Genomic DNA, 72,089 nt, shown 5'->3' on the forward strand with positions numbered 1-72,089 from the left:
ATACAAGAAACATTGTACATAGGACAATGGCACTTTAGTCCACTTCCAAGTAGGTACCTTGGGACCTCACACTGTTTTCCCAGTCACCACCGTATTTTCCTGAATCCCATCAACAGTCTGAAATCTCTTCCTTTTCAAAGGTGATTTTAGTTTTGGGAAAAGCCGCAAGTTGCCAGGGCACCAAATCTGGACTGTAGAGCAGCTGAGTCACCTGAGTGATTTGAGGTTTGCAAAACAAATCTCTGCATGAGATGTGATGCGTGAGTGGGTACACTGTCCTGATGAAGCTTCCAATCACCAGTGGCCCATAGCTGCAGTCTTCTGAATCATCTGGAAAGTTTTTGTGGAGAAATGTTCAAGCTTAATGAAAAATTTAATGCAGATTTGTTGCTCTAGTCGCTCAATCATTTTGAATGTGACAGCCACACAACATGCATGCTCACTCAAAAGTTTCTTGCCCCCATTGACTAGTACAGTGAAGGCATCATTGTTCACACATGTTCATTCCTGTCCACTCTCCCTGTCTGTCAGGTTACATTGATGTCATTCTCATTATATTAACAGCGGATGGATATTTTCAGGACAGACTTTATATGTGATTCAGTATGACCATCAAATTTATTAGTAAAACAGTTATCCATTCTGTGAATTAAAAAACAAAATAAACACCCACAAGAAGTGGTAAACTATATTCTCCCCTTCAAATTTTCAAAATTTTAAGTAGATCTTTCTAAATTAAACTCTTGGGTATTTACCGGAAAGCTGCCTACTTATTAGAGGGTTATAAACTGCATTCATTGACATTGACATTTAACCAATCATAGGAATTGTGAGTAGAGAACCAGTTCCTAGAAAAATGCTCTGAGATAATATTCAGGCCAGCTTGTGTTTTCTGATATCACCAGATTAACATCTGCCTGCATATAGCTTATTCTCTTCTCCAAGAAAAAACAAAGTTAGTTTGGGGTCTCCCTTTTGGGTACATCTTTGTATCTATCTGCCACTCGTCTCTTAGTAGAAACACAATTAGGCCTTGGGTGCTTGTTTCTTTCTGTGACTCTCACATTTACTTGTCATGGTCTCTTATTGCTTAAGAGTACAATTAGAGGAGCTGAAGAGTCCAGCTAGCCTCTAACATTTAAAGCAGTAACAACATTATGATTCTGTTAAGTTGTATGACACATCCCGTTTACTTAATTTTTAGGATCTAAATATTAATATCAGTCTGCTTAATAGGACTTTAGGTCTCATAATATATTTATTTCTCTTTCTTTGGCTTCCTTAGAGCTTATGATAACATATTATACTTGTTCTTTGTCTCTCTTCTTCCTATTGATACTGAAATGGCAATGCTTATGTTAAACTGATAACGTCAATTTGTGAATATTTTCTGAAGCTTACTTATAGATATTGTGCTGTAATATCATTGTTAATAGAAATTACTCCTGTGCCCTAACTAGAAGTGAACTTTCAGTATAGGTCACGCCTTCCCTTTCCTCTCACAGTAGTCACTTGTTGTATATGACTAAAACAAGAGCATCTTTGTAAAACAAAAATGACAATTTATACATATTAGATGCAGAACTTCATTGCTTGCAGGTTGGTAACCATGGGAAGACTGTATCTTTATCTGTTTAATTAATGATGTAGGCTTTTATATTTGGTTTTCATGAGAAATCAGTTGTTGCTTGGTAACCGACTTGCCTGTGGGCTCCCAGAAGAAGCTGAGCTATCTAAGCAAAGCACCCTGTTGTCTTATAAATAGGGCAGTAAATCTTGCTCAGACCTGCCTTAGGCATTCAGCAGCTCTTTTACTGTACAAGTATCTGATTCTGACAGGAAAGTTCTCTTTGCCAGAGACACATTCAAATGGACAAAGGGAAAGCAAAAGTAAGACCCCCCCCAATTTCCACTTTAGCTTAACAGTAGGAAGAAAGAAGTGACTAGAGAGATATTTGCTCTCATTTCCCAAACTGAGAAAATAAACTACATTAGAGGAGAATTAATTAGCTGAAAATAAAAATCAATTATGATTCCTAGACTATTTAGCTTCAGGACAAACTACAGCACAGCAGGACAATGACAAAGAGAGGCACCGAAATGGAGACAATGAAAAAAATCTAACCTATAAAAAGAGTTCTATAAGTTATGTATCTCTGATCATAAGGAAAGATTTTGTTCAGTCAGGATAACTATGTTCTCTGTGCTACTTCTCACATACCCCATCATTGCTTGTATAAAATTATCTTCTATTTATTACATGTAACTTTTTTTCTTATGACAATACAAGCTCTATGAGGACAGTATTTTCCCTCCTTCCTCATCTATGTTCACAACACCTAGAACAGAACAGAACACAAGATTTGCACCCAATTAATACTTCCTAAATAAAAGTCAAAAAATACTTTAAATAATTTTTGAGCTCTTTCAGGGCAGGAACAATGTTAACACTTTTTTTTTTATTGTGCATGGCTGTTTTTCAATAGTTTTAGTAAATGAAGGTAGCATGAGTGAATGGATAAATGGATGTGATTGAATGAATGACAATAAATGAATGAGTGAATTAAATAAAAAGGAGACAGGAAAAATAATAATCTGACAGGAAAAAAAATAGTCTGTTAACTGCTAGAAGATTGAATTAAAAGCTACTATCATATAGTTGTGAATAAATACTGGAAGAGGAAATAGCTCAAAGTAAAGAGTGCTGAGGGTGTACTTGGAAAAACAATTTTGACAAAATAACTAAATGATTGTGCTTATACAGAATTTAAAAAATGCCATATGCATTCTAAGAAGACCTATTTAATCATTCACAAAAATCTGTCTCACAGAATTTTTAATATTTAACCCTTGGCTACCGTGTACTGATTGCCTACTATATTCTAGGGACTTTTTCACATTCTTTCAAATCATTAAAGCATATAAAGTTAGGCATTACCTGCCCCTTTCAAGATGGAAAAGCAGACAAAAAGAAACTAAGAGATTTCTAAAGGCTTCATATCAATTAAATGAGATATACTTACACTATGTGAAATAAATTGAAGAAAAGCATTCTATAGATATTTAGAAAAGTCTAAAAATAAATGTTCAAGATCCAGGGTCAATTTAATATTTAGAGTTTATTTACTTAAAAAAAAAAACATTGGCTGTGAAATGCCAAGTGTTCCCTTATGCAGTACCCTGGAATATTTATTCAATAAAGGAGAAAAAAAAATCTTAAAAGAATTTTACTCTAGGTAAGCAGTTTTGTTTTTTTGTTTTCTGTATTCTTATTTTTACTGAAATTAGCAATAATACCAGAAAAAGTCATTACATTGATGTTCCAATTGATAGAAACAAAAAAAAAAGGTTGGTAAAATCTATGAAAAAGGCAGCATATATAATAGGGAAGGTTAATGTATCAATTTTAAAATAGAGAAAATTTTTTGTATATCTAGCAATATATAAATGTTGCCTTCGATTCCATTGATTATATCTTAGACTTCTTTCTGCAAGTAGTTATTAAAAACAAAAAAGGAGGAGAGAGAAAGCTTTAAGCAAATAAATGTAAATAAGACATTATTGTTTCCATTCTGGCAATAGAGTAATAATGATTTATATTATTATTACTTGAGTTCCCTTAAACCAAGAATTGTTCCTTGAAGTATATTTGTTTTCTTAGGTATACAATTGGTTCTTTGCTAAAATGGTGAAATTGAAAGAAGTAAAAAGTGGAACTCATTAAATAGACAATATTTTCTCTATCCTTGAAAATAAACAATTATGTCATATACACTAGTGTTATAACCTGTATTAAGTAACAAATAAAATACAAAATGTATTGCTCATCTTTCTATATACTTAGATTTGTTCTCCCCTAAAATAGTTAGCTATTTTGTTGCACCTGTCATTATGGAAACATATCAACTTACTAGGAACATTGGAGAGAAGAGTAAAAAATGATGGCAAAGTAATGGTTTTGAAAAATACAATTTTGCAGTTGGAACCAAATGTTACAGAATAACCCAACATATATAATGTGGTATAACTAAAACTACTTTGTATGTCTACCTCTGGAAATTTATACTCTTAACTTTTAAGCAAAGTTATTGCTTAAAACTCAGTACCCTACAAAAATTCACTGTCTTCTTATATGGGATTCTGCATTTGCTGGACTTCTATGTTTATTTCCTTCATGAAGTTAGGGAGGTTTTCTATTATTATTTTTTCAAATAGCTTTCCAATTTCTCCCTCTCTCTCTTCTCTTCCAGCAGGCCCATCATGAAAATATTGGTACATATGAAGTTGACCCAGAACTTCCTTACATTATCTTCTTTTTTGGATTCATTTTTCTTCTTGCTGTTCTGATTGGTTGTTTTCTGTCTCCTTATATTCCGAAGCACTGATTTGATTCTTAGTGTCATCCATTTTACTGTTGATTCCTTGTAAATTGTTCCATATTTAAATGAGAGTATCTTTTGTTTCTGACTGGATTTTTTTAATGCTGTTGAGGTTCTCACTAAGTCCCTTGAGCATCCTTATAACAAGTGTTTTGAACTCTGCATGTGATAGATTGTTTTTGTCCATTTTGTTTAGTTCTTTTTTTATTATTTTTTAAAATGATACTTCTGTTTGTGAAATAATTCCCACTTTAACTATTGCAAATGTATTGCATACAATGGATTACATAAATAGAATCAGGGAGAAAAGAATTTAGAAGCAGCGTTATTTAATATTTCTGCTATTTTGCTTTTGTAGTGGTGATGTCTCAGCACATAGAATCTTTCAGGCAATGTTCCCCAAGGGCTATGTAACACTAATTTAGGGTATGAGTTAAAGTGCAGATTCTGGGGCCTCATACAGGAGATTTTAAGTTGAAATTCTTAGACTAAGGTTAAGGAATTTGGTTCATTAACAATGCCCCTATTCTTTTTTAGAGCATTTTAATTGTATTTTTTCCATTACTATTTATGCCCCTTATACTCCCCTCTCCTACAATCTCTGCAGTTGTCCATGTACATGAGTCCTTTCTTCATTTTTGCTAATTCTTCCACCCACTAACCCCCACCCAGAGCTCTCAGCCTCTTCCTATCTACAAGTTGTCTCTATTTTGCTTATTAGTTCAGATACATGCATGAAAAGGAAATTAGACCACCTTCTTATACCACACACAAGTAAATTCAAAATGGATTAAAGAATTAAATGTTAAACCCAAAACCATAAAAATCCTAGGAAAAAACATAGGTAGTAAAATATCAGACATTGACACTAGCAATATTTTCCCTGATACATATCTTCAGGCAGGGGAAACAAAAGGAAAAAACAAACAAATGGGACTACATCAAAATAAAAAGTTTTGGTACAACAAAGGAAACCATGAACAAAAATAAAGAAACAACCCACTAAAAGAAAGAACATATTTGCTGATACATCTTATAAGGGGTTAAAAATCCAAAATTTATAAAGAACTTATAAAACTCAACACCAAGAAACAAAAAATCCAATTAAAAATGGGCAAAAGATCTGAGTAGACACTTCTCTAAAGAGGATATACAGATAGCCAATAAACATATGAAAAGATGCTCAATGTCATTAATCATCAGGGCTATGCAAAATAAAATCACAATGAGATATCACATCTGTCAGAATGGCTATCATCAATAAATCAACAAACAACAAGTACTAGTGAGAATGTGGAGAAAGGGGAACACTTTTGCACTGTTGGAGGGAAGGCAAATTGATGTAGCCTCTGTGGAAAGCAGTATGGAGATACTTCAAAAAATTAAAAATGGTACTGCCTTATGACCCAACGATTCCACTTCTGAGACTTTACCAAAAGAAACCTAAAACACTAATTTGAAAGAGGAAAAAAACACCCCTATGTTCATTGCAGTGTTATTTACAGTAGATGAATGGATAAAACAACTATGGAACATTTACACAAAGGAATAGTGTTCATCTGTAAAAAAGAAGAAAATTTTACCCTTTGCAACAGCATCGATGAACCAGGAGAATATTACGCTAAATGAAATAAGCCAGTCAGAGGAAGATAAATACCATATGATTTTACTTATATATGGAATCCAATGTTTAGTTCTTTTTAAAGTGGCCCACACCAAGACACATCATAATTAAATTGCTAAAATTTAAACACAAAGAGATAATCTTAAAAGCAGCATGAGAAAAGCAGTTAGTTACCGACACAGGAGCTCCCACAAGTCCGTGATCTGATTTCTCAAAAGAAACTTTGTAGGCTAGAACAGACTGGCAAGAAACATTCAAAGTAACGAAAAGCAAAGACTTAAAACCAAGATGTTCTACTTGATAAAGCTAGCAAATAGAATCAAATGACAGATAAAGAGCTTCTGAGATAAGGAAAGCCTAAAGGAGTTCATCAACACCAAACTAGTATTATATGAAATGTTAAAGTGTCTTCCTTAAGAAGAAGACCAAAAATATAAACAATAAAATGGCAGTAAAAGTAATTCATATCTATCAATGATTGATTCTGAAAAAACAAACAAACAAACAGAACAGAAATAGAATCCTAGATACGGAGAATGTTTTGATGGTTGCCAGATGGAAGGGGAGCCAGAGGGATGTGTGACAGAGGGGAAGGAATTAAGAAGTACAAGTTGGTAGTTACAGAATAGTCATGAGGATGTAAAGTACAGGAAATAGAGTAGCCAATATGTGAATTACCCATGGACATTGACAAGAAGGAAATTGCCTGAGGAAGTGTTGGGGAGGAGGTTTGGTATAGGGAAGGAAAGGAGAAAAACTGGGACAACAGTAATATCATGAACAATAAAATATAGTTTTTAAAATTCTGTCTTGCTGGTATGGCTCAGTGGATTGAGTGCCAGCCTGCAAACAAAAGTTTTGCTGGTTTGACTCCCAGTCAGGGCACATGCCTGGGTTGGGGGCCAGGTCCTGAGTGGGGCACATGCAAGAGACAATCACACTTTGATGTTTCTCTCCCTCTCTTTCTCCCTCCCTTCCTCTCTCTCTAAAAGTAAATAAATGAAATCTTTAAATAATATTTGCTGTCTTACTTATATTGGAAGACTCTTTAGAAATAGGAATCCTTCTTATTACTTGAGTAAAATATCTGATCACCCAAATATATATAATTATCAATAAATAATTAATATGCAACTATCAAACTAAAAGTCTTCAGGTTGCTTTCATTAAGCCCTTAGTGATTTATCTTTGTGCAGATAAAAGCCACTACAGTAATAACAATGTATCATGGTAGTCAAGCATACAGGCTGTAGAATCATACTAAGTCTTTCCAGAACTTGGTAACTCTATGACCTTGGTATAACCACTCTGCACTTCTGCAGATTCATAAAACTGAGATAATAATAGTACCTATCTTATAGAATATGAGCAAGAATTAAGTAATAGCAAATACATGTCACTATTAGTTAATTTTGGTAGAATCAATTTAAGTCCCACAAAAGTAAAAGCCATGTGCATTTCTGTTTACTACTGACTCCTAATGCCTATTAAAATTTCCAAAAAAAGAAAACCCCACAAAAAAACCATTAGATAGTGGACAAATATATGAATAAGAAGATGAAAGACTGGACAGATCAATAAAAGACAAAATGTGACCATCATTTCACTAGCTAATACATTTTGTAAATGTAAAACTGAATATTCGACCAATATTTTTCTTCCCAGTAAACTGTTCTGTTGTTGAGCTCAACAGACAAAAATATTCTATATGGTCTCTGAGCATAATTGTTCTATACTGTTGCAAAAGGGAGGCAATTTTCCTCAAAAGTAACTTTCAATATTCCCTCATATTATGAGGCATTTGGAGTAATATATGAAAGTGATGTAAATAGTTTTTGGCAACTTACAAAAGGCCGTTCCTTATAGTTGAAGTTGTGAGACTTCAAAGATACATGTTCAAATCTTCCAGGTGGTACTGTTCTTACTAGGTAAACGCAGTTATCTTTTTTAGCGTTTTAGGAAGTAGAGAAGTGTCTGTAATCTAGTGACTAACACCAAGACCTAGGGTCTTTAAAGCTTAGTTGTTTTGATTTTAAAAGAGTGAAGCTGACGTAAAAATAATTAAATTAACAGTTTATTGAGGAATACTACACTTTGTGATCTGCACAGATATTTCCTATTTGTTCTTTAACTTAATAATAAAAAAATTATTTTATGATTGAGGAATGAGAGATTTACAGTGATTAGGAAATTCACTTTAAATTAGACAGATATAACACAGCAAAAGGAAAAATGCGAACTCAGTTGTGTCACATTCTGAAACCAATTTTTATCCTATTATATCACTTTTCCTTCAATTGTGTGTGTTGCTTTACATATAAAAATAATATTTTCTAAAGTTTATTATGAGTGATACTAGGGTTCTTCAGAGTGCTGGCAAGTTAAAACATGTTTTTCAAAAAAATGGACCAGTGTTAATTAATTTTAGGAAACACTGCACCTTATGAGTTTTACAAAAAGTTTTATTAATCTTTGTAATTTTCATACTCAGTACTAAAATTAGCGAATGAAATAATGTACAGTAAACATTTATCAAGTGAAGAGATAAAATGTTTATTCTACATTCATGTGGCAGTGGTAGGCAGGAGTAATAGAAAGAAAAATCAATATTAGCATATAAAAAGGTTTTTGGTATGTCTTACACTGAGGGACCTACAGGAAATAATCTTACATAATTTTATCCAACCTAGATTTTGCAAAGGTCTTGGGCCTTGTAATTTCTTGGCATGCAGACATTAATCGATAAACAATTTGGCAAGAAAATAATATGAGCTGGTTCTCTTAGACTCTAGACACTGTGTAGGCACATGTTTGGATTCAATAACAAAACACTTAAACTTGTATTTTATTATAGCTGTGCCAGAATTGTGAGTCCATTTGTCACAGAAGAACAGAATTCAGATATGAGGAGCAACTGCCTTGAAATCAACTTTTCACAGAGACTTCGATCACCCAGATCAAGGGCAAAGCAAAATTCCAATACTTTGTACCAATTTATGGAAGTAAAATAAAACCTATATTTTTATAATCAGCCATGAATTAAAACATACATCCTTTAAAGCAACATTAAATGCAGGGAACCAGACATAGTTCTGCATCTTCTACATCTACTAAACTATAAATGTAAAGACTTATCTAAATTAAAGAGAACGTTTTGAGAAGAAATACTTTATTCAATTCATAGTTAATTAAGCCTCTTTCTTAGCCTTCTACAGATGCATTTTGGTGAGTTTAAATTCTTTTCAATCATCAAATCCTAGCTTCAGGATAGTAACTGTTATTTACAGTTATTTAAACCAGTTCACTTGTGTGACACAAAGGGCTAATAGGCCACCAATAATCATGGCTGCTCTAATGTAAAGTTGTACCTGGGAATATCTTCCAGTCCTCCTGTATCTGGATGGTTCCTAGTTACTAATTCTAGCCAATGAAATACGAAGAGAATTGATATATGTCGATTCCTGACTGAGATTAAATATAAAAGATCTTTTGTTTTCAACAAAATTAGAAATCTTATTTTACAAATGGCAAATTCAGAAGGTATATGGAGCCCAAATTTGTGAGAGACACCCATGTAGTCAGGCCACTGAAGTAATATTTTATAGGCACATTGGCACTAGAATTTATATAAAAAAATAAAATTTATTGTGTGAAGCCACTTTAATCTGAGGCTTGCTTCTGAAAGGAGTTAGCCTATTAGACTAATAAAGATGTCCAGACGATTCAGAGCCCTTAGAAACAATTTTCATTACACTTAAAAATTAACCAATTATTAACAGGAAATTACACCTGGGGAACATTATAAGAATAAAAGATCTTTTGTTTGATGTGAATTTCACTAGCATCTTCCCTCTTTTCTGTGTCTATCTTAAGTCATAAAAAATTTTTGACCTTTCATTATGCGCCAGTTAGTAAACGTATGTGTACAGTCTTTACCTTCTAGGAGTCTAGAGACATGTCAAAAAAATTGCACTTTAAATTATTACAAAATATGATGGCAGACACTAGAAGTACACACAAAGACATGGAAAAACAGAAGAGTTGTTATTTCAACCTTCTTCACAGTATCAGGGAAGTTTTAATCAGTACTTAATTTTTAAGCTAAAAATTATGAGCAGGAGTTTGACAGATGGCCAACAGAGGTGGTAGATATTTCTGACAGATGGAACCATATGAAAAACAGCACAGAATTACGAACAGCATGGCATGTTTAAAGCATTGAAGGAAGTTCAGTAAGTCTGCAGTTCTGGTAGGTGGTAATGGGGAAAATTGAGAGAAGGAGAATGAAGATACAGCCACCAGATTAGCAAACTAGATTGGAGTAAGGTTGTGAAATAGCATATGTCTTACTAAAATTTTTCTATTCGACAGTTCTTTAAATCAATTCCTTTCATATTCCATGAAAGCTTGTACTGTAACTATTTAGTTCACTTGTCTGTCTCACAATATGAGCTCTTTCAAGCTAGAGGCTCTGAAATAATGAAATTTGTGTTCCTAATGCTCTACACAATGTTCAGTAATATTGGTTTTAAAAACTGGATTTGATGAGTTGCACAAGTGAATTTTAAGATGGGCAAAGATGATTATAGGAACTAAGGTAAAGAGCTTTTGAAATATGTGTGAAAATTCTCATCAAAGGAAAGTGAATACCTTAGACACCTGAGTACATGAGCTAAGGTAATGTAAGTGGGAGGGGGTGTAGTCTTATGAAATACATTTACAGTGGACTAGTTATTCTATGAAAAATTAAGTACTGACCTTGAACTATCAGTAGAGTGCCAAATAACAATTTAATTTTTTGTTGGACCTGGAAATATTTTGGGGAGAAAAGTGCAGAGTAAAAGGAGGAGGAGGATCATTGATTTCTCCTTGAGAAGTTACAGGTGAAAAGGGTCATGTGGATTTGCTTAAAATCACAGATTAGATGAGGTGTTCAAGGAAAAAATACATATGTATATAAGTATATATACACATACATACATGTGTAGTATAATTATGAAACTCATGTAAATAGAACAGGAATTTCAGAAGATAGAGTGAAAAAGATAACGTTTGATTCCACTGGCAATGAGTCTATCCCAGCAACATTCCTTGACTTTTAAGGAATCTATCATTTTGCAAACAACTGGGTAACGGGCTACTTCAAATGCCACCCTTGATCAATGTGAGAACTTAACCAGAGACTAATTTGTCCAAGACCCAATATTACGCGTTTTGTTTTGTTTGATTATGGGAAATAAATGTTTCATTTCCATGCTGTGGTTTGCTTACACACTATCACATTGTGCCATAACATTGTCTTTATCATTAGACTGGAAGTTTTATTGAAGGCAAGATATATGCGTTGCTAACTGCTGTCTATTTTTCGGATGAATTATGAAAGCACTTTAGAGTTGCTGATTTTAATAAATTTTTAAATAAAACTTTTAAATACAATTTTACAAAAGGGAAACCATTTACACTTCTCTCAAGTGACCATTTCACTATATAATGGAAAAGAAATATTTTGATCAATTGTATTGAAACATAGACATCTTGTTCTCCATTTATAAATGTATTGTTGTCATTTTCTTCATAGTGAATGAAAATTTAGTCATGTCAATAAAATAATTGCCATGAAATGAAACACCTGCTGCATCTTTCTAAAGTACAGGGGCATGATAAGCTAACCAGATAATTCAATTTACCAATTTTTTTAAACACCTTAAATAATGAATTCATTTTTTCCAGATGTTAGAAAAATGTTCAGGTAGTATATTTCTTTAAAAACAAGTAGACACAGAATTCATATTATTAGCTAATGGGACTGCATTTTCTTATATTGTATAAACTCTGAAATTCAAAAGTCTAAATAATATGATTGATAAGAGAATTAAATATGAATCTAACCATGTCTTTGCAGAAGTGACAAGTTTGCCTTATTCAGTCAGTTGGTTTTACTGTCCTGTCTATCAAGCAAAAGCAAAAGATAAGTAAAAAAGACAGCATCCAGTTTTTACATTATTAATTTAGAAGCTATAGCTAAAGGTTTTACGTAAGAATTTGATACAAAAAGAGAACCTCTAAGTACAATAGTTTAGAAATAATTGTTGATGGCAAATTATAATGAAGTTCTATGGTAGCAACTGACAATATTATGAAATTGGTCTTGTTTTAAGTGGAAACACTCAGCCATTTATTCTCTTTTCTCTCTAAGGGCTATAATGAGATCATTTTAAATTAAGGTATTATGTGGCAAACTCAATTCACAAGATTGCAATTTTGACTACCTATGTTCTAATAGATATTACTATGTAATTATTAAACTAATAAACTAATTTCCCTTTCATATTAAAAGTTCTGTTAATACCTATAATGTAGTACCAAGAAGTGCACATGTGTTCTGACTAAAATAATAATTAAGAGTAATAAACTATTTATAATTTCACTAATTTTGCAATAACTTTGAAAGTTAAGTAATTATGTAAAATAAATGCTGTTTAGTCCTTAGAAGGTCATAATTACAATTCAACTTTTTAATTAAGTATTGAGTTAACAGGTTTAAATTTGGGAAATTATTATTACTATTAGTAAGAAATTAAATAGTAATTTTTGAGAGTCAGTTTTACCTATTAGCTCTTATTAAATAGATATTTATTAAATATGATATGTGTTATGGATACATAAGAGAATAGCAATTTTTATTTGCCGACATATAAAATATGGTAAGGGCTCACTACATCTACTTGTCTTTTAGGAATAAAGTTTTTAAAGGTAACTTTAATATAAAAAATTGAAGATGAAAAGTTGACAACTATTGAGATTTAATATACAATTAAACAATCATTATCTAACATGATAATTAATGATTACCATTTATCATTATCTTTATCAAATCTGAGGACATTTCCAGTATGTCTAAACACTTCCTAGTGTCCCTGTGTCTTCCTCATTACTTAACCTGTCTGCCAAGGAAGCTACTATATTCATGCCTTTTACAATAGACTAGTTTTTCTTATTTTTGAAATTCCTACAAATAAAGTTACATGATAATTCATTCTTTTATACCTGGCTTCTTTAGTTCAATATCGTTTCTTTGAGATTCACTTTGTTTTTACAAGTGATTCTTCTTTATAGTTTTTAGTCTTCTCTTGAGAATTCTTTTTTTGTTGTTGTTTATTTCAAGCATGGTTTACTTTATATCATTGAATAATATAGTAATGGCTGCTTTAAAGGGTTCTGCTCTTAAATTTACTATCTAGAGGTAGGCCTTTATTGAATAGCTTTTATTTGTAGGATGGTTTGCATTTTATTATTTCTTAATAAATCTAATAATGTCTAACTATTCTGGACATGGTGAATGTTACGTTGATAAGGTTCTAGATTTTTTTTCTCTTCCTTTAAATAATTGATTTTAGCTTTAGTTGATTTTAGTTTTGTTTTGCTTTGCAAGCGAGTAACTTAGAATGACTCATGTTAAAAATTTTGTCTTTTCTTGGTTATCTTAGCCATTTCTGGACTTCTTGGAGTCTTTCTTATCTGTGCACAGATCAGAGCTCAGTGAACAAAAACTGCAAAAATGTGGAAAGTGCTTTACTCAAAGTCTTTCTTGTCCTGTAGATGTGGACATCCCTCCAGTTTCTTTCTTATTTTTCTATGGCAGGAATGGTATAAATAGAACTACTTGGTCATGTCTGGACATTTCTAGGCCAATAATATTTTTAGTAATTTGCCTGTTAAATTGTATCTCATTGAGAGGCATACATCATGAAACATTTAAAGAAAGCATTTCACATGAAATACATAAGACAAATGAATCAAGAAATGGATAAATGAGACTGTAAACAAACAGTAAACAGCTCAGGAAAAAAGTGGAAAAAGCAGGGATAAGAAAAATGTCTAAAATTTACAAATATCCACAAAGATATAAGGAAGATATTATATCCAATCATTTTAACAAATATTAACTGAAAATTAATGACAAGTACTATGTCAGTGAGCAAAACAGATCAATACTCTACTCTTATGAGGCTTGTATTCTAGTGGGGAAGGCAGACCATAAACAAGATAATTAATAAATGATATTATGTACTAAAATATACTAATTACTATGGATAAAATAAAGCAAGAATCTGAGATAACTTTGAAATTTTAAACAGGTAATTAAAGAAGACTGAAAATGACATTTAAACAAAGACTTGAAGGAAACAAAAGAACAAGGCATGGAGATATCTGGGGATGAGTGTTCCAGGCAAAATTAACAAAATATGCAAACACCAGTGGACAAAAGCTTGCGTGGTGTTTAAAAAATCTTAAGGAGTCATGTTTGCATAGAGTAAAATGAGCAAGAGGGACATGAAATAGGAGAGGCAGATAGAGAAGTAATGGATGCCCAAATTATATATGCATTTGTAGGCCATTGTAAGGACTTTGGTTTCTACTCTGAGGAAGATGGAGAGTCATTAGAAGGCCACTAGTAGAGGAGAGATGTGATATAAAAATTTTGTAAAAGTCATTCAGTTTGATGCATTAAAAATATACTATAGAAAAATAAGATTACACACGAAAAGCCACGTAGGGGACTATTGCAATAATCTCTGAAAGGAGAGATGGTGGCTGGGACCAGCATAATAGCATTTGATTTGTAAAAAGTAGTGAGCGCTATATACTTTGAGGATAAGTTGAAATGCATTTTGTGATATGGTGAGTGTTAAGAGAAAGACAACATAAAGACTGACTTCAAGATTTTTGCTGTGATTCTCTGAAAAAAATAGCATTGCCAACAAATAGAATGGAAAAATTATGGGTAGAACATGTTTGGAGATTAGAAAAAAGCAGAATTTTTAAGTTTGGTATGAAGTTGGGATATCTAATACACATTCTGGTAGACATGTAAAGATGGCAATCATTTGTAGAATGTTTTGAGTTCAAGGGAGAGCTCCTGGCTAGAGATATATGATCAGAAAGCAACAAAGAGTAGAGGCTATTTAAAGTCACAAAACTGAATGAGATCACATGGAGTGAGTACAAACAGAGGAAGGAACAAAGGATTGAGACTTCAGACACCACAACATTACACTCCTTAGGGAAATGAAGTAAAATCATTAAAGAATGTTAATAAGAATCTATCAGGAGGAAATAATACAAAATGTGACATCCTAGAAGCCAACTGGAGCAAGTTAATCAAGGAGGAGGAAATAAGTATTCTGTCAAATGCTGATGATAGGTCAATTAAGATGAGGGTTACTGACCACTGGGATTAACAAAACTTAAGATATTCACAACTTGGCAAGAGCAGTTGTAACAAGTGTGCAATGTGACTATTAGCAATAATGGCCCATCCTGCGTGGGTTAAGAAAAATGAAGCAATAACGATAGACCTATTTTCCAAGATGTTTTTCTTTAAAGACTGAGAAGATGCATGGTTAATTGGAGGAGAAAGTAAGATCAAGCCAGAGTATTTAAGATGGGATCAGTTACATGCGTTGATAAGTATGACCCAATAGAGAATGAAATATTTATATAGGCAAAAGTTTTAAGAATTGCTGGAGTGGTGTCTTTCAATATGTGAAAGAAAGGACAGGGAGTCTTTGATTGAAGTGTTAGTAATTCATCTATATTACAGACGGCAGGAAAAAAAAGATGGAGGTATCTGAGTAAATGTAGTGCTAATAGCTTTTTAAAATCTCCCTCTTATTTTTTTCTATTTTTCTTAGTAAAACACAAACAATATCTTCCATTGAGCAAAATTGTGGGAAAGTCTTGGAAATTTAAATTTGTGTACAGGTATTGAGGAATTAATTCATCACCTATGGGGAAAAAAGTGAATGGATTAGGAAATCTAGTGTGAGTGCAGGCCAGCATTAAGGACCTGATAATCAATTAGATATATTAGAAAAAGAATACTCAGAGATCAAAGGAAATTTTTAGAAATTAACATGATTTAATAGTATAAAGAAAAAGTCTAACTGAAGGGCTAGAAAATTGAGGATATTTCCCAAAATATAAAACATACAAATAGTATAAAATAGGAAGAAAATATGTATTACAAATGTAGAGAAGTTCTAATATCTAAATAACAGAAGTTCCAAACAGAAAGAAGCGGGAAAACATAGAGAAGGAAATTATTAGATTAAATAATACAAGAAAAGTTCCCAAAGATGAAGAGCAAAATAGGGAAGAAGGCAGGAGGTGGAGGTGGAGTCATACCAAGGTCTCATTGCTATGATATGAAAATTCAGCATTGGAAGCCAGAAGACAAAGGAACAATTTCTTCAAAATTCTGAAGGAAGTCAATGCTCAATTTAGAATTATTTACTTAGGCAACGTAGCCATCAAATGTAAGGCAGCAGCAAAACTATTTTCAAACTCTCCCAAACTCTAAAAAGTTATTATCCACATCCCCTTTATCAGGAACCTACTAAAATAGTTGCTTCACCAAAATGGAGTCAAGAAAGAGGAAGACTTTGAATAGTACATAAGACATCAATTGCAGGTGAAAAGCATCCTGCAGATGGTGATAAAAGAAATTACAGTATGAATGTGTATATGTATTAAGCAATTTATTCAGACTTCTAAATAAAGGCACAGAGCCCTGGCAATAAAGATTAAGGAAAAATACAAAACTCCTGGAGTTTCTGGTGTGTGTGAGAGCAGAGCCACCAAATATCTCAGCTGACTTCTTTTAACTGCCCATTAACTCTTCTTCCTGTTGTACCCTGCCTTCTTTCCCCTAGTCCCACCTGAACACACACCTCAAGTAGTTTTCTATTTGCAACACTAGAGCCAAGAAGATCCTTTTAAATCAGTAGTCACACATATTAGTTCTCTGTAAAAACCCTGACAGTCAAAGCCTTAAGTGGGCCCCATTCTCTCGGTAACTTCATCTCCTACCCCTCACTCCTCACTCTGTCAGTTCTTGCTACACCTGTTTCTCCAACATAACAGGCACGTTGCTATGCTGGGTACTTTCCACTGACCACTTCCAAACCTTTCCTCCTGTAAGTCTCTTCAAATGTTACTTTTCCAAGGAGGCCTGCCCCAATTCCCTATTTAATAATGAAATATGCACCCCACCCATCATGCTTTACTTTACTTTTTTCCCCAATAGCTTCTAAACTTTTGAACATTATAGATAGTACATTTATTTATTATAATATTGTTTATTATTTGTTTTACCAGCCAGAATGTGAGCTTCAAATGGTCAGGGAGCTTTCAATGGGATACTGTTATAGTGTAGTACCTAGAAATCTAGCAGGGACTTGGCAAATATTTCTTAGAGATTTATGTTTCTGTGAGCATTTGAGAATTATTTGGGAAAAAATTATAAAACTAAATAAATTTAAAAATGCCCTATTAAGAAACCAAAAGTTAGCATGAGAAATGAAATAAAATTCTAATCTAATTCTTGACTCAACTGAGAAAATATTTACTTATTATTAATAATGTAAGCTATGCCTATTGCCATAAACCAAAATGATACTATAAACTTAATAAGAAAAAGGGTGAGGAGGTATAGTGCTTGTGTAGGTATCTCTGTAATAAGTGAAATAAAGGAATCTAATTTTATTATGAGAAGTAAAAGATAATAAACAACTGAAAAATTAGGATTGCAAAATTTCAAAACAATTTTGATAACAATGACAGAGTTTACTTTTGGGGTGTGAAATTTGGGGAAATTGGGCTAGGAAAACATTATTTTTTTCATAATTATACTTAAAAATAATTTTAAACTGAGTATATAAATTATGTCACATTCAATAGTGAGGCAGTTTAGTAAAAAACTAGGAAAATGCCCAGACAAGGGAAAACGGGGTAAACTGAAACAAATGATTTAACATAACAAAGGGCCTGAACAGCCGAGCAATTAACATCTAGCTGATAGCAATTAACATCTAGCTGATAATTCTTAAGACTCTATCCTCCTTGACCAGAGGCATCTAAGAGAAGATGATTTAAGTCAGCATAGTCAGGGAGGTAGACAACAAAACCTAGTTAGATCCAGACTAATTAAAGATAGAGGAAAAACTGACCAGAGAACAACCCAAGAGCTCATTATATCGTCATTATGAATATTGACACCAGAAGAATTACTAGAAGGGGGTAAATGCCATGACATTTCCAGAAGGAGCAAGACTCCTCCCAACAAGAAGGGAGAGTCAGAATTTGGCACCATAAAGCTTGGAGACAACTACCCCCTTGAAAACACATAAAATACCAAGAACTAGCTGACCACGTGCACAACTTTCTCATTATGTTGGCTAGTGTCCACTCAGACCTGTACTTTCTGCTTCTTTCACAGCGGCACCTGTTCCCTGGCCTCTTTCTTTTTCTCTGCCTGGATAAAACTTGCTTTATTCTCACTCCAGCTTATCCCTGAAATTTTTCCTGAGTCAGTCAAGTACCTGGAGGCCACATGACATGTGAAGGTCCCTGACTGTGCTGCGTAGGGCCAACTCCCAGTGTGGAAGCGGTGCTGCTATTAAAAAACAAAACAAAACAAAACAAAACAAAACAAAACAAAACAAAAAAACCCTGGAAGTAACAAGTGTTTTAGAAGATATGGAGAAAGTAGAACCCCTGTGCACTTTTCGTGAGAATGTAAAATGTTAGAAGCACTGTGGAAACCCTCATGGTGGTTTCTCAAAAAATTTGAAAAGATTTACCATATGATCAAGCAATTCCATTTCTGGGTATGTACTCAAAAGATTCAAAGCAGAATCTGAAAGAGATATTTCTACACCCATGTTGACAGTGGTGTTATTCACAATACATAAAATACAAAAGCAACATAAATGTCCATCCACAGATTACTGCATAAGTAAAATGTTGTATATACATGCAATGGAATATTATGCAGCCTTAAAAATGAAAGAAATTCTAACACGCTACACAATGGATGAACCTTGAGTGACATAATCCTAAGTGAAATAAGCCAGCCAAAAACTGACAAATATTTTGATTCCACTTATATAAGATAGCTAGAACAGTCAAAATCATAGAGACAGAAGGTAGAATGGTGGTTGCCAGTGGCTAGATTATGCCAGATACTCTAAAAATGATGTTTAGGTTAAAGAATGACTGCTATCTTTTTTTTCTAGTGTTTTCTATATGTACAGTACTCCATTGGCCACTTGGACTAATCTGACCAAGAGCGAATGGAACCAAACTTGTTCAATTTGTTTTATAGACCATTTAATGACTACTAACAACAGCACCAAGCCTCAGGATGGGGCCAACCTGTAGCATGACCTTAAACACACTTACTAATTTTTCAGACCCCACCAGCTTTACAAATTCCATATCATCAGGGTATTAGAAATTGGAGTGGGTTTTCACTTAGGTTTGTGTCTTGACATTTCTAAGGTTTGTGTATCATTCTTTCCACTTGGTCCATGTACAACAAAATGTATTAGCAACTGCACAGGCTCTACACTGGCCAGCAAGGAAGATTTTCTAAGACAAGGTCATCATCCATAATAGGCCTGGGCCAGTGATTTGATGTTGGCTTGAATATAGGGTTGGTGATTAAATTGATCACCTCGGCTAAAGTCAGGGCCAAATTTCATAGCACTTTTTCTATTTGGATAAGTCCCATTGTGTGGATAGCTGACTCTATGATGTACAAAAATAATGAGTTACTTACTCCTCCAGGAAGCTCCTCAAAATAATCAAAGACATACGTCTCAGTAAGTTTAAGGGGAGAAGAAAAAAAAAATGTGGTTGAGTAAGAGTCATCTGGTGAAGAACAGTCAACCCAGAAGTGAGTTAAATTTAAGGTTCTTGCAAAAGTTTGGGAGAGCCACACAGGGAATTTGTCTTCATTAGAAAGGTTGAGGGGAAAAGAGCTTGTAAAAGTCAAATAATCATTAATTCCTTCCCTCGGCCATATTTGCCATGGATTAAGATATTGCCTCCCTATGCTGAGGTGGCCCTCTCTCTGCTACTTCAAAGTCAGTGTGTTCCCTTCTAGTGGCTAAAATTTCACCATTTTCCAATAGTTCCCCAGTTATACCAAGAAACTGTCCAGAAGAGTCAGACACAAGAGAGACAAGAGCATTTTTACAAAACTCAATGACAATTCAGTTTGAATTCCCTATTCCCTTTGGGCAAGCTTCCAGCTGGATGGTGTACCAGCAGCCTGGCCTAAGGTTCCCGTCAGGCTGGAAAAGAAATCAGATCATCCCCTGACATGGTCAGGATAAAATCCGGACTTTTCACACCTTAATTAATGCTATTTTACTCATTAAATTATTTTCTTCAAACCCATTCTTACTTGGCTAACCCCTACTATTTCAAATTATAAGTATCGCCACCAAAAGTTATTTTTCCCCCCTTTGGACCAGCTTAGGTGGCTTTCTGTTTTCTTCCATAAGGTATTTGCCATAGTGTGTAAAACTGCTTACATATATACCAAAGTTCCCTATTGTCTTAGAATGTATCTTATTCAATAGTGTAACTGCATTTAATATAGGACCCGACACATAACTGAATCTCAGTAAATAAGTGTAAAATAAAATAAAATAATAAAATAACCATATAACATTAAATGTTTGCAAGATAATTTTATTAAAATTTTCGAAGGGGAGAAATTATGCTTCAGCAGTCTCCTCCATTCCATAAATGTCCATAAAGTTTTATATGTATTTGTCTACTTATTACATTATTGTTTGTAATTTTAAAAAACACACTGGTAATTAGATATTTAACAGTGGGAGAAATGTTGACTAAGTCGTTAAGGCAGCTATGTGGCCACTACAAAGAATAAGTTGTATCTCTACATATTGAAATAATGCTTCATCAGTATTAAAGGAAAAGATGAAGTTACAAATTATTATGTATAGCATGATCCCATTACTATTTTAAAAACAAAATGCACATTTGTGTATAAAGAGATGATGAAAGAAAATTAGAGCTAGAAGGAGATAGATGTGTAAATCCAGGGAAAAGGCAGGAATGCTATAACCATCTCTAAATAGAGTAAATACTGAAAATGAACTGGAGTTTCTGGGAAAGGTTTTCATTACCTCCTTTATATGATGCAAAACAAGTGTTGGAAACAAAGGAAGTTTTTTTATATTATTTCTATTATTCCAATTAGTTTAAATGCTAAATTATTTGAAGAAAATCTAAAAATATATTACTAGTATTATTTTTGTAAAATTGGATTGAAGTTCATTTTTCTAATGATATATTCATCTGTATTGTTCACTTGTCCTACAATAAGCTTATACACTAAATAGATGTTATATAGGAAGTTTTCATGGCAATGCCTGCAAAAGCAAGAAAGATTATTGCTAGATCTGAATACGGTATATTTATATCTTCCACACTGTTCATTTTTAAATTAAATAAATGGATTGCCATGTAGGTCATAATTTTTTGTTTAATTGCAACTTTGCATGTTTGTGGCACTGGAATCAAAATGAAAAATATAAAGTTTTTATATCTTCTGTATAAATAATTAGAAAGAATTTCTCTGAGTTTCTCTGCTATCAGGAAAGATGTAATATTTATATTTTAAGTATTTAAGTATAATAATGGGAAAACTCATCTGGTTTATCCCCACAGTGCCTGGGCTTGTGTTAGGCACACTTATGTTAATGAAAGTTTATTGAACATCAAAATGATTGAATAACTATAAGACTCAAATCAATTAAAAATAAAAGGGAAATTTAATTCCCCCAGGGAGTTTTCTCTGAAACAAAATTTTACAGCCCAAGGGAAATATCCATTCTGGAGTTGAACTCTTAATGGCTACAGCTGCATGGGGTGTGGTGATAAATATGCTTCCTTAAGGTTTCCTTTGTCTAACTGTTAACAACTCACCAGGTGGTCGCAACTGTCGAAAAATATTTAGTTCTTTAAACATTTCAGTCAATGCAGTAGTTATTTAAACAGTGACAAATATCAAACATTTCTCCATAGTTTACAGCCTTTTTCTTAATAGGTTTTCCAGTGGGAGTGAGAATTGCTATTTAGACATTTAGTCAATGTCATATTTCTAATTATCCAATATGACTAATTTAAAATGTCTTAACTTTTAATCAAATTATCTTTCCACCACAGCATGACTACTTGTTTAAATGCATAGTTTCATATTTCATAATGTACTCAAGTGTTCAAAAACAGCTTTCTTATAGATCGTGAATTTCACTTACATTATCGATTACCTACCATGTTTCTGGTCTAAACCTGTATTGAAATAACTGTCTTCTAAAGCTATCCAGTTACATACTATTAATACTTTCAAAACATTGACATTTTTGTGTTTGCCAGCTCATTTGGACCTTATCTTTCATCCTCTCCATCCTAAAAAAATCTTAATCTACTTGTTGAAATCAACCAAATCTATAAAGTTCAGTCAAATACCACTTCTCCATGGAGCTTAACTGTTTCTTCATTTTTTTTAGAGAGAGAGATATTTTATTTATTTATTTTTAGAGAGAGGGGAAGAGAGGGAGAAAGAGAGGGTAAGAAACATCAATGTACTGGGGACCTGGCCCACAACCCAAGCATGTGCCCTGAATGGGAATCAAACCTGTGACCTTTTGGTTTGCAGGCCAGCACTCAATCCACTGAGCCACACCAGTCAGGGCTTAATTGTTTCTTCTTATTCAAAAGTGATTTCCCCTTCCTTTGAAAACTCAAAATACTGTCATGTATTTACATTTTAATAAGATTTTATATTTTCAACCTGTTTTCATTTACTGGTTTTTATTCTTCTATCATTTATTTGGTATTACTAAATTATTCAAAAAGCATTAATTGAATGCATGCTACATGGCAAGTATCATTTCTGAGCAATGAAGAAGTCAAAGGGAACATGAAGGATTCTCAGCTTGTAAGGATCTTACTATCCGAGTTTTACATTTAGTGTATTACAACTATGTTAAAATAATTCTGGTCTTCCAGTACCAGAATAATGTCATCCTGAGAAAAGAGACTTTGTCATATTTATTCTTGGATCCCTCTTTGCTTATCAGAGTATGCTCTTCATAATTACAATATCTATTTGATGCATGAATAATTTATACTTAAATAATATTTTATCTTTTATCGAATACATTGTAATAAATTATTTCTTTACCAAATACATTATGAGTTATCTCTTTTAATCTTCATTACAATTGTAATAAATTATCCCTTTTAATTTCATTACAACTGTAGAAAATATATGATGTTAACCCTATGATAATGTCCTTTCTCATTTCAGTGCTCATTCATTTGTATGTCAAAGTACAAACAAAATTTCCTGTGATTTCTTACATAGTGAAAAATCTTAAAAATGTGTAATTCAATGGGTAAGATATCAGAAGTTCTTTATGCCAAATATTATATTTATTTTTCTCTCTAAATAGAAAAATGTGAGAATGCTAGGTAATTGAAATTATTTAGAAACAGGTATGAATGTCAAAAATGTAGGCATGTTCAGAGCATTTCTCTCTCTCTCTTTTTCTCTCTCTCACACACAAACGCACCCACACGAGGTCGTAAAGATGGAAATGGAAACTGCCGAGATAGATATCCAATGTGATAAGTGCTCAGTAAGGATCTAATCACTTTCATTATTATAAATATTTGACCTTGTAATTACCACCCAACATATAGAGTAATAATAGCTTAATTTCTTTAAGTACATTTAAAATCTTCAATGACTGAAGAACACATACAGCACAAAAATAATAAACTTAGTCATCAGGTTAGTTCACAGATATAGGAATATAATTATTGGCTCTTTGAAATTAAAGAATATATCTCATTCTTCTACATAACTCATACCTTTCATGACATTATGCGCTCGTGATTACATTTCATGGTCCCTGGCATTTACTTCTCTATCTCCTGATCCAGTCTTTTCAACCTTCATGTGACAATCAAATGTTGAAGCTCTTCATAGTTCTGTGCCAAACCTCTTCTGACTTACTTTTCTACAAAGTAATCATAGTCACTCTCATAACTTTGAATACAAGGTCATACTTCTATAATTTCTAAATTTCTAGCTCTAGCACTGGTTCATTTTCTAAGATCTGATTTTCAGAATGTCTTAGAGACAAATTAAAATACAATTTCCAGATAACACGTTCCAAAGAATTCTCTCTGCCCCATTTTAATAGATATTCTAGTTGCATAAAGTCATAGAGTATCATTAGGCTATTCTATGACTTTGATTTTTCCTTCAAGTGAAATGATGAAAGCAGAAGATTGATATAATATGGCCTATGTTTTGAACCACTCATTTTAGCTGCTTAGGTGAGAAGACACTATATATATAGTGCTCAGATTCTATGTATATCAAAGGTTGAATGAACATGGTTTGTTGATGTATTACAAAAAGAAACTAATTAAGGATCAATCTAATGTTTTTGGCCTAAATATTTAGAAATTTGGACTTTTCAATCACTGAGATGGGGAAATTAGCAGAAAATGATCTTAGGGGGTACAAAAATGAGGTTTTACTCTGGACTTAGGAAGTTTGGAGTGCATGTTAGATACCCAAGGAGATGATGTGTAGTAGGCAGCTGAATATATGACTCTAGAATTAGAGGGAGAGAGTCAAATTGGAGATACAGTTTTGGGAGTCATCAGATGAGTTGTAAAGCCATGGGATTTAATTAAATACCTTTTCAAGTGAAGATAGACCAGAAAAGTAAATCTGACTTCTCTGTGACTCAGCTCTTGATACCTCTGAGAAAAAACTTAAATCAAACAGTGCAAATACCACATAAGACAGTGCAATTTTGACTATTAATGTTAACTTAACCTTTTTAACTCACTGGAAAAAATGAGATCTGGAGAAACCAGATTGTAGCTGAATAACTGAGTACATATTTGTTTCATTTATTGAACTAGGGACACCTTGAAGTTAGAAATCATATATTATTTATTAATGTCTGCATCACCTATGACTATTTCTTAAAAACAGTAAATTCTCAATAATTGTTGAGTTAAACTGAATTCTAAAATGTTCATATAGCAAAGGAAGTTGATACCCACCCAGATCACCTTTGCAGACCTGCTTCACCCAAGCCTCAGTTGTCTCAGTGTTGGGTGCTAAAGTTTCAAAATGGCATTCTTCAGTGGAAGTTGTCCTTGACCAATGAGAACTATCTTATAGGCAGTGCCTGGGAGATTATGTCCCACTCCCTCCCAAGGGCCACCAGTAACCAATGACTGACTGATGGAGCCCTTAACAGCCCAGCGTATTTTAATCTGTAGTATAATGCAAGTGCCAGAACTCCCAGTAGAATCAGGTTTGGGTTCCATTTCTCCAGGAACCATTTATTCATATAGCCTCATCCCCTGCCCTGTTACTCAGGTTTCTTTATAAAGCACCCCTTCAATGAATCACTTGCACAAGGATTTCTACCACAGACACTATTTCTCCCCCTGCCCCTTTATAAATTGCATTTATTGGGGTTACATTGGTTCACAGAACCATACAGGTTTCAAGTGTACAACTCAATATAACCTCATGTGCACACTGCATCATGTGTCCATGGCCCCAAGAAAAGTCTCCTTTGTCCCCATTTCTCCCCTCTTTGCCTTCCTCCACCTTCTGCCAGCTCCTTTTCCCTCTGGCTATCACCACACTGTGTGTGCGTGTGTGTGTGTGTGTGTGTGTGCGCGCGCGCGTGCGCGTGCTTTTTGGTTAATCGCTTCACCTTCTTTCATCCAGTGCCACCACCAGAGACCCTATTTCTAAGTAACTGGGCCTATGATAATAGCCACAGATGGAGACATCTGATTCCCCAAACATTCCTCCAACCTCAAAGCATTTGTCCATGATTTCTAAATTAATTAACATTTTCAGTTCTAGGGGTGGAATTGAAAAGGGTTTTTATTCTGTATATTCTTTTTAGTTCAAAGTGTATATTCTTTTTTAGGTTTACATGTATAAATGGGACATCACCTTTTTTCTCCACCAAAATTCCATGCTCTTTCCTTTTTTCCAAGATAAATACACTTAGTTGAATGTGTGGATGTGTACACCATCTAAATTATAGCAAGAATAGTATACATAGAGTTCAGGAAATCTTTGTAATGTTTTAACAACTCTGCCATTTAGTTAGATGATGTACTGTGCTGTTATAATACATATTTATTTTGGTAGACAATGCCAATATCTTATGAGTCAGCCCCATTATTTTATCTTTTCTGGTGGTAGACCATGGATCAATATACTCTGTCTGCCTGTCCATCTGTTCACCTTTACGTAATATGCAGCATGTGCCTCATTCTGCTTACAGAGTCTCAGAAAACATTAAGGCCAAAGTCTCTCTTTATGGAGATGGAGATGGAGATAAAAAGGAAAAGTGAGGTAGATGAAGGAAGAACAAGTCAAGGAAAAGGTATGAGGGACGGAGTGTGGCTGAGAGTTGCCTGGAAAGCTGGTGTCTGAGGACACAGGAGAATGGCATCTAACTGGTGGACTGTAGAAAAATTTTTTCCTTGACCCAGGGAATCCTTCATTGGTCAGGAGAATGCTGTGAACTAGAGATATCTACATCGGCAATGTTCGTATACATATCCCAAGAGAAACGTAAGAAAACTAAGAGAGAGCTTACATTGTGAAAAGACAGTGTGACGACGGCAACTTAGTGACGGAATGTAAATGTTTTCATGTTGTTGAAGATTAGATATAAAGAAAGACCTGACTGACAAGTCTAACCGTGTCAATAATTTTGCAGAAGCAACCGGCCTGGCTCTGCCTCTGGTGTGGCATTCACCGCGCTGTGGCTGGTTGAAGGAGGCAGCTCTTTTTCACCAGTGTTTTTTATTCTCTGTACCGCTAATATAAAGGAAAACTATTTTTATCTTCTCAGATAAATGTATTGATATTCAATGGCACATAACTCTCATGTCACAACTAAAGATATTACTACTCTCAGGATTGTTGGTTTTCTTTTCTCTTTTCCCCCTCCCCATCTACACTGGGCGATTAAATCATCAAAATAATCTTATGTCATTTTAATGATGGTGTTAATTTATTAACATTTTCCCCTTCAGGTGGGAGAACTCCAAGTGAACTTCTGAAATCTGGAGAGAAACATTTTAGTTTCTTTATAGGCCAGCATGTTAGCCCCAGAGTCAGCTGTCTGTCATTCACTCTCTCCAGAAGATAAAATAACAAGCTTTTCTCTCTGTTGTTCTGCATATTGGTGTTCTGAAGGTGGCATGCTGAGAGAACCTGCCCTTTCCTAAAGTAAATGTTAGAAGTTTCAGGAAAAGGTTGTAGGTCCTTAGAAATCTCAGCTTCTCTAATAAGGTAGGTGAGAGATGTGAAGAGAAGGTCACCAGCAGCCCCCTGGGAATGATGTGTTTCCTCACAAAGAATTAATGGTTTCCACTGGGACTCCTCGCCTTCCTTTAACACTTATGCTGTAGTCAGGTTTCCAAGAAATGCAACATATGGCATACTTCATAAAAATACACAATATTATTTCTGTGCAGACTGCTGTCCCAGAAACTCTTTTCGGATTCTCAGGTGACAGTCTGGGAGGAAACCTGAAAATCCTTGCCCTCCATTATCTCTAGAGCTGACCTAAGTCATGAAGTCCCTACAGCTTTGAAATATTTCAAAACTAAGGTACACTGAATCCTCTTAATTCTGTAAGAGAACCAGAGTAACAAGATTGACCTTGGAGTATACATGTGCCTAAGGGTAGGTCCTTCATGTCCGGTCAAGTTCTTCCGGTTTTTAACTTTACTAAATGAGTATCTGTGGAGGCAGAAGATAAAAATGTGTGACACAAGTTATAGGAAGGGTGCCTTGCTCAATAGCCTTCACTAATATTTACTGAGCCGCTACAATGTGTCAGGCACCGTGCCAGGCATTGGATGTGTATCAACTCGCTTTATCATCACCTATTCTGATACAGATGGTATTATTATCCTCTCTTATATGAAGTGAAGACTGAGACCCAAAGAGACAAAGAACTGGCCCACAAGCACACAGAGAGTAAGTGGCAGAGCTGAGCTTGAATCCAGAAGGTCTGGCTCCAGAGCCTTTTTGCTCAACTGCTAATTTGGGATAAAAGTTGTTACTCCTCTAATAGAGGAGACATTTCTGGCAAATCTTGTATTTTATCTTCAAAATTCATGCAAGCAAATTTTGCCTATGACTCCTTTTATTGTTGTGATTTCAAAAAAACTTTACTTTGTACCTGATTTTTTTGGTTATTAGAGAAGATGCTGTTGCATTTTTTTTTCAATCATTTTTCAAAGCATTGCTGAATGGAAGAATGTGGATACTGCATATTAAATTTTCTGATTTTTGCACCATACCAACATCCAAATTTGGTGTGGAAAATGAAGATCAGCTGGTAAAAGAACAAATGAATAAATGCATACATTCTGTGGTCTTCTCTGCTCCTTTGGTGTAATTTTTGTCAAAGTAGAAAGTGCAGCTTGTAGAAAAAGACCAATATCTTTTCTCTCATAATTCCATGTTATCAGTTAGGGTCACAGAAGGAGATAGATGGCACACTCAAACTGAGTAACTTGAGAAAAGCTTAATAAAGGCACAGTTTACAGAAGCGTCTTCACAGTCACAAAGTAGGGTTAGCGTAGTAGCCTGATGACACGCCAGTGGGGCTCCAGTGAGAAAGATTACCAAGCCTGCACACAGAGGGCGATGTGAGATCTCTGTGACCCTTACTGAGAGATTCAACCTACTCAGAGTGTCTCTATAGGCAGCATGTGCACTCAGTCCTCTTTCATCTCCAGCCATTGCTCCTGAGTGGTCGAGTGTAATAGAATCCAGAGAATGAACAAGAGAGGTCATTGAGAGAGCTCTTTTCACAGATCTGCCTGCTGGGCACAGAGCAGGTCAGAGAAAGCTGGTGAATAGATCTGGAAGGCCAAACAGAAGTTCAGCAACACAATCTAGTTTCCAGTTGAGTCTCCAACCTACTACTGTTAAGTAACCTTTAAATTCACAGGAAAAGATCAAAATGAGCTCAGGCTAAGCCGTCATTCACCCCATTCCCTGCCCTTCCACTGACATCAATCATTCTGCCTCCACGTTAGAAGCAGTCACTGTATCTGCCAAGGTTGACAGATCCCATCTGTTTATTTTCAAATGACCCATACCAGCACCCCACCACTACTTTCTACTTACTACACAGCCTTTTAGAGTCAGGGAAGATGTGTGGTTTTAATGCCTTTCCCATCATCTAGAATATTTTTTGTTATTGTAGCCTTAACTCTTCACCCTAATATAGGGTCCCATCAGTATGTGATTTCTCTGAGGAGATGGATTACACTCTCAGTAGACCCAGACATTAAACCAAACTAAACGGAAAGGTCCATGAGGGAATGATTCATATTAGAACATATTTTTGCAAGTTAACCTTTTCTTTCAATAAGAAGTCACTAAATCTTTTAGAAGTAAAACTGAGTATGAAATGCCCCTCACTCTGTTTTTTTCATCTTTGATAGAGGAAAGAATTCACCCTAATGAAATATCTTTGCATTTATTTAAGTGTGGCCAAGCAACTTTTCACCCCTCACCCCGAATCCTGGCCTCTATCTTAACATAACCAAGCAAACCGGGGCTCGGCCACATGGCACCTTGACACATGACCCAACAATGAGTGTTGAAGGGAACAGGTTTTTATTAACAGAGTTCCAACCTCGAGGAGCTGAGAGCGGTCCTGCTCAGAGCCCTCCTCCCCCGGAGACCCAGCACTGCCCTTGCTCTTCAAATGGCTACAAGCCAAAACTACACCCGGAGGTTCCCCATCTCCTTAACTCTTCCTAAACTGGCTGCACAAACAGTCCTCCATTCTCTGGAACCTGCACTTGTAGGTTTCAGAGTCGCCGTCCTCTCACAGCGGCTCTCTCCTTCAGAATTTGGAGTGCGATGTTCTCAGCCTCCATGTAGTGGTTCAGGAAGACATGTGCCACATTACACTAGGTCATAATAAGATCCAGGAATGCACACATCCCAAGAGAGGGGATTCTCCATACGTCCTCCAGAGAAGCAGAGGTAGCTTCTCTCTCACTCCAACTCACGTGGCTTCTCTTCATGGTAGACCCTCTCTCCTACCTGCTTTCAGATGGCGTGGCTTCTTCCCATGATGGACTCTCTCCTATACCAGACCTCATAGCTGACTTCCTCCTACACCCTTTCAGCTTCTCATTCTCTCTCTGTCCACTCTTATTTTAAATTCTCAGCCTGGAACTTCCTATGTGACCTCATATCCAGCCCCTCTTCTAAGGTGCCATTTTTGCCACTTGCCCCATATCTTTTACCTTCTTTTGGCTGCTATCTGTAGTCAGGGCAAGAGTTCCCAGCAACTTCCAGGGTGGACTTCTGCCCCCTGCCTCGTGCGCAGGCACTGGGTAAGCTCCCCCAGCTATGTCGTGAACCCCTGAATGTTCTCAGAGTCACGAACACCTTTAGGTCTAGTCTACAGCACTCTTCCTTCAAGAAAGGCACAGCTATCAACTGCCATTGTTATGCAAAGTATCTTAAACACTGTATCATCCACTTACTTTCCCCTCCCCCACTAAGAGATGTGGGGGTTTTCTCCTATTCAGGGGACCTCGCCCTGTACCCCATTACATTAATACCAATTTCTTGCAAAATAGAATTTGGAATAAAGATGTACATTGTGACTTTATGGGTAAGTAAATCTCAAGAGAGTCAGGGTAAGAGAAACAAGAAGATAAATCAAATAAAGAACATGCATTTCCAAGATCTCCAAAGCTTGACTAGAAAACATAGCTATGGTGTGGTCATATGGAACACTTGGGACAGGTTGTTCAGAGTCATTGGGCCTTTCAACAGTTGCCTGGGAAAAGAAAGGACAGTTAATCATTAGAATTCTTAATTTCTTCTCTTTCCCCGTGGCCAGTGATGACTATAGGCACATGACCTCTTTCAAACTGCCAGGTTGTGTCCACTAGACACTCCAGAAAGCTGGTGCTATAGTAGAATCCTTTATCTAAGCCCAATGGTGGGAGAAACCAAAGCCTCTTTGGGTCTGTTTATGCCTGGCCTGAGCCATTTCATCACTGGAGGTCTCACTGTACCGGTGCCAAGGGCAGCCAAGCCAGGAACTGACCTTTAAACTGGGATTGCAAACACAGGCAGCAGTTTTAGTCAATTATGTAACATGGCTCTTAGTTGAGCAAGTGGTTCAGGGCCCAGAGATCAGCTGTTTATCAATTAACTGCAGAACAAAATGAATCTGGGGAACATCATACATTCAGATCCAAAGGTATACTCCCATGATACCTGACTCTGTAGTAAAATAAAAGGACTGATAAATATTTTCACATCTTCCTTAAAGGGGGATATACAAGTTCAATCCCTTAAAGAGTTGGAAGAAGAGACCAACATCTTAAAATCATTTGGGATTTCAACCTTATAACCCTCTCCTCAAAAATCCTCTTTCCTAAGGCAGGAAGCCCTCCTCAAATCATTCATTCTAATATTTATGAGTACTTCTGGCTTATTTTGAACTGGAATAAGGAGTAACCAACACGATTAGTACTGTTTTTGTGTAAATCTAAAGATGAGGTATATTTTAATTTACACTTCATCATGTCTTGATGACCATAAAATAACTAATGACCACACATCTCTGTGGTAGATGCTCCAATGGCAAACACTCTAAATAAAATGCACTGACGGAAATAATCTTTGTTAGTCTCCCTAGAGAATTCTTCCAAAGTTATAGAAAAACTCAACACCAAGTCCAATCACAATTATATTAATAGCTGTGTTTATGAAACATTTATCTTTCTGAATTGTAGCATCATCAAGGAAATAAAAAGCAATCTTGACATTCATTTATCTCCTAAAAGTCTTGACATCATTTTTTAGAAAAAATTCCTACTTATAAGTTCATCAAATGTTTTATTTTTTATATATTTTGTGCTTTATAAAGTGACATAGTCATCCTATTTTTTCAACATATGTAGTATGCCATTAAAAATTGCTAGGAAAAAGAAGTATCCACTTACTATCCTTTTTTACTGCACTCTTTCCTGAAACTAATTTAATTCACTCCAAATGAAATCAATTCCATAATTCCATTAAAGCTGCTATTGCAATGACAACCAGTGTCTTCCACAGTTTTTAATCTGATGCTCTTACCTCGTGTTACCTCTAAATATCAGACTCAGGTATAAGAATGATTGTTTCTTCTTTTTAAAATATTTTCTTCACTTGATTCTAGGACACGACACACTGCTGGCTTTACTTTTACTTCCAGAGCACTAGTTCTCAATATCATTGACAGCTTCTGCTCCTCTAACAACCTTCTAATAGAGTGTTTCCATTTTGTCAGCTCTTCTCTTATCTATCCACACTCATATACCTACCTAGGTAAACTCATCCAATTCCATTAGAAAATACTATTCATAGTCTGATGAATCCTAAGTGTATATCTCTGATCTGAATCTCTATCTTGAATTGTTTAGCTATATATCCAATTGCCTTCTCACATTTCCACTTCATATCTAAAGGGCATCTCACACCTTATCTTCCCCCAAACTGAATTTTTTTCCTTCTATCTTGAGCCTTCCTCCCTCAGTTTTCTGCAATAAATTCCACTCTTCCCTCAGGTCAGAAACAGAGTCCTCTTTAACTCTTCTCTTTCTTCCAAATATATTATCCCATCAATAAGCAAATACTCATGGATTAACCCAAAAAATTTATCCCAAATCACCATTTCTTGATTCTGCCATTGCCATTATGCTGACCCAGGGCACCATTCTATCTTTTTTGGACTTCTGCACTGAGTTTATAATCTTGCCCAATAAAGTGCATCCTCTGCAGAGCAGTCAATGACCCTTTAAAACCAAAGTCAGATCATGTTGCTCCCCTGCTCTCAACCACTTAATAGCTCCCATTATATACTTAGAATAAATCTAAAGCCTCTGGCTACTTCTTATTTTTTTCCCTTCCCCCTCGCAATGTTCTGGCCTTTTTACTCTCTTAGTTCAGGCCTTCGAAACTCTTACTTCAGTTGTCACTGTCGCTATCTGCCTGAAAGTTCTTTTCTTTTTCAAAAATACTTATTTATTTTTATTATTTATGATACTACAGTGGTTCCTGTTTTTTTGCCCTTTTCCCACCTGCACCAGGCTTCACCCTCTCCACTTCCTAAATCAGTTCTTGGTTTGCTTTTGTTTTTAAAGATTGTATTTACTTAACTTTAGACAGAAGGGAAAGGAGGGAGAAAGAGAGGGAGAGAAACATCAATGTGTGGTTGCCTCTTGCATGTCCCCTACTAGGGACCCAGCCCGCAACCCAAGCATTTGCCCTGACTGGTAATTGAACTGGCAACCCTTTACTTCACAGGCCAGCACTCAATCCACTGAGCCACACCAGCCAGGGCTCAATCCTCATTTTGTTGTCCTTGCCCATGGCTTGTGCATAAATGACTGTTTCCTCTCATAATGGAAATGTCAATTCCGCAGACAGACATTCCCTCAGCACCCTATCATAAATAACATCCTCAGTCACTTCCTATTTCCTTTTACTGCTTATTTGACTTAGTAGCTTAATATTCTTAGGAAAAATTATCACTACTTGACATTAAGTATTTTTCAATGGTTTATATTCTTTCTCCTTCACTATAAGTTGTGAAAAGACTAACTATTCCTGACACCTGTAAGTGCTCAGTAAGTATTTGTTAGAGGGATAAATAATTTTTATTTGCCGAGTTCACTGTTCTAAGAACTTGTCTATGGTCACTTTTGTTGAGTTATATGGCCTATCAGAACAAAGTCTCACCAAAAATATTTTAATTGTAATTGTTAGTATGGTGATCTCTCTCTTTTTACTAATTAAATCTCTAAAAAAAAAAAAAACCAGTAATATGTCAAATTTCCTTATACGACAAAAGGTAGAAGCCCCCCTTTATCTCATCCATATCACTGCCATGGCTCCCGCTACCTGCTCTCTGCTAAGGCATTGGCGAATAAGGAAATTGTTGGATTCCTTTTACTGCTCTTGTCTTACTAAATGTTTTAGATTGTTTCTCTTTTCTAGGGCCTTTAATTAACGTAGAAGTTTAATTGACTAAATTTTGTATGTTAAAAGTTTTACATGACTACAGGATCAACTATAAAGCAGCTTTTAACTAGAGAATTTTCTGAAAGGTATCCAAGTGTTTTCTTACTGAGCATTTTAAGTACATAACTAAGCACATTTTAAACCTAGTACTTTGTCACACTTTATTCACACACTGTGCAAGTTACAGAAAATTTGCATTCTAGTCAATATGTGTAAATCAATTCAAATTAATGCAGTAGAAAGCATTATTTAAAGAAATTGTACAGTGAATCCTGTTGAAAGACATAAGTATTTAATTAAGTGAATTATTAATTCCTGAAACATATCATTTTGTTATTTTAAATGTCTCATTTACTTATTAGTTGAATATTTATCAGTGTTACTATTTTTTCTGGCCTTGCTAGGGCTTTGTCCCTGGAACTGTTCTCTCCATGAGTAGCACTGTGATGTGTTCAGGGATGCCAAAGATTCAAATCACAGCCCATCACACTTGTTTATTCTTTGTTTTTCCTCTACAAATTTGTGTCATCTCTATAATGACTTTTCATATTCTTCCTATCTATATGCTAATCATTGACTCTTTTATTTATTTATTTATTTATTTATTTTATCCTCACCAGAAGACATTTTTTTGTTGCTTTTTAGAGAGAGAGAGAAGGGAGAGAAGAAGGGAAACAGAGAAACATTGATGCAAGAGACAAGCACTGATTGGCTGTATTTCATGTGTGCCCAGACCGGGGATTGCACGTACCTGGACCAGGTACTGAAATTGCAACCTAAGCACGTGCCCCAACCAGGAATCAAACTCACAATATTTTGGTTACTGGAAGATGCTCCAAGCAACCAAACCACACAAGCCAGGGCATCATTGGCTTTTTTATTATAAAATGAACAATATTAAATGGAAGCAGAAGCACTGTACAAGATGTGCGATTAAAAAGTTATGATGAGAAAGAAGGAGAACCTAAGTTCAGTGTATTTTAGTAATACAAGGGAAGAGTATCTAAGAAAATCCTGAGTGTTCAGGAGGTCAGTTTTGTTGTTGTTGTTGTTGTTGTTGTTTTCACTTTTTTAATTTATTTTTTCAAATACATTTGTCTCTGCCTCCCCCCCACCACTTTCCCTTGCCCCCTCCCTCCTCCCTCCCTCCCTCAACTCTTCCCCTTTGGTTTTGTCCATGAGTTCTTGCTATATGTTCCTTGACTTTCCCCTTCCCTTCCTTTTCCCCCCGCCTCCTCTCCCTCCTTCCCTCTTGTCTCTGTTGGTTTCTTTTCCTTTCAGTGTTGCTGGTCTTATTTTCCTTGCATCTTTGTATTGCTGGTTAGGTTCCACTTATAGGTGAGATCATATGGTATTTGTCTTTCGCCCCCTGGTTTATTTCGCTTACCATAATGCTCTCCAGTTCCATCCATGCTGTCGCGAAGTTTAGTAGTTCTTTTTTTTCTTTCTGCTGCATAGTATTCCATTGTGTTTATGTACCATAATTTTTTTATGTCAGTTTTTAAAGTGAGTTAATGACTGAGTTATTAAAACACTGCATTTCTTTGCTAAGGCTGCCAGAACAAAATACCACAAATCAGGTAATTTAGAAAACAGAAACTTATTTTCTCAGAGTCCTGAGGATTAGAAGTCCAAACTGAAGGTACTGGCATGTTTGGTCACTTAGGAGCCCTTTCTCTGGCTTGCAGGAGGCCTTCCTCTCACTGCACCTTTACATGATCTTTTCTCTCTGTGTTATCATCCCTGATTCCTCTTCGTGTGACCAACTCTTCTCTTCTTATAAGGACACAGGTCAGATTGGTTTCGGGCCCATCCTGATAGCCTCATTTTAACATAATTACCGCTCTAAAGCCCTACCTCCAAATGCATTCACATTCTAAAGTGTTAGGGGTTAAGATTTTAACGCATGGGTTTTGGGGAGACACATTTAGCACATAACAAGCATGAATACTAATTTCAAGACTACAGAAATAATGGGATGATTACCCAGAGGTAAAGATTTTCAAAGGTAACAAGACAAGAAGAATGAACTGTTCATAAAATAGGAGTGAGCATTGAGGCAAGAGGTAAGTCCGAATATGCGGGTAGCGCACTTAGTATTTTACGTAGCAGGTGTAATATAAAAACTCTTCATGAAAAACAGATAATCATACTTTAAACATTTGCAGGAGCACCGCTAATTTATTTTTATTTTAAAAATTTTTAATTGAATTGATTGGGGTGATTCAAATCATTTATTTGAATGGTTAATAAAACCATGCAAGTTTCAAGTGTACAACTCTATAGCACATCCTCTGCATACTACACTGTGCTCAAACCACCCAAAGTCAAGTGTCTTTCCACCGCCGTTTATCCCACCTTTGCCCTCTTCCACCTCTCCCGACCTTCTATTCTCTCTGGTAATCTGGTATCCATGAGTCTGTTTCTATTTTGTGAGATCATGTGGTATTTTAATTTCTCTGATTGGCTTATTTTATTGAGCACAGTATTCTCCAGGCCCACCATCCATGCTGTCACAAAAGACAAGATTTCCTTCTTTTTTATAGCTGAGTAGTAGTCCATTGTATAAAGGTACCATGGCTTTTTTATCTACTCACCTACTGATGGACAATTGGGCTGCCTCCAGATCTTGGCTACTGTGAATAACACTGCAATAAACATAAAGGTGCATATATTTTTTCAAATTAGTGTTTCAGAGTTCTTAAAATGTATTGCCAGAAGTAGAATTGCTAGGTCATAAGGCAGTTCCATTTTTTATTTTTTGAGTAAACTCCATAATGTTTCTCACAGTGACTGAACGAATGTGCATTTCTACCAACAGTGCACAGGGGTTCCCTTTTCTCCACATCTTAACAAGCACTTGCTGTTTGTTGATTTATTGCTGACAGCCACACTGTTTAGTGTGAGATGATATCTCACTGTGGTTTCTAAGTGCATTTTTCTGATGATTAATGATGCTGAGCAAACTTTCATTTGCCTCTTAGCCATCTTATGTCCTCTTTGGGGAAGTGTCTATTCAGGTCCTTTATCCATTTATTTGGGTCGTTTTTTTTGTTTTTGTTTTTGGTTTTTGTTTTTTGGTGTTGAGTTGTGTAAGTTCTTTACAAACTTTCAAAAATAACTCCTTATAAGATGTATTATTGGTGAATATGTTCTCCCATTCAGTGGGTTGTTTCTTCATTTTGTTGATGTAGTCCCATTTGTTTATTATTTTATTTCCCTTTTCCAAGGTAATATATCAGGACAAAAAATATTGCTACAAGAAATACCTGAGTTTTTAAGGCCTAGGTTCTCTTCTAACATTTTTATGTGTCTGTAACTTACATTTAAGTCCTTAATTAATTTTGAGTTTATTTGAGAGTGGGTGGTTTGACCAACTTTCCTCATTCTTGTTATTAAATAGATTACCTTTACCCCATTGTATGTTCTTACCCACTTTGTCAAATATTAATTGACCGTAAAGCATGAGTTTATTTCTGGGTGCTCTGTTCTGTGACATTGATCTATATACCAGTTTTTATTCAATACAATGCTGTTTTGATTACTATGGCCTTGTCACATAGTTTGATATCAGGCATTGTGATTCTGTCAACATGTACTTCTTAAGATTGCTGTAGCTATTCGAGCTCTTTCATAGTTCCATATAACTTTTTGGAATGTTTGTTCTAGTTCCGTGAGGTATGCCATTGGTATTTTAACAGGAATTGCATTGAATTTATAAATTACTTTGATTAGTATGAGCATTTTAATAATGTTAAATCTTTCCATCCATGAACATGGTATATGCTTCCACTTATTTGTATCTCCTCGATTTCTCTCTTCTGTATCCTATAATTTTCTGAAGGCAGGTCTTTTACCTCCTTAGTTAAATTTATTCCTAGGTATCTTACTTTTTTGCTGCAATTGTACATGGGCTTTTCTTAGTTTGCCTTCTTATAGTTTATTATTGGCATATAAAAATGCCACTGAATATTAATTGTGTATCCTGCCACTTTACTGAATTCATTTATTAGTTCTAGTAGTTTTCTGGTGGAGTCTTTAGGGTTTTCTACATACAGTATCATGCCATCTGCAAATAATGACAGTTTCACTTCTCCCTTTCCAGTTTGGATGTCCTTTATTTCTTCTTCTGGTCTGATTGCTGTGGCTAGGACATCAGTACTATGTTGAGTAACAGTGATGAAAGAAGACTTTCCTGTCCTGTTCCTGATCTTTAGGGAAGCATTTGTAGTTTTCGCCCATTGTGCATGATGTTGGCTATAGATTTGCAATGCATGGTTGTTATTATTATGTTGAGTTATGGTCTCTCTATTCCCACTTTGCTGAGAGTTTTTATCATAAATGGGTACTGGATTATATTAAAAGCTTTTTCTGCATCTGTTAATGTGAATATGTTATTTTATCCTTCATTTTGTTTATTGATTTGTGAATATTGTACCAACCTTAAATTCCAGGAATAAATCCCACTTGATCATGGTATATGTTCTTTTTAATGTATTGCTGGATCCGGTTTGCTAACATTTTGTTCAAGATTTTAGCATCTATGTTCATCAGGGATATTGGCCTATAATTTTCTTTCTTTGTAGTGTTTTTTATCTGGTTTTGGAATTTGGATAATGCTGGCCTCTTAAAATGAACTTGGAAGTCTTTGCTTGAATTTTTTGAAATAGTTTGAGAAGGACAGGTGTTATTTCTTTCAATGTTTGGTAAAAACCCCTGTGAAGCCATCAGCTCGGGATTTTTGTTTGCTGGAAAGGTTTTCTTCACTTTTATTTCATTATGTGTAATTGATCTATTCAGATTTTCTGATTCTTCTTAATTCAGTTTTTGGAGATTGTATGTTTCTAGGAATTTATCCATTTTGCCCAGTTTATCCAATTTGTTGGCATGTACTAGTACATAATTTTTCTTACTGTCCTTTGTATTTGTGTGGTGTCACTTGTTACTTCTCTTTCATTTTGATTTTATTAATTTGGGTCTTCTCACTTTTTTCTTTGTATCTGGTTAAAGGTTTATTAATCTTGTTTATCTTTTCAAAGAAAAAGATTTTAGTTTCTTTGATCTTTTGTTTTTTTTATTTTATGCATCATTTATCTGTTCTTATCTTTATTACTTCCTTCTCTTTATTTACTTGGGGCTTTATTCATTGTTCTTTTTGTAGTTAACTATAGGTTTAGATTCTTGATTTGAAATTTTTCTTTTATGTAGTCCTATAGTGCTATAAATTTCCCTCTTAGGATTTCTTTTGCCATGTCCAATAGATTTTGTAATGCTGTTTGTTCATTCTCATTTGTCTCAAGGTAAATTTTTATTTCTTCCTTTATATCATTGTTAACCCATTCACTATTTTGTAGCATGTTATTTCGTGTCCATTCCTTTGTGCATTTTTCAGTTTGTGTATGACTGACTTTTAGTTTCATACCATAATGGTCAGAGAAAATGCTTGATATGATTTCAACCTTTTTAAATTTATTGAGACTTGTTTTCTGTTCTAACATGTGTTCTATCCTAGAGAACATTCCATGTGCTCTTGAAAAGAGTATATATTCTGCTGCTTTGAAATTTACTGTTATGTAAATGTCAATTAAGTCCAACTGATCCAGAGTGTCTATTTAAGGTCAATGTTGCCTTGTGGATTTTTTTGTCTGGAATATCTATCCATCCATGTCAGTGGGGTGTTAAATTCCCCCACTATGACTTTATTACTGTTGCTCTCTCCTTTTATGTCCACTAATATTTTCTTTATATAATTAGGTGTTACTCATGTATATGTATCTACAAGGGTTAAATCCTCTTATAGGATCGATTCCTTTTGCTTTATGTAATATCCTTTTTTGTCTATTGTTATGGCTTTTGTTTTAAAGTCTATTTTGTCTAAGTATTGCTACTCCCACTCTTTTTTGGTTTTCCTTTGGGTGGAATATTTTTTCCATCCCTTCACATTTAGTATGTGTATCTTCTGAAATGGGTCTCTTGTAGACAGTATATAAATGGGTCATGATTTCTTATCCATTTAGCTATCTTATCTCTTTTAATTGGATCATTTAATCCATATATTTGAAGTCATTATTAAGTACATATTATTGTCATTTTATTCCTTGAATCTCTTTTCCTCTCTCTTTATTTCCTTTTTTTTTTTCTTCTTCTTAAAGAAGGTTTTTTTTTAACATTTCTCAGAATATTTGTTTGGTAGTAATGAAATCCTTTATCTTTTGTTTGTTTTGGGAGCTATTTATTTCATCTTCAATTTTTAATGATAGCCTCATTTGGTAGAATCATCTTGGTTATAGATCTTTGCTTTTCATTACTTTGATAAATTCATGCCAATCCCTTCTGGCCTGAAGTGTTCCTGTTGAGAATCAGCTGACAGCTCCCTTGTAGGTAATAAGCTGTCTTTCTATTGCTGCTCTTAAGATTCTCTCTTTATCTTTAAACTTTACTGTTTTAAATATGATATGTCTTTGGTCTGGGTGTCTTGGGGTTCATTTTCTTTGGGACACTCTGAGCTTCCTGAACTTGTGTGTCCTCTTCCTTTAGCAGGTTAAGGGAGTTTTCAGCCATTATTTCTTCAAAAGGTTCTTGATCACTTCTTCTTTCTTTTCTCCTTCTGGTACCCTTATGATGTGAATGTTGTTATGTGTGATGTCGTCCATGAGGTTCCTTGGACTTTCTTAATTTTTTAAAAAGTATTTTTTTTATTTTGTTTGTGTTTGGGTATTTCCTGCTATCTTATCTTTTAAATCACTGATTCAGTCCTCTGCTTCATCTAACCTGCTGATGATTCCTTCTAGTGAATTCTTCATTTCAGATATTGTATTATTCATTTCTGACTATTTTTTAAAGTTTGTATGTCTTTTTTAATGCTTACTGTCTTTTCAAGTTCTCACTGAGACTATCAATTCTTCCTCTAAGTTTCTTGAGCATTTTTATAAGCACTGATTTAAACTGTGCATCTGGTATCTTGGTTGCTTCCATTTCATATTATTCTTTTTCCAGAAATTTCTCTTCTTCTTTTATGTGGGGCATATATCTTTGTCTCCCTATTTTGTCTGCCTTTTCGTATTTGTCTATGTGCATTAAATAGATCTGCTACAATTCCCAAACTTGTTAAGATGGTTTTATGATGTAGGAATCTTCTAGGGCTCAGTGGCATGATCTTCCAAATCACCTGAGGTAGGTGTTCCAGAAATGTTTCTTCTGTGAGTTATGTGTGCCCTCGTCTTGTAGTTAAGTCTTGAATACTGTGGGACCATTCATGGGTAGAGTTAACACCCATGTTGGTTGTTTATAGGGGGACCTCAATCACCATATTCCAGTCATTGAGACAGAGTTATTCCCAGCAGGATCGGGTGACTGCCAGAATCCCCCTTTGGGTGTGCCATTTGTGTAACTAGCTGAGTCAAGCTCTCCTGTGGTCTGAAGCCCACCATTGGTTGTGTTGGTTCTGGATCCACTTAGGCAGGTTGATATCATATGTGTAATAGGCCTTGAGCTACCTTTCAGGAGCTACCTCACTATTCATTGTTTGTGGCTATGTCTACTGGCCAAGCTGTCAATAGCTGTGAGCGGGGGTTAGATCAATAAAAGTTCCAAGGCTCCCAGAGGTCCACCTTCACCTGTCAGCTACTCTGCTATCCCCTAAGGTTGTCTAGACTTCCTCCAAATTCTTCTGAAAGAAGGTTGTAGAGTGGGTCCAGGCTGTCTGTGACTCAAATACCCTTCCACAATGTCTAAGTTCCATAGAGGGGGGCAATGAGGGTTAAGAGGATGAAGTTAGTGGTCCCCTACTTGAAGGCAGCATGCTCAGGCACTCAATGGGGAGAAAGCAGTCCCTACTCCAGAGCCATATCATGCAGCCTCTTCCAGAGTCTCTAATTCTAGCTCCCCCAGGAGGAGGGCATTGCAGGCTCAGGTTGGTTGCAGCCAGCTATCCTCACTGCAGTAGCAAGCTCAGCAGGGCAGAGACAATAGGACTTGGGAGGACAGATTAAAACATTCTTCTCTTGGGGGCGGTGCAAGACAAGCCTGCAGTTTGGGGACAAGACTGGCCTTCATTCCAAAGCCACATGGCTCAATGAAGGTCTGAGTGTTTCGTCTAGCATTTCTCCAGAAAAAGAGTGCACCAAAAGTCCCTGTTGGATGCAGCCAACAGACCTTTTTGCTAGACTTTAGAAAAGGTACTTCAGTGGCTTACCCTCCATATCTGTCTTCAGGAGTGATGCCACCAGATCTTTTCTTTATGACTCCTGTATGTCTAGAGTTGCCTTCCCTCTAGTGAGTGCACCCAAGATCAAGATCCTGTGCATTGGCCCTTTAACCCTTCAGAGGTTGCAGCTGATCTGAGAGGTTCAAACAAACTGTTTTCCTCAATATTATTACATATATTGGATGCCTAAATTCAAGGTCATGACTAGTTGTGCATTTATATGGGACAACTGTTAAACCATAATGTTTAAGCCACCAGTTTGGTTATAACACATGCTTCATAAGGATGTGTGTGATATTCAATAGTAAATTGTATCTGAGAGATACCACGAACTCCAAAGTCAGTGTTAGTGTAGTTGTTTTTTCCATGAACTTCCAAGTCAATGTTGCATTTTTTTTTCCTCCATCAAAAATGGCTGGAAAAATATGTTGATTCAATAATCCAAGAGACGTTGAAGAACTACAGTGAATGCTACTCAAGTCATTTATCAAAAAATTTTTGCAAGTGTTATGAGAACTATTTGAGCCTCAAACATAACAATATTGTTTGCAATGACTGTTTCAAGTGTTTTGCAAAGCCAACTATTGAAGATTCTGATTAATGTTAAAGACATATTTTTGGTTGCATTTTTTTGCAACATACATGTTTCCATTATTTGAAAATAAAATTTTTTATTTTTTATGTTTTATATTTCTTTGTTTAATAACTTTGATTGTAACTGAAAATAAATAAAAGTCATATATTTCATTATATAACTATAATAAATGCAAATTTGTAGTATTTTTATTTTTTGTGTTTCTGCACATACTAGTAATGAATGTATCTCTCAGATACATGTGACCTAAGCTGTAATTTTTTTGACAAAAACCTCTGCAATGTTAAGAGAGCACATGGGTTTGTAGCACTCTCCTCTTCCAGGTGGACAGAGTTCCACTGATTTTCACTGTCTGATGCTATGCATCTTCCTCTTCCAGGTCTTGGTGCGCTAGGTTGGGGTTTCCAGCACAAGGCTGAGATCCCACACTCCTCAGGACGTACTTTTGAAGCCAAGATATTCCTCCAGCTCCTCAGCTGCCACACATGGGTGCAGCGGCCAGCCCTCCCCACCTATCCTCCCTTCTTACCAGTCTCTATGTGTCTTCTGTAAATCCTTGGTTATAATACTCATATTCAGCCAGCCATCATTTGGTTATTCAGGTTGGTTGCTCTATAATTTAGCTATAAATTCAATTTGGCATTGAGAGGAGGTGAGTGTAGCTTCTACATACTCCACGGCCATATTCAAACCCTAAAATATATTTTAAATTTTAGATGTTCATTTATTGATTTACTTACCATAGGGTCCCCTACTGCTCCTATTTTTGTCAAACTTGTCTAGCTAGCTTGAAAAATATATTTTGGGTTTGAACATTTAGTAAGAATATTTTTATTTTACAATTTAATTAGTACATTGTCTTAAACTGATTTAATAAGTTGCACATTTTTATGACTGAGTTTTCCAGAGAGGTAACCTTACTGTTCACATTTGAACATCCTGTCAGTTACCATTGACATAGTTTAACTACCCAAAATCTCCTCCATTTTATTTTTATTTATTTTTACATTTTATTATTATACAAAAGTAAACAAAATGTTTTATTTATAACCTTGGTTTTCTTCTTAACCTTGATGACATTGATATTTTAAAGTGAATAGGTCTTTATGTGTGGGGGAGAGAGAAAAATATCCTGTGCATTTTAGCATGTTCAGTAACATCTGTGGTCTCTACTTCTGGCTGCCAGTAGTCCCTGCCCCAAGACATGACAAACAAAAATATCTCCAAACCTTGCCATGTGCTCACTGGGGGATAAGTTTGACCTCAGATAAGAGCTATTATAAAGTCCATCCACTCCCTTATCTACTAGATATCATATTATTTAGTTAATAATTTTTTTAGTCTATCTAAGAATGACTTTATACACGATCAAGACACCATTACCACACCTCAAAATCTAGAATAATAATTGCTCAATGCCATTATATAGTCAGTCTCTTTTTCAACTAGCTCATAATTGTCACATTTCTCTTTGTGTGTTCCTTCTTTGTATGCTCTCTGTTTCCTCTTTTTCTTTCTCAGTCTCTAGATAGACAAATGATAGGTAGATAGATAATAAATATATATCTATACCATATATACACATGTATATGCACACACTTATAAAACATATACACCCATATATATGTATTATACAAGTAATATGTGTATGTAGCTGTGGATAGGGGTGGGTGATTATGGATAGTTTGAAATAGAGCACAAATAAAGTAAGCATACTTCATTTTAAGAGTTTTTATATCTTTATATTTAACCTTCATCATTATCTTGTTTTTCCTTGTAAGTTATATACTGAAGAAATAGCCTTGGTTTTCTTATAGAATTTTCCAAAGATGGATTTGCTAATTGTATCCCACAGTGTAGGGGACTCTGTTGTCTTCAGTGTATGTTAGTAGCTGTATCTAGAGATGCAATCAAATTCAAGTTCAAAAAATTTCTGAGAGGCTGACTTTCACAGAGTTTTGTGCCCCTCGAATATATGGTACATGATGCCTGGGTGTCTCTCTTTATATAGAATATTAGGATTTTTTGATGCTTGATGACTAGATCCTTTAGATGTTAAAGGTTACAAAATAGTGATATTCAAATTCTGTTATTTCTCCATTAACTTATTACTTGGAAGACTTTTGTAAATAGAAACTGCCTTCTTCTGTTATTGGACTGATGTGGGTGGTGGATATACAGAAAAGACAGGATAAATGATCCATTCTTTCATTTTATTGACTAGTTTGCAAAAGAACAACCAAGTTCACTAGAATTTTCCAATAGTGACAGAATAGTTTTCCTTTTCCATATTTTTATATTTATGTGGTCATGAATTTAAACACATTTTATGCATTCTAATCCATTGAAGGTATTAGAGTTTTTAATACTTGAATTATCCTATATTTTTTTTCTAGTAGGATCTTTTCTTTTTCTTTTTTTTTCAGAAAGGCTAGAAATAAGTTTATTTTTTTCCAAGTAATCTTAGTTTTATTTAGTTTTTGATACTCCCAGGATATCTGGCCTCTGTAGCACACCTTTGGTAAAGCTTCTGGAATTGCACTGGCTAATAGACTACCTCCTTATACCAATGAGACTCTTTGAAGAGATGCAACATACCATTTTCCCTTGTGGGAGTTTTATTCAAACAGCTCATAGATAAAATTAGTAGTCTTTCCCATGGAACCCAAGTATATATCTTTTTTTAATAGATTGTTTATATATTTTTTAATTTATAAATCATGTTTATTCTATTACAGTTGTCTCAATTTTTTTCCCTTTACCCCCCTCCATCCATCCCACCCCACCCCCGCCCCCACAGTCAATTCCCACTCTGTTGTCCATGTCCATGAGTCATTCATACATGTTCTTTGTCTAGTCCCTTCCCCTTATTTCCATCATTGTCCTCTTTCCCCCTCCCTTCTGGTCACTTTCAGTCTGCTCCATGTTTCCATACCTGTGGTTTATTTTGCTCGTTAGTTTATTTTGTTGAAGAGTCCACTTATAAGTGAGATCATATGGTATTTGTTTTTCATCAACTGGCTTATTTCACTCAGGTTAATATTCTCCAGTTCTATCCATGTTGTCACAAAAAGTAGGAGTTCCAGCTCTCTCTTTTTCTTTCATAAATGCAGATTGATTTTATTTTTTTAAATGTCAGTTAATTATAAAATATTAAAAAAAATTTAAAACCATTATAAAGTCTCAGCAAATTAAACCAACATGACACCAGCACAGAAATAATCAAGTAGATCAATGAAATATAATGAGCATTCTAGAGACAAACGTATATATCTGTTTAACAATATAATATGTGATTAAGATGATATTTCAAATCAGTGGGTAAAATAAGTCTTATTCAACAAATAAGGTGCATAGCCCACTATTACTTGAAATAAAACAAATATAGAGCCCTATTTCACACATTATAGAAGAAATATTCAAGTTAAAAATCAATATGTAGAATCTAAGGAGTTTTAGAAGAAAATAGAACTAATATTCTTCATGACCTGAAGTAAAATATTCAAACCCAGAAGCTATAAAGTAAATATTGACAATATGACTATATTAAACATTTAACTATATAGTAATAGACATATTAAAAAAGTTAAAGGACAAGGAATAGAATAGAAAAGTATTTGCAACACATCTAAAACATGGTTAATAGGTTTTTTTGGGGGGGGTTTGATTTTGTTTTTTCTTTTAGGGAATAAAGTTCTACAAACCTCTAATCAATAAATGGATAAAGAATACCAAAAAGTCATTTAAAGCTTTTTTAAAAAAATAATAGAAATAGGCAAGAAATATACTAAAATAGGTTTAGTTTCAACAAATAGTAAAGGAACAATTAAAATAACATCATTGTCACAATCAGATTAATGAGTATTAAAAATATTGGTAATATCAAGTATTGGCCACTCTGAAAGGAACTGGGTATTCATACAAACCTTTTCTTCATCTTAAAGCAGTCCCTTTAGCATATTTTGCAGTGCTGGTTTGGTGGAGGTGTATTCTTTTAACTTTCTTTTGTCTGGGAAACTCCTTTTTTCACCTTCCATTTTAATTGAGAGCTTTGCTGGGTAGAGCAGTCTTGGTTACATGTCTTTGCTTTTCATTACTTGGAATATTTCTTGCCATTCCCTTCTGGTTTGCAGTGTTTCTGTTGAGAAGTCAGATGCTAGCCGTATTGGGGTTCTTCTATATGTTACTACCTCTTTCTCCCTTGCTTGCTTTAGGATTCTCTGTTTGTCTTTGATATTTGACTTTTTAATGATGATGTGTCTTGGAGTGGGCCTCATTGGGTTCTCTTGAATGGGACCCTCTGTGCTTCCTGGACTTGTGTGACTTTTTCTCTCCTCCAATGAGGGAAGTTTTCCATCATGACTTGTTCAAACAGGTTCTCTATCCCCTCCTCATCTGCTTCTCCTTCTGGTATCTCTATTATAAGGATATTATTATGTTTCAGGTTGTCCTGCATTTCCCCAAATACCTCTTCATTCTTTGTGAATCTTTTTTCATATTCTTGCTCTTTCTGGGAGCTTTTTTCTACCTTGTCCTCCAGCTTGCTGATTCAGTCCTCAGCTTCATCTAGCCTGCTTTGGATTCCTTCTCCTGTGTTCTTCAATTCAGAAATTGTATTCTTCATTTTGTCTTGTCTCTTATTGATAGTTTCTATGTCCTTTTTCATGCTGATATTGTTTGCAGTAAGTTCCTCGTAGTTTCCCTGTAGTTTTTGGTAATTCCCTCTGAGCTCACTGAGCTCATTGAGCTTCCTTAGAACCATTGTTTGAAACTCAATATCTAACAGTTTACTTGCCTCTATTTCATTTAGTTCTCTTTCTGGGGATTCTTCCTTTCCCTTTGAGTGGGGGGTATTTCTTTGTCTTCCCATTATTTGTGAGACTCTTCTTTTTCACTTCTGCTTTTAAGTTGATCTGTCTTGATTTTCTGAATTTGTGGTGTGAACTTCTATGGTTAGAGACCACTGTTTTTACTTTCTGGATCTGCCTCTGATGATGTCAGATGTCATCCCTGTCTGACCTTAGGCAGTCTGTTCAAGACTTCCAGTAATCTCCTGTTTGTGGCTCTCTCCTTCAGCTGTTAATCTATTCTCTCTGCACTCAGCAGGCCGCCTTAGACACCTTAGGGCAGGTCGGAGTCCCTCTTGGGGGCGGGATTATTGGGTCTTCTCCGGCTGCTGCTGTATGGGAGAGGAGTCTGCACTGAGATCCCTCCGGCTACTGTCTCCATTCTCTCCCTAAAGTCTCCATCCCCAGTCTCACTTCAAGTGTCGCCAGACCTCTCTGTGCCCCCTTTAGCCAAGTATCTACTGTCTGTGGCTGCCACTCTGCACTCAGCAGGTAGCTTAGACAGCACAGGGCAGGGTGGAATCCCACCTGGAGTCAGGGCTATTGGGTCCTTTGACACTGGTGCCGCTCAGGGGGAGTGGTCTCTGCCTGAGCAAGATGGCTGCTGCCTCATGGGGGATGAGTCAGCACCGAGATCCTGCCAGCTACTCTCTGTTCTCTCCCCAAAGCCTCCTTCCCTAATTTCTCCTCAGGCGTCTCTAGCCTACTCTGCACCCGCCTTTGTCAGAGACCAGGGTAAGTGGCTGCAAATACAAATTTTGCATTGACCCTTTAGAAGGCTCTTTGCATCTCCAGCCACCTGTCTCCAGCAGAGAGCAACCCTGCCGCTTTTCTCAGCTGGCTGTTTTCTGTGTCCTTTTTGGGCTCTGGTGCTGTGGGCTAGAGATCCCCGCTTTTGTTTTAGACCCCGCTCTTCCCAGGGGGATCCAACTGGCCATTTCAATATCCTTCTGGTGCTGCCATCCACGGGCACCCGGTCTGCCTTCTCAGGTCTGTACCGTACTCCTCACCAGTTAGATTGCTAAAGCGGATTCTTCTGTCTCCGAGGTTACAAGGTTCCTCTCTCACTATTGTTCAGTTGCTTGTTCCAGGTGATTTCTCTACAATTTAGTTGTAATTCCAGGCTGGTCCTGGGAGGAGGTCAGCGTGACTTCCACTCACTCCTCCGCCATCTTGATCCTCTAGTAGATCTTTTCAAACTGACTCCCAAATCTTTTTGATATGACCCAAGAGTCTCTGAAAACTTTATTTTTTGCATTTCACATATATGAGATCATGCAGTATTTGTATAGTTTCTCCTTAATGTCTCAGCTACTTTTTTCAAAGATAATAGAGCATAAATTTTTATTGCAACTAAAATAATGATTTGGTATGTGTATCACAGTTCTGTCACATATATTCAACATATATATTCAATTCCTTCATCTATAAAATGCACATGATATATAACATTCACAAGTCATTGTTCATTTTTTTAAATCTCAAAATATGCTGATGAAAATTACTAGCTCTGTGACCTAGTCAAACTACTAATTAATCTCTTTGAACCTCTATTCTACTGTCCCAAGTAGGTATATAATGTAGATCTTATTTATATGTCATGATATTTAAACATACCAGTGTATTTTACCATTCCCTATGTCTGGGTATTTTTAAATGATAGGCATAATTATTAATCCTAGCTAATTTTCTTATTGACTTTCTAATTAACCCTTATCTCTCAGGAAAATCTTTCCTATCAAACCCTTTAAGGTGTAGTTATTTTAATGGCTGACATCATGTTAACTCTCTGCCCCATGGCAGTACATTTTTTTTCTAGAACACAGAAACCACAGATCTATGAGATTACTATAGAAAGGATAAAAAGCTGCAGTATGAAAGAATGATATCTGATCATTCTTTTCTCTCTTGCTACTGACATCACCTATTATCTTGTTTACTTTCCTTTTCCACTGCTGTGCACTGAACTGATAGTTTCAGTGATTCCTTCATAATAACTTCCCAAACCCTCTTCCTGGTCAGTGTGCTGAATAATTCTTCCATTTAGCACCCTTGGCTTGATTTCCATCTCCTGGAGAAATGAAGATTCGTCTTGAACTCTAGCAGCCATCTGCCTGTCTGGATTATAAACCAGACGACTTGTCACAAGAATCTTTGAAAGAAATGGAGTGGTTGTGATTGTTGCGGCTCACTGTTATGCCAATTTAAATGGGTGAGACCACTCGCCCTGTATTCTTATTCATTCCATCAAGAAGCGTACTCTAAATTTCCTTGGACTAAGAAACACTCCGTGGTTGAATGACACCTTTAAAAAAAGCAATATCTCAGTTCAGAGATTTCATTGCTGAGAAAGAATTATAATACAAAAAAGCTTAAAAAAGTAAAACAAAACAAAACAAACCTAATGCCTGTCTTAATGGGGACTGAGCACATGCCTTGTTCTCAGCCATGCACAAACTAAACAGATTTAATTGCTTTTTCATATGTCAAAACCAGGCTGTCCAGAGGGACACAATAAGAGAAGCTTGTAGAGGAACATTTTACGCTGTATCTGTTCCTGGAGCAATGGTGCTTGTGTTTCCAGGGCTGTCAATTAAGCATATTTTTCCCCAGCACATATTCATTAAGACACAGTTGCCAACTTCATTGCCACTGCATTTTTTATTATATACATTAATTCTGGGTGAAGGACAATTTAGGAATGCTTTTATGAGGAATAAAGAAGACCTCTGGCTGGATGATTTTTCTATCATTTATTATATTATCGTAGGAGAACAGAATGGTTTTGTGCCCTTAATGACACGTTCTTATACACTGCATTTAACTTAGTGTGATCATTTGAATATCCTTTTTGAGTAATGTTCTATCACCACAGAACTTGTTCAAACACACCTGAGTTCATATTTATTGGCATTGCATTGAAAATCTATTACTAAATATTAGACAGTGGGGGTAGGAATATGCAGCATATGACCAAAGAAATTTTATAACAAAAGGAGATATAGATCTACTTTAAAAGTCAATCAAACTGTTCTGACTGGAGGGTCAAAGAGAGGAAACAGAGAGGACTGAAGAAAAAAATGACCAGTTTATTTTGTTGCTGTTGTTGTTGTTGTTGTTGTTGTTTTAAAGAGAGAAAATGGTATCTAAGAACAAAGGTGTTGTATAGGGATACCTTTGAATATAGCTGATAGTCTTCCAATCCTGTCTCTATGGGCTCTGTCTTTAGTCCTAAGAAAGTAGGAACTAAAAAACACTGCTTTCTGATGGATTGTTAACTAAATTGGGGTGCAAGACAGCATCCAGCCTTAAACTGGTGAATTATGATGCACAGAAGAGAAGAGTAATGTGTCAAAAATTACAGAGAATGTGTACAGGTTTAAATTCAGAGAGTTATAATTCCCTGGGTGGTGAATCATGTGATGTACTCAGAATTTGTTAGTTACTGTATGATAGTGATTGGGGACCCCCATGGTGTTATCATCAGAAAGAGGAGAAGAAAAAAAACACCACTAAGATATTTGGTTCTTAAGGATATGTAAAACATTCTGTAGCTTCTTGAGTGTTTTCTTTTTTCTCATCTGAATCCTGACTATTGGAAAGAAGCAGGCTCTAAGACAGCTATAAGCATGAAAGAGATTTATGAGTAAGTGCTCTGGCATCAATACATAAGAAGGGGAAGGGAAGTAAGCAGGAGTGAGCAGAAAGAGAGGTTAAACTGTTATGATATCAATCTAACTGACCTTACAGTGGGTTCTAAAAATAGGGTGATACTTTAGAATTATATGGAGTTGGCATGAAAAGTATGGGTCCTTTATTTTTTTTTAAAGATTTTATTCACTTATTTTTAGAGAGGGGAAGGGAGGAAGAAAGAGAGGGAGAGAAACATCAGTGTGTGGTTGCCTCTTGTGCACTCCCTACCTGGAACCTGGCCTGCAACCCAGGCATGTGCCCTGATTGAGAATCAGACCAGCAACCCCTTGGTTTACAGGTTGGCGTTCAATCTACTGAGCCATACTGGGTCTTTGTAATCACACATTGAAAAGTCATTTGATACGAGCAGTGACCTTGGATGAGGCAATTCTCTTCAGCAGAAGCGGTGCCCCAAGGAGTCTGGAGGTTCTGGGGTTTATTTCTAGACAGAACTCCAAGAAGATGGTGGAATTCTGTGTGTAACATCACACCTTCTACATCAGTGGAAATTATGACAGTTTTCTGAGTGCTGTTGTGATAATTAAATTTAATCAACTTATGTCAGTGCATGGGGCATGAGCTGAGCAAATAATATTTCAATTCTTCCTCCTTAAAATATGAACTAGGTATTTTTAAACCTGTTGAGATATATAAAGATTAATGGAAAGTATTTCTGCCATCTTATATTTCTAGCTTCTTGGAGTTAGAACAAAATTTTTTGTATAATAATCATTTGATCTAACCTTTACAACAACTTTGTAATATAGGTATTATGTGCATTTCATTTTAAAGCAATCTGAGACTAGATTAACTTTAAAGTGCACAAAATTACAACAATCAACTATAAAAAACAGAGATTTTATATGACATGTTTTTTTTTCTATTCTAGAATTAGAATAAGACTTGTAGTCAGAATATCTGTTAATTATAGAATTTACTCTTATGAGCTTTATGATGTGGGCAAATATCCCTTTTTGATATCTATTCCTTATTTCATCAGTAAAACTTGCATTATCAGGTTCTGTGAGCTGTGTTGGTCAGGGGTTCTTCCCACAACAAGTGAGGTATGAAGAGATATTTTAAGGGCATAATAAAGAAACATGGGAAGTGTGCTTCAGTAGTGAGAGATACTCATTTACTCAGCTATTTGAAAATAGTTTACTAGGACTACAACATACAGTGTGAAAATATGAGCTTCCAGAGAGAAGTAAGAAAAGCTAGAGAAAAAGAAGAAAAACAAATTTTCATGACCTAACATGGAACTTGGACTTGAGATTTTAGATGATGACCCATTGAAGGTTAAGGAAAAAGTAGCTATATGAATATTGAATTTTAGAAATATCACCCTAGAAACAGATGGGTAGTAGAAGAAAGAAGAAAAAAAATGGAGGTTGAAGCCCTACTTAAAATTCTATTTAGAAGCATTGAGAGACTAAACTGGAAAAAAAAATATGACAACTCATATGAAGAGAAAGATTTAGGTTCAAGAAACATGAAGTGATTAATATGACTTAGTAAAATCCAACATCTATTGATTTATTTAACAAAATGTTGTTAAGTACTCTTTTTATGAAAAGTTCATGAACCCCTGGAGATTTCTCCATGTTTATATGGACAAGAATATAGAAATAATTTATCACTATTACTAATATTTTGAAGAAAAGAGTAAATATGTATGAACTTAATTCATTCTATGACTCTGCTTTACTTTGTTGTCTGTCTTAAAAACAACCCCTGCTTTATTCTTTCATCTCCTTTATTGATGCACACACTTCCTTTGACATACTTTATGTAGAATTAAGGTGTATTAATTTCAGTATCAGAGTAATGCTAACTGTCAAAAACAAAACTGATCCCATAATTCTATGGCTTAACTCACTAAGAGTTTACTTTATAGGTGTGTAACAATTCAATGTGGGTACTTCTGATTAATGAAAAGCTTCCTACTTAGATTCTCCCTGGGATCCTTTCACTCTGTAGCAGTGTTCACCTCTAGGTTCTCAGAGTTCTCTGCATTCAGTATAAACAGAAAATAATCAAGACATTTTTAAAAGAGAAGGTTTTATAGAGGCGGATAGAAGTACTGCAAGTCATATCTACTCATACACCATTAACTATGAATCAGTCACATAACCATACCAAAGTACAAGTGAGGCTGAAAAAAGTCATTTATCCTTGTGCAAGAAAATAAAGAGACAGATTTACTTACAAAAAAATTAACCAGTCTGAGATTATTATTTCTGGTCAGGATAGATTAACCAGTACTTGGATTCATTAGTACCTTAACTTGATTAACTAGTACCCAAAATATTATTCTTTGAGGGAGATCCTGGGAAGCCTGATAAAAAACATGAGATAGGATATTAAAGAATCATCAGGAGAATCTAGCTGCTAATAACTGAAGGAAAATCTAAGTTTTTTGAGTACAATCAAGCTGGATAAAATAAATATCACTCCTTAGCAGATGATAACACAATCCAGAAACACTACAATTTATTTTTATGATATTCACATGAAATCACATTCAACAGACGTGTAAAGAAATGGGGAAATGTAATCTAACATCAAGAAAAATATCATCAGGAAAATGCAAATTGAAACCACAATTAGATACATTCTTACACTGATTAGAATGGCTTTTATCAAAAGAAAGAGACAACCTGTGTTGGCAAGAGTGTGGGAAAAAAATAAACCCTTGTACAAAAATTGTGGGTGTGTAAATTGGTATAGCCATTACAGAAAATACTATGGACATTCCTCAAAAAATTAAAAATAGAGTACCATATTATTTAGCAATCTCAGTTCTGATATAATTTAATGAACAAAAACTGATGAACAAAATATAAACAAAGGCATAGATACATGCAACGGATGACAGCTGTCAGAGGAGAGGTGGGGGAGACTGGATAAAAGAAGGTAAAGGGATTAGCCAAAGAGCATTAATTCATAACTCATTGACACAGACAACAGCGTGGTGATGGCCAGAGGGAAGGAGGGGAGAGGGTTGGGTGGAGGTGGGCAAGGGGGGAAAAATGAGGACATCTGCCACAGAGTAAACAATACAAATAAAATTTTAAAAAGGAAACCAATATGTCAAACAGATATCTGCACTCTCATGTTTATTGCAGCATTATTCATAATAGCCAAGATTTGGACAAAACTGAGTGCCCATTTACAGATAAATGGCTAAAGAAAATGTAAAGAAATTTGCTTAAAAAAATAAAGTCTATTAATCTTAAAAAGAACTTTCCATTTTTTAGTGTTTTAGTCTTTCGTGTTTCTTAGATTACTTTTTAATTTATAAAATGCCGGTCTCTGATAGAATTAAAATTAATATATTCTTTAGCACTATTTTGCACATGTTGAAGATTATATTTTTTGATTCCAAGTATTGGAGTATTTAACTTAAATATTGGAGACAAGACCTTCAGAGAGCTCTGTTCTATAAAAGCAGAGATTCAATACTGGTGAATAGGATAGTGTGACTTTCCTTTAATCAGTCCCCTTCTTTATTCTATGAAAAAGAGGATTACCTTATATCCATGGTTCAATGTATGGGTTGGGGGTGGTCTGTTCATGTTTGTTCCCTGATGCTCTGAAAAGACACTCTTACAAAGATGACCACTGGAGGCGTGTGAATGGGAACAGCCCAGAGTGCGAACACAGTTGGCAATTCCTTACTCTTTTGCCATTGTAGAGATGATTTTACAAATGTGCCAAGATTCCTCAGAGCAGGTAGGAAGGACGTTGTAATCACTCAGATATATTACAGGATGATGTGGCACATTGATCTCTTTCTCCTGCAGGGCTGTTGCTAACTTGCCTTTTATGTTATTTTTGCTAAATGGTTTGTTCCTGTTGACTCACTCACATTGCAGATATGAACATGATTTTTTCTTCTTAAGGATACCTTAAAAGAAAAAGAAAAGAAATCACAATGTGTAGAAAAATAGATATAGACACAGGGTCATGACCTTGTTGAAATGTGTGTGTTCTTTTTGAAAAGATTAAATATGGAATTTCTTTAGCCACCGACCTGGAGTAAAAATTGGTAGATAAGTAATTCCTCTTCTCCTCAAAAACAAGGTATCTAATGTAAAAGGAGTATAATTATGTCCATGTAGTGAGATGCAATTGTGAAAATTAGAATGATGACAATGTTATAAAATAGAAAACACTCATTTTGTGACAGATAAGTGGTTTACATACTTTATATCATTAAAAAATTTACCACTTACTCAAGATAATACCTTATTATTTTATATATCAGATAATTGAGGCTTTACCTCTACTTCTTTTGAGATCAAAGGTGGCAAATTAATGGCACATTAACTAAAACAGATATGTAAACAGCCCACATCATTTCCTGTAAAGAATGGTTTTTAATGGCCCATCTGTGCCTGCAAGGATACCTCAGATATTAGCATTTGGCAGGGGTTAGAGAGCTCTTCTATTCTTAGGAAGAATTTCCTGTCAAAGTAATGTGATCCATTGCCTTACAATCTTCTCTGCCAGTCCAGGGCCCACTTGAAAGATCTCTATTGCAAGATATATTCTCCCATCACAGACTTCATAAATTGTTTTACCCTTTCTTCTATGTGTTTGCTTAACATAAATAAATAAATAACTCACTTTATTCTTGTCACTGAGCAAAACAATATTCATTTGGTTTATTAGAACAGGGTACAATCAAAATGAGGATATTCAATTATATCTGTAGTCAGATTTTCTCATCATGTTTCCTGTTATCTCCAAGAATCCCTTTATCATTCACAGCTATGCATTTATACCAAATCCAGATTGCTCATTCTCTGCAACCTGTTACCGAACAAAAGGACACGTGGCAGGAGTTCCCAGATGCTATTACCGAAACAACGACACCCTCCTTCCCCGGGATCCCTCGGTTGCTGGTCCTTTGCCTGCCGCCCTTGGAATTACGGCTCTCAATGGCAGAGTTTGGTGAGAAGGAAAAGGAACTATTTATTCAAAAGTTATACAGGTTTGATTAATGGCTAAATGTCATCCTTAAACCTCAAAATCCCTTCAAAACAATCACTAGTGCACACACACCGTCCTGCCTTCCCCCCTTTGCTCAGTCAGGCCAGTCAGGGGTACCATCCTTCAGAAGAAAAAGAACAGAAGTCCGGGGCTCGGCTAGGCAGGCCTCTGGCGGTTCTCAGCACCATCCACTGCGTCGCCGCGATCTCCAGCTCTTAATCCATAACCATGTGGCACGTCCTCCTGGCCCACTAGCAAGAGTCCTTTCTCCCCTCTTTCTTCCCGCGTGGTCTTCACACTGTTCCCCAGAGTCTGTGTCCCTTTGTCTTTTCTGCAGGCCCCTGTCTCTCCTCTTTCTCTCCCAGTTACATTATCTATTAAGTATTTGAAACCTTTCAGATTAGCTTTGGTGATATGCAAAATAGCCCTCTTTGCATATGAGGAATGAAGCTATCCTGTTATTGACATACAAAATGACTCTCAGTGGCCCTGCCCAAGGCTCCCATCCCCCATGGCGGGCCTGCCCTGGGGTGGGGAGTATATATTTTTCTTGGACACCCCAATCTCTGAACCCCATTACAAATACCCTTTGGGGGCGCCCTTCCTGTGCCCCTTACATGACCGGTTAAGAAATCAGATGTCAATACTCTGCTGGTTTGAGAACACAAAAAATTTAGTGCTCTGATTAGATTATTCTAACATAAATTTGTCTAGCTCTTCCAAAACATTGATCTGTCACACAAAATAACAACTTCCTTTTATACAGTCTTTAGTTTAAGCATTTGACATAATCATTTTTCTCACTGATAACAAGAGAAGAAAGGGAAGTGATGTCAGGTACTGGATAAACTTCATAGTTGTGAAGGATTAGCCCGAGACTGGTTTCTGACTGATTAAAAATACAAGACTTTTAGTTTAAGATGATGGATTGACACACATGGTTATCACATGTTTCATCTAAGACTCCAATGAAATCATGATAAAGGAAAAAAGTAATAACAATAACAAATAAAAGGAGAGTGGTACTGCATCAAGAACTTACTGAAAATAGAGCACAAAGAATTTCTGAATTAAGAAACACAGGAAGAACACTATATCTAACAAGATATAAGAAGGAAGCTGCATCCAAAAAATAAATCTACATGTCCTGCAGCACTTTAAAGAGGTTCAGAAACCAGGTACTTCAAGTATGTCAGGAAAGGAGAAAGAGGTTGGAAGGACTGGTAGAATTAGATGGAAGAGTTGTCCCCTCCAAGCCTTATCAACTTCTGACTGAATAGTACGGAGAAATAAGATACTTATCCTCCTGCAAAAGAGAGAAAGGTTTTCTTTTCTTTCCTCTGAGGAAAACAACATGTAGAAGACTCTCTGAGAAGAACAAGCATTAGCACACCAGAGCAATACCTGGCAGATGCAAACCCCTCATGGCTGCAGGGTATGGTAGCCCATGCCCTGCCCACCGACAACTGGGCCAAGCCTTCTCGTCCACAACTCTGTTCACTGATGTGCAGAGCAATATGATGTCGTATTGCTTCATTTTAAGGTATGAAAATTTACAGACATTTGAAGAAAACTTATAACTGAAATTCATTTATTCAGAAATAGTATATATAGTATAGTTTGTTTATTAATAAAAATTTGGGTTGTCTCCAGTTTGGGGCTACCAATATTTAGTTCGCAAGTCTCTAATGCATGTTTTCTCTTGAGTGAAAACTATATTAGAAATTATTCAAAGACTTGCACCGTTTTACACTCTCACAAACAATGTATGAAAGTTCTAGTTGCTCTGTGCATTCACTAGTACTTAATATTGAGGATCTTCTCAATTATAGCCAATTATATAATGCTAATGAAGCCCAGAATCTCTTAATAGAGTTAAATTAATTTTAATTGAGATTTTTAAAAAATTTAATTAATGATTTGTAGGAATTCTTTATACAAGTCCCCTTTTAGGGACATGCACTGCAAATATTTTCTTCCAACTTATGGCTTGTGTTTTCACTTTTTAATTGGCTTTTATAGTTGTTTTTATTTTGCTGACAGTTTTATCATGGATGGGTTTGAATTTTGTCAAGTCATTTTTCTCTTCTGTTAAAATAATCAAATACTTATGGATTTTTAATTTAAAAAATTTTATATCTAATTTGATTACATTATGAAATAATATATTCTATATGATTATACTATTTTGAAATGTATTGAGATATCAATTTTGGCCCAGATTTTTCAAGTGAAATTGAAAATAGTATGAATTATTTAGTTCATACTATATTATTATAATATTTTATATATTCTAGTATTCTATAAATATAAATTATTTCAAGTAAGTTAATATTATTGTTCAAATCTCCTAAAGTCAGTAACAAGGCAAGGACCACTTGCCATTATGAAGTCTGAGATGGGAGAATATATCTTGCAATAGAAATTTTTCAAGTGGGCCCTGGACTGGCAGAGAAGATTGTAAGGCAATGGATCACATTCTCACCACTTCTATGCTATATTGTACTAGACTCTTTAGCCATTGTAATAAAATTAAAAAGAAATTAAAAGCAAATAGATTGCAAAAACTAGAAGTTTAATTGCCTTTCACCTCAAATCATATGATCATATATATAGAAAACATAAAAAAACTGTAGGAGAAACAAAAAATATTTTCCCTTCCACCCTGCAAGCTTCTCCAGCTAGAGCTGTGTAAATTGGGCTGATAAAAGATATTAACAATAGAAAAAATGCACAGAAGTGAGTATGTGCATTACACTTATACATGCAGGCACTCAACAACAAGTAACTCAAAGGGGCAGTTAGAAGTTAGGTTTATATAGCAGCTTAAGCAAGGAACAATACATTTTTAGAGAACTGACAAGACAACAGAAATTGCACTTCTTTCTGGGGTGGTAAATTGAAGGAAGGCAAATATATGGGGAAGTTAATTGACAATAAGCTCTAGTTTATAAAGCTTAATATGCAATTTCCTATGGTGCCTTTCCTTCTAAGAAGAGTTTAATGTTGTCTCTGGTGATCAATTTTGTCTTTCCCAGTAGAGGGGGGAAATAGGACACCCTTGCAAATTTATGTCCTACTCTTAGGCAAATAGGGGGAAGGCAGATAGATAATTCTTCCTGTATCTGCTACTTCTCAGTTGTCTTCAGTTCAAAATAATCCTTATACCAAAGTGGCATATATTGAGATGGCATATTCTGCTACTCTACAGAATCTATAAAACAAATTTACTAAAACTAAGTGAATTTAGTTATTTATTAAGATGTAAGGTCAATATACAAGCATCAATTGAAATATCATCCAGATAAATAACTGCTAAGTAACACCTAACAGAAAACATGTGCTCACACAAAAATTTCTAAGTAAATATTCATAAAAGCCCCAATTAGAAAATAGTGAAATGGCCCCTCAACAAGTGAATGAATAAATTGTGGTCTATACATATACTTGAACGTTATTCAAATTATAAAATGAAAAACTACTGGCTATATTCAACATAGATGAACATCAAAAATATAATAAACAAAAGAAACCAGATCCAAAAGAGTGCCATTGTATGATTCCAATTATAGAACATTATAGAATAGACAAAACTAAAGTGATGGAAGATGAGTGGTGGCTTTGAGCTACAGGTGAGTGAGGATGAACAATGCTAAGAGACGTCAGGGAACTTTTAGGACTGTTTCATAGCTTAGAAAAGGGATCATGGGGGTTGAAAGCACTGTCCACATTTTATCATGAATTTGTGTCACAATTTTGTTTGTTTTTCATAATGTGTACTACTGATGCTTACAGTTATCTAAAAGTAAAAAGAGAACTTGTAGCTTTGTAATTTATCAGCACTTAACTTTGAAGAACAACTATGGGTCTGAGTAAGTGATGGAAAGTATATTAAGACAAAGAATGCAGTCTGTGTTTTTGTGCCTCACACCAGGAGAGAGAAGGCTTTTTGAAAGCCTGTTTAGGCTTTGAAATGCACCCTGAAGCTGAGCAGTAAAAAAGCCAAAGACTAATTTCTAATAATATTAACCACACCTAGAGCAAAAAGGTTTAAACATAACCTATGTGTTGATTAATCAGTACTAAAAAAGTGTTCTTTAAATTTTTTAAACAGCAACCAAGGTATGCACACCAACAGACACACGCACACATATCTGAAAAAAATTCACAAAATTTTAGTCATTCTTAAGATATGCAATATTTTCTATTCTATTATGTTCTAGAAAATGCCATTTTAAATATTAGTTTTATAGAGAAATCATCATGACTGAGTTCCGATTAAATTTTATTTACAAAAATAGAAACAGGCCAGATGTGGCCTGTGAAACTTAGTCTGTCCTGCTGTAATAGAGGATGAGTTTTATCCAACCAAATGGTGACTGTAAAGGTTTTTTTCAAAGTATTTATGATGAGTACGTCACATATTTAGTAAGAAAGCTAAGACTAAAACAACATTAGGGTCATGGGTTGAAATACACAGTAACATACAAAAAACCACATGTTCTAATATAATAGGAAGGACTTCAAATTTTTCAAAGAGGAAAAAAAGAATAAGATCAAAGATTCTTGAATGGGAAATAGGTAAGGGTCAAAGAATGCCATTTACAACTGACATATCAGATAGTTAAAGTTAAATAAGTAAAGGGATTTAAGATTACTAGAGATAGTATTAATACAGAAGTAACCACTAAGTATAAAAATAGAATTTTCCTAAATAGGAGGATAAATTTAGAAAGCAAAGTAGACAAAGAAAATAAGAGAAATCCGTAAGTATAATATACACAGTACATACAAAATAAGAAAATATGACAAAATTGAGACTAAATACAACTTCAGATTGCCTAATTTAAGAAAAAACCCAGTTCTATGCTCCCTATGAGTTATTTAAAATACAGCAATTCAAAAAGACTGAAAAATAAAGGGAGAGATAAAGATTCACCAGAAAAATGCAAATAATAAACAAGTTAGATTCCTGATATCTAACAAGTTGATTTTAGCCAAAAAAGACTTAGCATTAAAAATTACAAACAAAAAACATTAAAAGCAAAGTTCTACAATACAAATATAACATATATTTATATTTATACATGAAATGACACAACAATGACCTACATAAAACAAAAATGAATATCAAGGAAAATAGAAACACAATGACAATAGGAGACTTTAACATACTATTCTAAGTGTGAGGTAAGTCAAGTGGACTGAAAATAAGTAGATAGATCCAAACTACATGCAGATAACAAAGAATACATTTTCTTTCAAGTGTTCAAAAAGCACACATAAAAATGACCTATCATGAAGCAGAATACTACAAACAATCTTTGTGATTACAATTCAATAAAAGTGAAAATTAAAAATACCTACTCCTATCTCTTCCCCACAAATCAGAATCTTCTACCTGGGTATGTAGAAACGTTCTGTTAAACAATTCCTTGATGAAAGGTAACATGCAAACAAAAGTTATAGAATAGTTTAAAATAGTTATGAGTTAAATGCTACATATCAAAATTTATCAAATGCATTTAAACAGTGAATAGAGGAAAATTCATAGCCTTAGCACATACATCAACAAAAACTAAAGAGTAACAAAATGCTGAAATACCACTCAAGAATCTTGAAAATAAACAATATAGTAAACCAAAAGTACATAAAAGTCTATAATAAACTTAAATAGAGTAAATAAGGTGGGAAAAATCTCAGATTATACTAATAAAAATGCTGATCCTTTATAAATATTAACAAAATAGAAAAATCACCTATTTTTTGAAAGATTATATTTATTTATTCTTAGAGAAAGGGGAAGGAAGAGGGAAAAAGAGGGAGAGAACCATAGATGTGCAAGGGAAACACTAATCGGTTGCCTCTCATACACCTCCAACTGGGGACCTGGCCCACAACCCAAGCATGTGCCCTGACCGGGAATCGAACCGGTGACATTCCGCTCTGCAGGACAACACCCAATCCACTGAGCCACACCAGCCAAGGCCAAATCAGGTGATTTTTAAAAATTAAACAACACCAACATACAATATAAGAAGTTACAGGGATAATGACTATTGATACACAATATTTAAGACAGGCTAATTTGTAAACCACCATACACATAATTATTTTATTATTACTTTTAGATTGTAAATATATGCTTATACGTTTTGTATGAATTTAATACAATTCACAATAGTAAAGAAAATACAATACTTGGTGATAGTGTTAATTAAAAGAAAAAGCAATGCAGTAATGGTGCAACATTTTCAGCAAGTAGACTCATAGTTGCCTAGTTTTACTGGCATTTGCATTTAGTTGTTCTAGAAGTGTGAAAGATACCAAGAGAACTGTCTCTATTTACTTCCTCAAGAAACCCATTTGGCCTTGTCCTGTTTGCCCTCCCCTGACCACCCGATAACAGAATTTGCTGTCTATGCCTGCATAGGGATCAGTTTCTCAAAATGATCATCCTCTCAGGTCCATTAGAAATAGCAAGAGACTTTTCTATCTCCTTGAAAATAAAATTCTTCAATATGTTCTCTAACTCCCTCTGAATTTTTGTTACTCTTTACACGAGTTTTCCATTTTATGTCCACCATTCTGCATTTTTATCTTCTACTTGAAGTCTTTTTGTTTCTATTCCTTAAATTCAGCTGCCTCCTGTTTTCTTTTGCTGATTCAGTCATCACGTTCCCTCTGGACTTTCAATCTCAAGATCTTTCTGTTTATACTAACTAAACAGCTCTGTTCTCTCTTTATCCCCTATTAACATTCCTGAGAAAAGAGAATCTGGCCTAGGTATTCCCTGTTCACCATTCACCACATCGTGCCCATATGCCACTGGCTACCCTGGGATGAGGAAATGTATTTGTTAAAACATTAATATTAGCTCTGGTGAAACAGATTGAAATACAAATTCCCACTCTGTAATTGCTGAGACTTTCACTAGGTTATTGAAACCATGTCATCCAAATTTCTCCATCTGTAAAGTAGGCATAACAACATTTTGTTATAAGAATGTTTTGAGGCTCAAATGGGATCCTGGACAAATTTAGTGGTTTTTGACTATTATTGTTATTGTTGTTACTATTGATTCTGTTGTTGTTAGAACAGAGCGGCTAAGCTGGGAGGGATGCGCAGCCCAGATGTATTAAGAGTGTCCAGAGTTTGGCTAGATGTCATACCCTCCGAGGGTTGTCTAAGAGTTGAGATTTGGCTCAATATTCAGTATGATTAGTAGAGTTTCTGAGTATTACTGCAAAGTTTGTTTTACTATCTTGTATATTTATTTAGTAATATATCTTTCTAAATATGCTGACAATTGTACCATGACTAAAGTTATACATATTTGTATGCATATATATATTTTAAGCCTCAACTGTATTTCAACCTTCATATTATCTTTTTAAAAAAAAATTTTCTCCTTTCTGGTTTTATGGCATAAAACACAATAAAAATAACTAAAAAACTAAAGTTTGCTAAAATAATACACAAGCTATTTTTTTCAAAGTTATAAGAAATATAAATTGGAATTTTAGCATGTGGAAATAATCGTATCTGAAGAATATGATTATTTATAGAACATAGTGAATATATCCTTTTTAAAAAGTTTTAGAAAATATTTATTAAATCCTGAAATACTATTTAATAATCTTACTTTTTGGAATTAAAAAAATCATCTTTATAAGAGAAAACTATCTGCCTATTAAATGAATTTGTACAGAGTCATTAAATGGCAAAAAAAAAGTCCCCCTTTTCAATATAAAGAGGGATCCATTACAGCATGAATCTACTTATTTCATTTTCACTCTTTTTTATAGGAATAAATTGTGCTTTGAACTTGCATATCATTGTGTAATGTATTAAGTCAGTGTGATCTAGGATCAAATTACTTACAAGACCCTATTTAAATATTAGTGATGGCTTAATTACACAAATTGATTAATGACCATAAAATGGTAGTGTTTCCTAATTATTTCTCCAAGATTCATAATAATTGTTTAAAATTTATGTCAGTATTTTAAGTTGATAAATCATTTGTAGACATCAGCTCTGGAAATACACTTAGTGTTTAAAAAAACTTTTAAAAAAGAAAAATAGCTTCCTAGTACAATGAAGACCAGATTATTTTTCAGGCAACATCTTTCCTTATAAATGTCAAATGATAAAAGAAAAGATAAACCCAAGATAGTCATCAAATAAGTCTGCACTGTAAAACTCCATTTAATTGAAACAAATTCAAAATATGTTGAAAACTATATCTAAATATTTGCTAGATAAAATTATGAATATGTTTTAAATTTTGTTTAATAAAGTCATTTACAAATTTAAAAATAAATCTATGTAAAAATCTGTTGAGTTTCCTAAGGGAAAAACTTAGTAGAACTGAATAAGTGAATAGTTACATTTAACTTCTTTTTCTCTTGTCTATATAATCATTGTTTTTACATGTAGACCTTTTTCATTTGTCATTTGTTATTAACATCTTACTTTTTAAATTTGTAACAGGTAAACACCTTGGCCAATATATGCTCTGCAATTAAGGTTTATTATGATAAAATATTCCACAATTTTTACTAAGTCATAATATTTTCACACACATCCACTGAAATTAATCCAAGGTGAAATCACATAATGTAAATTATTATTAAGGTCATGTGTAGTAATAATATTATCTTAAATTTGTATCAATAGTTATAGTTTAAAAAATGCTTCCTTATACAATGTTTCTCAAACTTTCTCATATATACTTTTCACTCCATTAAAGTAAATATATGTCTTTGTTGCTTTGGTCATATAGGCTAAGAAACTCCAGCACATATTATTTTTCCAAACTTCATATTTTTTAAGAATATTTATGTAACATTTGCATTCAAGTATTAATTATGCACATGCACATTTTAATATGAATTTTGCATGTCCCTTCATTATAACCACTTGTTTGTATATAACTTGAAGTCCCTTGTCTCTCACTCCTTCTGTGTCCTCCTCTAGAATATCCCCATTCATTATATCCAACTCTCTTCTCACTCTTGACCAGCCTGCTCTTGTGCAGCTTAAATAAAAATAGGCCAAAGAAAAATAAAAAGAAAGAAAAATCCATGACCCTATTTACTGGTCTCATTTTAAACTCTCAACTTATAAATCTCAATTGGGCTGTTTTCTGCAAACTATCCATTCACTCTTCCACTATCACAGAGAATGATTTCACACATTGTTCTCTCTCCTCGTAGTTCCAATACACCTCAGTACCTGGATTGCCAAGAGTCCTGCAGTAACCACACCCCCTAAAGTTGGTTGCACTGATTTCTTGACCCCACCAGGCCCCTTTCCCTCTGGTAATCACCATACTGTTGTCTGTGTCTATGACATATTTTTTGTTTTGTTTTGTTTTGCTTAATCCTCTCATCTTTTTCACCCAGTCCGCTAACCTCCTCCCTTCTGACAGCTGTCAGCCTGTTCTCAGCATTTATGAAGCTGTTTCTATTTTGTTTATTTTGTTAATTAGATTCCACATATAAGTGAAGTCATATGGTATTTGTCTTTCTCTGACTGGCTTATTTCACTTAGCATAATGTTTTCCACATCCATCCATGCTGTTGCAAAAGGTAAGATTTCCTTGTTTTTTAGGGCTGAGTTGTATTTCATTGTGTAATTGTACCATAGTGTTTTTATCCACTCATCTAGTCATATTTCTGGTACATAGTTTTGAAAGAAAAAAATTGAAAGTGGTAAATAATACGATTCTCTTTGGGTAAATAAAACTTAATTTTAGAAATCATATTCATGTATTTGTGCAAATATGCAAAGATACTATTATGTGAGTCCTGAAGAACCTGCTTTAAGGAGAGCATAGATTTCTTGTGGAGAAAAAGAGTAGGAGAAGAAACGAGAAAGCCGCAGGCCCACTCAACTGTGGAGTCCTTTGTTTACTTCCCAAGTGAATGTAAATAGCACCACTGGAATTGTAACTTTCATGAGTTACATAGTTGTACATGGAAGCTCAGAAATGCATTGACAGAAGTACTGTGTAGAGAAAAATTATCCATCTGAATTCAGTAAGAAAAGCTGCCTAGGGCTTTTGACAGTGTGCCATGATATTATGGTCTGAATGTTTATGTAGCCCCCAAATCCATATGTCAAAACCATAAACCCCAGTGTGAAAGTCTTTGGAGATAAGGTCTTTGGAAGGTAATGAAGGTTGAAGAGTTCTTGAGAGTGGGGTCCTCCTGATGGATTAGTGACCTTATGAGGAAAGATACTAGAGAGTTCACTCATTCTCTCTCCATCAGGTGAGGCCAGAGCAAGAATTCTACCATCTGTCAGCCCGGAAGAGAGACTTCACCAGAACTTCACCATTCTGGCATCCTAAATTCAAACTTTCAGCCTCCAAAATGGTGAGAAAATAATTTTTTGTTGTTTAATCTACCCAGTGTACGATATTTTGTCGTGGCAGTCAGTCAACTAATACATGTGGCCTAGAGAAGTTAGAAGGTGGTAAGGAGCATAGCAGATTTCTTTTTAAATTCCTGCTTTAGAATACAATCACCATCTTTCATAATTCTTTATAAGACAATAAGTTCAGAATTTTCATTTACACTTCCATCAAGTAGCTTATAACATCCAGGGGGAACAACATACAATACAAATTAAGTGTGATCGAATGTGATAAATATGAAGTTATAATAATCTACTATAGGAACAGAGAAGAAACTGGTTTTGAGCTGAAATTTAGAAAAAAAAGTCAAAGAAAGAATACATTATTAATGGGCCTTAAAAGAGCAATATATTTTTTAAAACGGAAAGAATTAAGACACTGGAGAAAAAAATGTATAAATAAATGTGCACAAACTGTCAGTATAAGGTTCACTTTGGGAAAAGATGTACAGTTCTTTTTTTTTATTAAATTTATTGGGGTGACATTAGTTAATGAAATTATATAGGTTTCAAGTGTACATTTCTATAATACATCATCTGAATATGCATTGTGTTCCCACAGCCCAAAGTCAAATCTCCTTCTCTCACTATATATTTGACACTCTTTACACTTTACTATCCTCCCACCTCACTTACCTGTGGTAAGTGCCATACTGTTGTCTGTGTTTATGAGTTTTTGTTTATTTGTCTTACTTATTCATTTGTTCCTTTCATTTTTATATCTCACATATGAGTGAAATCATATAGTTCTAGACTATTTCTGTCTGTCATATAGCACGATGTTCTCAAGGCCCTCCGTGTTGCAATGGCAGTATTTCATCTTTTCCTATGCTGAGTAGTACATACTTCACTGTATATATATACCACAACTTTTTCCCAGTCCTCAAAGGATGGACACTTTGTTCCCATATCTGTGAATAATGCTGCAATGAACATGGGAGTGCATATGTACCTTCATGAATAAATGTTTTCAAATTCTGGGGTAGAAGAAAAGTCCTTTGGTCATACGGTAACTCTGTTTTTAATTTTTTGATGAACTTCTATACTGTTTTTCCATAGTGGTTGTACCAATGTATATTCCCATCAGCAGTGAATGAGGGTCCTTCTTCTCCACAACCTCTTCAACACTTGTTATACTTGTCTTGCTGATAGTTGCTATGCTAACAGGTTTTGAGGTGGTATCTCATTATGGTTTTGATTTTCATTTCCCTAATAGCTAGTGAAGTTGAGCACCTTTTCATATATCTGTTGGCCATTTGTATGTCTACTTATGGGAGGTGACTTTTCAGGCCTTCTCCTGATTTTTTAATTGAATTGTTTGTTTTAATTGAATTGTTTGCATGGTTTTTATTAACTCCTCATTGGAGCTGTTGTTTGCAAACATCTTCTCCCATCTGGTTGATTGCCATTTTGTTTTATTAGCAGTTTATTTTGCTGTGCAGAAGTTTTTGGGGTGATATAGTATTATTAATTTATTTTTGCTTTTACTTCCCTTGCCTTTGGGGTCAAATTTATAAAATCCTCTCTAAGACCAAGGTCCATAAGCTCAGTACCTGTGTTTTCTTCTATGTAAAGTAATATATAGTTCTGATTGAACTAGAGCAGAGGCAGATTGATGAGTGTCCAAGAAGGAAGTTGTAATGCTCATTGTGAAAGATCTTGTTCTTAGTGTGTGGTGTCCAGAAGTAGACCCAAAGATGAGGGTGTAAATGCAAGTAGTTTACTTGGAATGGGTACCAGGAATACAGTTGGGGAGTGATTTTGGAAAGAGAATGTTGTTAATGAATTTTCATTATTAAGCAGGGAGTAACTGGATGATTAGAGCTTAATCTCATGGAGAAACTGTGGGAGGTGACATAAAACACTCACCTCAGAATTATTCCATACAAACAGTGACGGAGATTTGCAGAATCAATTCACCAGCTCCCAAGTGGCATTATTTGAGGGCTGTTCCTGGAGAATGTTAATTCTCCTTCTATACTAACTTGCTGTATGCACCATTGTACCAGAAGAAAAATTCTCAGTCACAGAGAAACCAACACTGACAGAGAAGTGTGAAATGGGTAAGGTCTGATGGATATGGCAGAAGTCTTACAGCATCTGATACAATCAGATAAATTGTATGCTAAAGAGTTGGAACTTTCTCTTATAGTATAAGGAATAAACAATAAAGAAAATTTCATGATCACAGGTGTGTTTTGTAAAATAGTTCTGACAACAACAGGGATGCTAAAGGGTATTATATGGTGAGTGGAACATGATGGTGAAAGTTCAATGAAAGATGAGAGGATTCGAACTATAGCAACAGGAAAAGGGAGGAAGACAGATGGATATCAGCGACATCCCTCTAGTTATACCTGCAAACCTGAAAAGTCATTAGATGTGTGAACGCAGGGACATGAAATACTTCAAAGGATTAGTAGTGTGTTGAGACTGGTTAAATGGTGAGAACATTTAACCAGCTAGGAAATTTGAGAGGAAAGATTGGTTAGGAATGAAGGTTTTTACCTATTATTTTAGATGCACTTAATGACTTGTAAAATCCTGTGCACTCTTCAGGTACAGACATTCAACAGAGGACTCAGAGGATGAAATCGGAGCTCAGACAGTAAGTGGGAGTTCCAAAACGAAGAGACATTTGAAGTACTAGAGTTATATGAGTAAGCACATGTCTACCATTCCAACTTGAGGTATTTTGAATCAAACGCCTTCCTTCTTGTTTCCATCAAATTAAAACTGACTTGTTAGAAAGAAAGTAAGACCTGAAGATATGGATTTGAATCTATGAACTGTAACAATGAATTAGAGGAACTTCCAAAGGATGACAGTGGAATTTTTGATAATAAAGGACTGTGCTAGCAAATTTCTTGGTGGGGGGTAGGGATATGCATACTTCACTATGTTTATGTCACATTTTGGCAAAATAGGTCATATGATTATATAAACAAATAAATAAAGTCTCACCTTGGTCAATTTTCATGAGCAAAGTTAAACAAATCCTGTCAGTTTTGATGTCATGACTTTGCCCAAACTATTTGAATCTCTAAATGTAAACTGCAAAAAAATAATAATAATAATAATAAAATAAAATAAAATAAAATGCCAAAAAACTTTTAAATTGTAACTCCAAAATTTTTTAAATGTAGGTGATATAATACCATATTCTGCCCTATGGTGTAGTGTAAATGTATTTTTGAGTGATATGGATTAGGTTTGTGTGTTTTACTTCTCCAGAGGAAATTATCCCTGAGATATGTAGACAGAGTTTGCAGGAATTTGACATAGATGGAGAGCCCCACACGCTACAAATGAAAAGAGTTCAGAGCTTTTAAATTGCACTATGTAAACCGAAGAGCCTGGTTAAAGAACAGATCCATCCTTCTTCCTCTTTTCAAATAAATTGAATATAAATAAAATGCTGACTTAGTAAAAAGGTTGAAAAAGTGTGTTTCTTGAAGAAACATGAAATTTAATTATTATTATGTGAAACTTACAGAGAAAATGTGACTATTAATGTTTTACATGAGTGAACAGGATGGTAATTTTGTGAGGTAGTAATAAATATTCAGAAATAAAAAATAGATACCAATGATATGATGGGTGACTTCCCACTGGGACAATTTGTCTATGTCTATTTGATGTGTAATAAGATAGGAACAGAAGAAGCACAAACTCATTTAAAAAAGGCTGTCTTACACCCATAGACAAAGAATTTACTAAGGAAACGTATGCATTAGAAATGTAAGTTCAAAGATCCCTTTTTATATTAACTGGTATTCATCTCTTGTAAGATTCAATCTGTTCAACAGACTTCAACCACATTTTACATGGCAACAATAAAGGACTACAATTAAAAACATTTTAAATTTGACTTTGCAAACTGTTTAAAGCTTTTCCAGAGGAAATAATGTGTCTTTTATAACAGTCCATTCTTCATTCTCTACTAAATTAGCTGCATAATATGTGAGCAAATTTCCATGCCTAGTTAGAGCTCATTATTCAGTGAAGTCTCAGGGAATTAGGATTTTTTTAATCAATTTTTTTCCTTTGCCCTTTAAGCACTTTTCTAATTTAAACAGTCCCAAAGAACACTGATATCATTGTACCCATTAATTCCTACTTGTTTTGGTTAAAATGGCAAAGAGGCATGGATTTTTCATATTGACCAGTTATGTGTGTATGCATTTTAAAACATATTCTTTATTGTAAAATGATGCATAGCTTGGTAATTGTAAACTTGCAAATATATAGTATGTGAAGATTTTGACTCAGAGAGGATTAAATGTAGAATAAATAGCCAACAAGACAGAAAACAAAAGGGCTACGTAAAATGAAGTCTAAAATTGCCAATCTGTTACTTAAATATTTTACGTTTCTTTTTCTGGGGTAATTATTTTCTACATTTGATTTAAAGATGTTTTAAGCATTATTTGCAGCTGCTGTTTCAGTGCTGTTTGCAGCCTTAATCTGTATCCATGTCAAACCGTAATGTGATACTGTCAAATTAATAAATAGAAGTCTTTCTCTTGCTCATTTGTGTGTCCAGGATAACCAGATGCAACCCTGCCAATTAAGGAATTCATATGGAGCTTATCTGTTTGATCTAAATCTTAGTATCTGCATATGATTCCATGTTTCCTACTAGTTTGCAAGGTGATTTGTAGCAAAACAACTGACAACATTAAAATAATGGTGGTTTTATTATTCAAAAAGCAATAGCTCTTTAAACCAGATTCAACTTAAGTAATGATATTTTGTTTCTCTCAGAAAAACTATATAGAGGGATATCTAAGAAGCTAAAGAATATATAGCTTAGCAAAATAACATAGAGCTAGTCCTAAAGGGGTAAGAAGAAATTGTTCTAAATTCATATTTGTCTCATTAACCATTAGCATTAAGCACAATAAGAAAAAAATCTGAGTTTAAAATTTTGATTGGCTTAGAATAAAACCTGGGCTTTAGCTTTTACTAATTTGCAGAATTGACTCTCTAGACACTACAGTTGTATCAAAAGAAAAATGACAAGATCATCTAACTCCAGATAATGAAAGATTCAAAGTAATTATAAGCAGAAAGTAAGTGTTAGTGTACTTAGTACCTTTCTCTTACTAAAGACTTCAAATGAGTATTCAAGTTAATTTATCATTTGTTATATTGGTAAAATGCAAAAGGCAGAAAACTTGGTAAACACTTGAGTGTGTCATATCATATGAACATGTGACATTTGCTATTGTCAGGTACCAGTTCAGATTTTCAAATTCAAGCTCCAAGAGACTTATACTTAATTGATTTATAAGAAATCAACTG

This window comes from Pteronotus mesoamericanus, unplaced genomic scaffold, assembly GCF_021234165.1.
Source record: "Pteronotus mesoamericanus isolate MK-2021 breed Mesoamerican mustached bat unplaced genomic scaffold, CSHL_Meso_final contig_181, whole genome shotgun sequence".
Lineage (NCBI taxonomy): Eukaryota > Metazoa > Chordata > Mammalia > Chiroptera > Mormoopidae > Pteronotus > Pteronotus mesoamericanus.